Genomic DNA, 72,089 nt, shown 5'->3' on the forward strand with positions numbered 1-72,089 from the left:
CAGAAAGGCTCCTCATGGGAGGAACACTGAAGTCAATCTCTTGGTCCGAAATGCTGTGGAGGAACTTATCTCCAGCTATTCGCTACAGAGAGAGCCTAGGAAAACTACCTCCACTATCTTATGGAAGTTGTCTTGAATTAGTATTGCAATATGTCATTTTTAGTCACTTTTTAGGCTCTTCTGAGTGGACTACTGAACCATGCGGTAGTGTGCTGGTTTCCTGTACTATGTTTGGGAGTATGCTGGGTGAACTAGGAAAAATGGCAGGGTGCTAGCTCCTCTAAAAATAATGCTTGATATTGATAGTAACTTCCTTTTATAAAGGAGTGGAAGTTCTGATAGGAGCATCCTATAAGCTGGTCTCTACCCCAAAATACTTTATGTACCATATTAAAGAGCCCTTAGAAAACCTCACCTTGGTTTTAATGGAACTGGGAGCCGAGCTTTTTCTCTCGTCCAAGACAGTTCTTCTAATTATTAAACTAGGGTGTCCTGCTTCAACTTGTGCTCTTTATTCCTGCCCTAATTACTTCAGAATTATCTTCCATGCGGTGTAGGAACTTGAAAATATCTTTATATTCTGGTATCAAGCCAAAATACTCTTGTAGCTTGCATAGTCTCCTGGAATATAGAAGATATTCCAGGAGATATCTCAAATGCAGAGGAGATAATTTAACCTGGACTTTTAAAATCTATGGGAGAGTGAACTGAGCACTAGATTACTATATCAAGGTATGAACAAGAAGAACTGTGAAGTGTTTCTTTCTCTGCACTTGTTTAAAAAGAAAGTGACATCACAATAACATTTTCTTAGGATCCTGTTCCTACAGATCCACATTAAATGTATATTGACAGTATGTTCTGACTCTGTGAAAAGGGTTTCAACGATGGCCTGAAGAATGGCTTTGCTTTGTCAGTTAATGCAAACAACAACTCATCAAAGAAATGTGCAGCTCTGGTAGGACTGGATTGGATTAAAACCGTAATGAATTTTTGGAAAGCATCCTTGGATAATGCATTTTGGAAAGCCAAAGGAAAATGAGGATTATCTAGAGACTTCCAATTCTCACTAATTTACTTAAACCACATAAACATTCCTCCTTAACACTCATAATGTATTGTTCCAAATTAAAGAGGTCATTTCACCTTTGAGATTGGTTGTGATTAAAAACCAAAACAAAACACTTAGCCAATCTATGAATCTAGGGGTTATAGAAATACTCATGGATATTTGTGCAATTTGGCTTACGCATTATTCAAAATGTATTGGCTAGGGATTTGACTAAAAGTAAAAAAGAAAACTAGAAATAAAGGCGGGTGATGGACAAAATATTACTAGATTATTAACATCAGTGACTAAAAAATAACATTTATTTTACAGTAGGAGTGAAAAAATCTACACACAGCCAATCTTGGTCTCACTGGAATACAGTGTCTCTGAGAGCTAAGGTTACCATATGTCTAGGCTTCCCTTGACATATCCTTTTTTTCCACACAAAAAACTGGGAAGAAAAGTAGGATTGTGTCTGTTCAGGTGGCTGTTCAGAATTACTCCTGAGTGAGCAGAGGCAGCGTCAGTCAGTTTATGTCAGGTAGGGACAGGACATGATAGTGATCCTGTGGATACTGCTAAAACCAAGAAGTCTTCAACGCAGAGAAGTAGACATATGCTTATGGCCTGAATGTGCATATGGACAGTCTCTGGAAAGAAACTGAAGCATTTCTTAGCAGACAAGATCCCTGATGCATCCAGTCTGGCATCTTGCCTCTGGCAATAAATCAGACTCAGTGTTTCAGAAACAGCTTCCAAAATCTTATAACCATTTATGCAATGTGAAATATAAGCAAGCAAGAGGGAAATTCCTTCGTGGTCTTTTTGTCAATCATACATCCTGGACCATTAGATTTTTATTGCCCTTATCTTAGCATGAATAACCACTAATGTTGTTACTGGCAATAAAATTAAAAAAATCAAGTTATTGCAGTTAAATCTGAACAAATGGTGCCTACAGTCCAATATCTCTTTTTATTTATTCTACCTTTATCTGATATGAAAAAGCAATACACTTCTATAATATAAAAAATGACAAGTAGGGAAAAGTCACTTAAAGAAAATTTGCTTTTATCTCAGGTTGTATAGTCAACGTGACCTCAAACATTGTACGCAGTAGATTCACAGAGAAAAAGAAATATTTCATCAAACATCACTTCTTTTCGTCTGTATTCTGATACATGTCAAAAAAGGGCTGGGTCAGCTTTTTACACCATTTGTAATTATCATACATTAATCTTTTTGAGCTAAAAGATTTTTAACTAACTGATCCATTGCTACAAGTACAACAGAGGAGAAAAAATATGGGGAAGGTTACAAGCTCCAAGGCCAAATTAAAGACTGAAATTGCTCTGAAAGATGCTCTTTGTAATTTCTGCACAAATGAAAACTCCTGCTGTAAAAAGATACATTATCTGTCAATACAATATGCAACAATTGCCACTCTGTAATTACAAAGTTGGGTGGTTTTTTTGGTTCCTGACAGAAAGGTGCTAATTTGTCTTCCCATATCTGATACAAAAGGCAGGCACTACTCTTCCTAATTTAGCTACATTTCCAATGGGAAAAGAGGCCTTTCACTATTCTAATTCTAATTCTACTGCACCAAGGTTGCTACCTATGTAATATCCATACCACAGACAGAATAATCCATGTAACAAACCAAGTGAATACATCCAAAGTGTCTTCAGTACCTTCAGAAATTCATTGGACTACTGAAAAGACATTGTATTGTGGAAAGCACCATATAATGCACAGTACTATGTATTTATTTTGTGCAGTTAAGTAAAGGTGGGCAAAGAGCAATTGCCTAGTCAAAAAAACAATTCAGGTTTTCCAGAAAAACAAAACCTGAAAAATTTCATGTCAGCCCACAATAAGGTTTCATTATTATTTTTTTAGCTCTTTTTCTTGTCCCTTCCGTAAGTAGTGTAGGCTGGTTTTCAATGAAAAGGGAAGATAATTCAAAGACAGTACTTGTAAAATTGCATATTGAAACTAAGGGTGTCAGCATTTCCAAAATAAAACTGTTAACCTGTAATGAAAAGTTTCAACACTGTTAATGATCATGTTTACTTTTTATACTACTGCTAGAATTACCTATCAATTTGTCTTTCAAATATTATTCCCAACCAAAATTTCCTTTTCAACGATTCTTTGTTTAGCCAGAAAATTGCCTAACTATGCAATTAAAATACCATGCTTCAAGTCAGTCTGAATCTAAGTATTTTTCTTCCCACATATTAACCAGGAAATTTCTTGTAACAAAAATGACATAATTTTACTTAAAGGTGCTCATAGTTTGTTTTAAACAAGTTACCCACTACCTGGAAAAAAAATAATTAATGATAGAATATTGGAATTTGTGTGAGTGAAGTTGGGGAAAAGGATGTTACTGTGTCAGACAAAATGGACAAAAGTCTTTAATAGTATTCTATCAATCTGCTGGCAGATCAATCAAATCCACACTTCACATTTTCCAGACTAATTCCATTTTGCATCTCTTGTAAAGATATTCTCTTATGCCTTTAGACATATTTATAACCCTTGTCTGGTGCACTTCTGTCAGCAATATTTTGTGTTGGCAAGGTGGTAGAAGGATGTGATAGGAGATGATATTAATAAGAAAGGCAAAAGCAATAACTTTTAAAAAGCCAAATTGCCCTTACCCACATCTTTTAGCTAAAGTGTTTTGGGATATGAATCTAAACCCACTCCTCATACGTATTTTGCAATTCCAGAATATTTAAAATCTCTGTACAAATAAGAATATCTGATTATCAGCCACTTATTTATCCTTCAATTTTGACAGTTTGGATGAAATAAAATCCTTTGTCCAGCATAACTGGCTTGTGGCAGTTGATTCTGTGGATTCCAGTATCTCCACCCTGTCCGTCAGCAGCACATTTCATAGTCTGTTTTCTCTTCTCTTCCAATTCTGCAGCAACAGGTATGGCCTAATTGTTTCAGGATATGAGGGGATATAAAGTTTGCCAACAAACTTCTGGAAAGCTTAAAGGCAATGGAGACAACACAGAAAGTGAAAAAGCATTGTGTTGATTTAATATTGAAGAACAATATGTAACTAGAACATGTTGTTCAACTACAGCAATAGGGCGAGGCATTTAACATTCTTTGCAAAGGTTCTGGGGAGGAAAAACTTTTTTTCTGAATTAAAGCATGAGAATCAGCTAGTCTTTCTGCTGGGCTTCTTTTGCTTAAAAAAAAAAAAAAATCCAGCAGAGTTTAGTCAGAGAAGATTTTCCGTATGATTTATAGGAGCTGAAGAACCCAATACAAGTAGCGCTAAACTGGATTCTTCAATCTGTCAATGCCGCTACCAGTGACTGTGCAGCACTCCCTCTGTCCTCAGTGCGGTGGACTATGATATTTTATTTCATACATCGTTTCATATTCTGAAATGTATAATTGTACATCATACATCCAGCAAATTGCCCTGCACAGCACTGAACATGTGGTCTGATCTTGTATTGTAAGATTGACGAACAAGGTAAGTAAAAAAGAATATTTTGGGAAAAACTAGGTGGTCTCACTTCATTGCCCTGCTCGTAACAGGGAAAAAGGTTTACAATCTGCGACCCTTTTGTTCTGGTCTCTGAACACTTACTTCTATGCTCAGCAGTCCCCAAAGTTCAGTGAAGCAGTGGTGCCTGTGCTGATTTCATTTGATTCCTTCTACAAGATTACCTTAGCACATCTGGTAAAAATTAGATAAATAGATTAGTTACGGTTCTGTTTTCGGTTAATTTCTTGAAGCCTCTGCCCTCGCTTGCCTATTGCAGAGAAAAGGCATAAATTTCTGATAGGAATAGAGGTTCTCATTACTGGCCCCAGTTAGAATTGCACAGCCAGTGTCAAGTCTAACAAGATTTCAAGAACCCCAGGTCCATAATTTGTGACAATGGTGGTGTGTGCTGATGATGCACCTCAGCTGAGAGCACTGCTTGTCCAATAAAGAGAGGCTCTCTAATCCACAGAAATATGTCACACACTTGCAGTTTTAATGAAACTGTAATCAGCCTAACGCCAGCTACATTTCATCTGTATTATGATATGTAAAATTATTTGGTGGTCCATAAAGCAGGCAAAGGACTTAAAATGCTCAGGCATTAATATCTTCCTGGGTTTTAACTCCTTAATGCCATCTTTTTTCCCCTTACTATGAGACACCTGATAGCTACGGTAGGGCTGTTTTAGGAGAGCAGATAGAAATGTAAACATGCTATTTTCTTTGACACCTTGCAGCTGGCAGGCTGCACTCGATAGGAACAGGCAGGCATTACTGTTGCTGTATCTAATGGACAACAGAAACCGTGAAGCAGTGATTATCTGTGGCCAGGACTGCCACCTGCACAGTTCTGAAGAGGGCTGTTTCACACTTCTGAGACTGTGCTGCACTCCACTTAAGGACAGGACATCACTGCTTTTTGGCAATTGAGAAAAATGAATATCAAGAGCAGCAAGAAAAGTTTTAAACATCCAGCCTGCCTAGAAGTCAGGTGTTTTTGAACTAGGGTGCAACACGGATGCTGAGTGAAGCTGCTACCTTGAGCAAAGCCTTCTGTCACTCGCTTTGCTGCAGACCTTAAGGCGGGAGCAGTCAGGAATTCCTGCTACATGCAGAGGGCAGCCGGTCTTTCAGGACAGACTGCTCACTTGGAGTACTGTGGGAAGCACTTTCCGCCCCAATAACTTTTAGGTTTCACTTAAATCTGTCATCCTTGTCTCTTGGGACTTCAGCTGACTGGAGTCAGATTCACTTTCTGTTTATCATATTTAACTGCTAGGCTAAATATACACACACACATGTAACAGTTATGTTCAATTTCCCTGAATTTAAAATGCAGTTTCTGAGGACAGGTATACCAAACATGAGGATGTACTAGGTCTCACAGTTGCTTTCCTTGATTTTCACTTAATAAAGCAAGCTTCATTTATGATTTCAGCTATGAACTGTCTGTTATCAAAACAGCAATGTCCTGCCTGTATTTGCACAGAGCCTGAAATCAAAACCGAGTTCTGCTCACCTCCTGCAGGTACCCCTCATAGTGTATCCTGAGAATGAGAAATGTATAGCCAGAACATAAGAAAATTCATCATCTTCATTGCATTCAAGTTGAAATAAAAAAGAAAAAAGACCAAGTCTAGAATGCTAAATATTAAGGCCAAGCAGGTTGCAGTAGACATGATTCGAAGCCGGGGCTTCAATTCCAAAATGTTGGCAACTGAGAGCTTAAATGAAGATGATCAAGAGCTGTCAGGAAAGGGCCAGTTCCCTCCAGGAGGAAATCATAGCAGCTTCTAGGCCTACAGTGTTGCCTGGCTGTCACAGCAGAGAATTTGGCATGTAGTCCTTACAGAGCGGAAATCCAGAAAAAAGCAAAGGTAAGACTTCTGAGACCCTATGTAAAACTCCCTGTTCTTAGGAGTTTTACTTACAAAAAACATTACAATGCCAAGTACACCTATTTCTGTTCACCCAGTCCATGTAAGCAAAGCAAATGAGGCACATTTTGGATGCTGAACTTTCACCCGTAATTTCCCATTTGAACCCTTGTGTACTTGTATGTATATTTTCTCTATATAGTGATAATATAAATATATAAATATATACATACACATGTATATATATATATGCATGACTGGATGGATGCTGACTTAAAATGCAAATGGATGCTTAGGTTCTTTGCTGCTGCATTTTCCTTTTTCATTTCAGAATGATGAGTTGCACTTCAGAGCATCATGTTAACGTATACTGGAAAAGCACTAAAGCATTGCATTATAAGATAATTATAATCATTACTAGTTCCTCGTTCCCTTAGATGGCTAATATATTTTCTGATTTCAGAAAATATTCTGATTCATAAGGAGAGCTCTTAACACTCTTAAGGTTCAGATAGAAATGAATACAGCCATTTAATTAATTACCTTTTTTATGAAGAATAAAGATTTTATACTTTGTGTGTTAGAGCTGACTTTAGTTCTCTTAAAATGTACCATGCCATTTAATCAGATATTGGCTGGAAGGCATCCCAGCTACAGCTATCAGAAACTGAACTATTTTGTAGCTGCAAACTGTGGACAGTGAATAAACCTCTACTGAAGGAATGATCTCCATTACAAGAACTTTTCTGGACTGCTTACATCTGTCTGATCATTTTTGTTCCTGTGTCGAAGCTGATCATGATATTGCCATCTGAAGGTCATATGGCTGTGTCTGAGTTAAATAAATAGCACATTTTCTGCCTTAACATAAACATCTCATCCCTGCCGAGATGAATGTTGCAGTGTCTGTGCTGGGTGTGCTGTGGCTCAGCTGATCCGCCTGCTTTCCAGGGCAGGAAATGAGAGCAAGGAGAGAGAAAGTAACATAATCATTTATTCACCTCCCCATAAGTTTTTGTCTCAAAATAAATAACGACATTTGACCTTTCTCTGGGACAACATGGAAATCAAGACACATGATGATCTTTCTTGTGCCTTCCCCTCGAGGCGACCACAACCTCTTTTCACAACATGCTTTGACTCCCTTTTCCCTAGATACAAAGCCAGCCATAAAAGTAATAAACCTTTCATCCCAGCTCACAGAGTAGTTAACCCAAACGTCTAACTAATTAGGGTCTTTTTTTTCTGCCTTTTTCTTCTTCTTGGGAGAGGGGAGAGTTTATAAGACTTTTACAAGAGGGAGCATAGAAATCTCTGGGAGAAATGGCTTCTCTGCTCTGAGCGTGTGCAAAGGCACCGACAGGGAAGGAGCAGCCTCCCTGGCTGCCGTTCTCATCGCTCAGATATGCCTGCACCCAGGGCGCATATCACCACACTGCGCAAGGCTCTGGCAAGGCAGCAATGAATCCAGCTCAAGAGATGAGGGAGGGCTCTGCTTGCAAAACTGTGAAAGCAAAACATTGGATTTTGGGGGTATAATATTAGGCCCACAGACAGTGCATTAGATAGCATGTATAGTGTGCAGCCTTTATGTGATTGCACAGTGGCATTTGTTCTTCCTGGAGCCTTTCCAGCTGAGATTTACATCAGGTCTCGAAAAAGACAGGGAGTTGTAGCCATTTGCAGGCAACTGCTCAGCTGTATCACAGGGTATATCTTGTTGAAAACCAGGGAAAATCAGTGTGTTAGACTGTACCAATTCAATCTGTTGACAGCTGAGGAAAGGATCCTTCCATTTTACAAAGAGACTGCAAATTAAAGCAAAGCAGTAAGAGAGCAAAGGAATGTATTCCGAGTGCCACTGTACTGGAGATGTTATGACTTGAAAAATGCAAACTGTCTAGGAGCAAAAAAAATCCTAGAAAACTGACAGAGTATAATCTGCGGGGAAAAAAATCTGCCTTGGTAGATAAGACCCAGAGAATCTTTTGTGAGATAAAAAAGATAAGATTTTAAGATAAACAGCCCTGCTCCCTGCTCTCCATACTGGTTCGGACTGTTGGATGGTGTTCTGTTTCCCTCACCTCTCAGTTCTCAACATAGCATTGTGCAGGATTCTGCAATTTGATATGCTGACCACTAACTCCCAAATATATGGGGTTGGTTTGTTTGTGTTTTTTGCCTTGTTTGCTTCACAAGCCCTTGATGTAAATCCAATAATTCCACATTTACGGGAAAAATAATGTTAACACAAAAGACAAATTCTGCCAGTATGTGCTGAAGCTGCTGGAGAGCAGGCCTTGGGTTTACTGGGTATACATACTAACAAATCATACTGGTTTGGTGTCCTTTTTCCCAACACATACCATTGGGGCAGCTGTGTGGCATCTGTAATTCCAATTCAGTGCAGGTCCACCAGAGAAGGGTTTGACCAATTGTGTACGTATTCATTCAAAGAATGGCATTCCCTAAAACTGTCTATGGAAACTATTTTAATCACCCTATCAAGTTAATACTACTGGCAATTCATGTAAAGAAAGGAAATACCTTGTACAAAATATATTGAGTGAAGTTTTCTGGCTTGTGTTTTTCAGGAAGTAAATTCTGGCCTTTAAAGTCTGTGACTCCATGAAGATGGAATGATTCTCCTTCATGACAGCACACATGTGTTCTTAAAATCATCACAAATGCCTGGCTTTTATATTTACAATTTCCTGAGAACTTGTTGTTCAGTAGTGGAATCTCTTCAGATAACCTTAAAGTGAATACAACTCAATTTTACTTTAGGGCTTATGAGATAGTCTTTTAAGGAACTTTCTGCTTCTCATCATACACAGCTTCCACTCACGGGATGTCACAGGCTTCATAACACGGCTTTGGAATTTTTAAGAGAAAGATAAAACAAGCAAACAACAGCAACAACAAATCCTGGCATTTCTTCCTTAATAAAACATTGCCCGTAAATCTAAACCTGTGGTACTTCTGACTCCATAGCAGAGAGATGAAGTTCTGGACAATTTTTATTTTTGGGATAAAGGTTCTGACCCCTTGAGCTTCTGGGGTTTTCAAGGGATGCAAAGTTTTACTACACTCTGTAGAAGCTGAGGGCTGTTGATGACTTTCAGAAAGTATTTTGCAGTTTGAAATATTGAGCTTAAAGAAAAAAGCAAAATGTGGCTGTACTGAAGAGCTGAAGAGAAGATGGTAGAGTGGGTTTCTTACATGCTGAATTTCATTTAGAAGCTTGAGTTAACTTTGTTAAGGTTGTATGTCATATACCTGTGTGCTCTCTGTTTTCTAGTAAACTACAGCATTCTTGCTACCTTTCTTCTTTGAATTGGGATCCTCTCCAGCCCACTATTAAAAACTTCAAATGGGGTGAGAAATCACTTTTTCTTGTTTTGCAGAGGTATGGTTTTCATCGGTAGATATTGAATCCTTCAATCCAACAGTCGTCTTGGAGAACTCTTGTCAAGATGGGAACTCAGGTTCAGATGCTTCTTGAAAAATATGACAGCTTCCATGAAACAAAACAGCATGATCTATCATGACAGCAAGGTGAGATGATAACTGACTGTCACTGAGGCACATATCAGTTCTTCATATACAACCACTATATAGGAAAATTATTAAAGTAAGGCATCCTTTAACATAAATTTCTGAAGACTGAAATGGCAGCAGCAATACACAGTATAGAGTTACTCAGTGACTGGCCTTTCCACTGCTCCTGCGCAAACCTGAGAGCCGCCATATACTCACGACAGCTAGGTCACTGGAAACCGCTTTGACCTTTGGGTTGCACAGACATCTTGAAGAAAAAATTTACAACAGCCTTAAGCACTGAAGCACTATCTGGCACTCTGCCACTTTATTTTGGTTGTGAATTTCTTCTGTGCTGATGCTAGCTAGACATTTTTCTGGAGAGAATAGCAAGTTTATTATTGCACATTTCACTCCTGTACAGGATGTCATATGTTCCAGCAATTTTGCTCAGGCCATTTTTTATTCCTCTTTCCTACACAAATGAAAGAGCAGGGTTTTTTCCCCCATTACAAGAAATGTTCAAGACAGTCCCTTGGTGGCATGCAGATTTCTCAACCTCCCCCTTCAACCCAGTCACAATAAGAATGAAATGCCAGGATAGATGGCAGAACATGAATCAGGAAAAGCTGCGGGGAAGCTGACCAGGTTTTGCTACGTTATTGCAAACCACTGGAGAACAAGCTGAATCCCTGTTCCATTTATTCATCTACCTGGAGAATGCATATCTTGCCAAGCCAACTGCATAAATCTAATCAATCAGCTCTGAAACTAGGCAGTAAAATATTTGAAGCTTCAAATATATTCATGAGATTATGATCAGGGACGGCATCTATTTTGCTGAAGCCCCTTTTTCCTATCTGTTTATGCTCCATTAACATCCTATGCTCTTCCCTTCCAAAATCCTTTAATTTTTCTTGAAAATGTCCAGCCTGGGACAAATCCATTTAAAAAAAAATCTTAATTGTGAATTTCATCATTTTTATGGCTAGATCAGTGCTTGTTGATGTAAATGCTGAAATTTCACTCTGGAATAAAGGCCTGAATTCTGGCAAGTATAACATTTTTGTCTGTTAGCACTGACAATGCTGAACTTGGCAGTCTTGCAGAGCTCAAACTCAACACGTGAACATATTCTGGCGTGTATGGAGGTGAGAGACTGAGTGCTTGCAGGCTAAATTTCCCATTTTAACAGTGAGAAGAGGGAAGGAAAAGGGAGGGAAGGGAAGATTCATTCACATTAATATGGCATAGCACTTGCCCCAGGACCCATGCAGTGCTGCTTTGGCCCTGGGACAGTGTGGATAATCAAAGGACCAGGATCCTGAAACAAAACAGAGAGAGACAAAAATGACAGTGCAGACAGCACCAGAATTGGCCAAAAGTGCTTGTTGAATCTGCCTCTACTGGTTGGTCATCCAAAATTAATGTGACTGGGAATGATAAGGCATAATTGGGGTTTGAGTGCTTCCAGAGTCATTGGGGGAGGCTGTGTGTCTGAGGCTGCTGGGAAGGAAGGTGACCTGGGTGGCTGCTGTGTTACAGATGCCACCCAGCACACTGGATTTTGGCTGCTTTTGCAGCTGTTTCTGCTGTCTGGCCTCTCTCCTTCCCACTCATATAAAATTAAGAGTATGCTGTAGCTAACACCTTCCGCGTATTAACAGGTAAAATCTGACAAGGAGCACAAATTCTTACCATGTCAGAGGGCTGTGTTGTAATTTTGTGGTCAAAAGCCACAGACGTCTATACCAAAGTGTAGCTAAATCAGAAAGGCATGTGATGTCTTTACTCTGTTTCCCTCGATCTTGTTTGTCACATCGCCATATCTAAATACAACTTTGTTTTTTCACCTTTTCCACAGAATCTGGTTTATTAAAGGATGAAATGAAAAGTTTTTAAGAACAGAAGAACTTAAGAAATCTCCACTGGAGCTGATCCACATGTTTCTAGCACAATACTCTGTCTCCAGCAGTGGTAATAGGAGCTGTTGTTGAGGAGACCATGGGAGCCTGGTTGCTTCCTGCAGTCTGCTGCCTGACACTCCCTCAGCATCCATGTCTGCTGTGTCAACGATCATATGCCCCTGTCTCATCCTTTTAATACCCATGCTTGAAGGCACCTGTTTGAATGTGGTGGTCCTGCCTGCCTCCTTCAGCTACCTGTGGCAGACCTCACTCTCCAGACATTCACTACCTACAGTGGGAAGAGGTACTGATCTTACTTCTTCTGTCAGCTCCCTTGTGCTGTGAGAGCTCCTACCAGGTTTTATATGGTGGGGCTCGTCCACCACTTCCACAGGTTCAAAACATTTGTCATATCCTCCCTCTTCTGTCTCTTCTCCAAGCCTGAAAAATCCCAGTTTACCTTTGGAAAAAAACAACAACAAAACCCAAACAAAAAGAAAAATCGAAACCCCAAACCCAACCCAAACTCCCTAACAAAAATCAGAAACAAGAATCTTTTACGCCTGTTCTAAGTGGCACTTGTCTCACAGTGGTTTTACAAATGTGCAATTTCCTTGATTTCATATAACAAGTGCTGGTTTTCTTTTGTCTAAAAGAGCTATTATTTTCACTAAGATAATTAACTAAATAGTTATATCTGTAATTCAGCAGCAATTTTAATATCTTCTAGAAATATACAGTATCTCTTCGGGCATTCTCTTCATTTCATCCTAAAAAGTTAATAGTGTCATGTTACATTAGGAAAAATATGGTGCAATTATTGACAAAGACTTCATAAGAGAGGATGATAGCAATAATACCTGGGGGAAATTTCTGTTTCTCTAAGCATAGAGAAATAAGACAATAAAATCAATGTGATATTCATTGGGAGAGCATAGAAGAATTTTTTACAACAGAGTCTGATCCTCATCAGATTTTTCTTCCCTTTGTTTAAGATGAAAGTATGCTTAGGGGAAAAGCTGGATAAGATACTGGCTCTGGCCAAAATGTGTGTAAAAAAAGACTTCTAATCAGCTACAGATTTTCTGCTTCATTCCCTGGAGCTGAGTAGGGGATTATAGATTGAGCCTGTTGTGTCCCTATAGCTTCATGAAGAAGAATCTTTCCCCTTATTCTCAATTTAGTTTTCCAACACAGATATGTATGAGTTATGTATGGGAAAGGTGGAAGTACAAATGCTTTTCAGCTCTTAACAAATGTTAGGGGGAGAGTTACAACTTGGACTGATTCAGCATTTAATGTCTTCACAGTTAAGTAATCCACAGAAAAGCTTGCGAAGGAGGGAGTTAAGTTTTGCAATACTCACTTTACAGATGGAGAAACGCAGGACATACATAGGTAATCAAGGAAATTACTGCAGAGTAAACTCAGCTGCAAATTATGCCATGCCCTACTACTTGATAACTTCTGGACATCAGGCAAAAATTTTGAAGATCCTTAGCTGCACAGTTCATTAGGAATCTCAGTCTCACTTTAGCAAATGACTTTCCAATTTGTAATTTCAGTAAGAGCTAGGCAGACAGCTCTTTTTAAAATTTTAACACAGCTTGCTTGTGCACCATTGTACATATTACTGGCTTCTCTTCTGCATATTTAGCAATAAAATTTCTTCATATCCACTGTATGGCTTGTGAGAGGACTGAGAAATCTGTGGCAGAGGCAGGAGTAGAATACAGAATTTAGTGTCTAGTCCATCCTTCGTGCAATCACCTACTGGATGTATTGCACCTATGTTCAATTGTATTAGTATTATTAATCACCAATTTAAAATACAATAGGTGAAGGAAAGTGTGATGAATGTTTATGGCACATGACAGGTTATCTTTTAATTTTCTTGCAAAACAGTAGTGCAGTCATATTTCTTATTTCATTCTTTGTGTTAGTCATTAACTGAACAGGCCACTAAATAACAAGTTGGGAACATTCATGGTTTCAATGTTAACTGCCTTTTCCAGAAAGCAAGCATATTCCTGCTTGTTTTCCTGTGTTTTGCACATATAAAAGCTCTTTTTCTTAACTACTGTTCAGTTGAGGGAGTCTCATTTTGCATTTTGCATTACCCTTTTAAGTGGGCTTCTGCCCATTGGCCCATTTGAAACCATTTGAGGCAATGGATTATTTGCCGCTATAGATTAATGTTTGTGGTTGTTCACCCCCCACCCCTTTTCCCAACAGCTACTTAAGACAGTAGCTAAATACTTATTAACTATTCATGAGTTACTCATATGACCTACTTCTAATCCTTATGTCTTGTATCAGGCACAGCTTCAACATGGAGAGGCAAGGGGCTGTAGTGAGCAGTCCAGCAGTGCTGCTTGTAGCTGATTTCATGTTTTCATTTCAAGCCCGCCTTGCCATCGCACCTAATTGAAAGAGGCATGTGTTAAGCTACATGATTCAAAGATGGACATTAAGTGCAGCAGAGCTCAAACCCAAGCCAAAATGATTTATTAAGAGTTCAAAGGGAAAGGGAAACAGGAAAGAAAAGGTGCTCACTGGAAGAATTCAGGAGCCAGACACTAACACAGTCTAGAGCTATTAGAGTAATAACTGAACGACATTTTCATTGTGAAATTATTTTTATCCAACGAATTTATTTGCTCTCCAACTTGGAATCATGTTGGGAATTATCAATCTTCAGTTCACTCATTTTTCCTTTGAAAGCTGCCATTCTTTCTGTATAAGGGTGGATTAGAAATAATCAAACAAGAGCAAGGTCTGAACTTCTGACCTTTGGTGACTGCATGCCAGTCAGGCTTTTTCTGCTTCCACTTTCTCCCTCAGAGTAGTTGGCAATCTTTTTTTTTTTTTTTTTAATTTAACCAGTCTTTCAACAGATGAGCTTGCAGAAGAAAAAAGTTGCCATAATGGCATTTTAAAAATACCGCTGGCAATTGCTGATATGACAGTACTTCTTTTCCTTCTCCTTGCCAGATGGGCAGAAACTTGCCATTTTTTTTTGCCTAAGTTTCCTACCACATGATGCTGACACACATCACTTTTTTTTTTTTTTTTTTTTTTTTGGCTAAGAACATGCTGAATCTGTTATTTTTAACCCTTTTCCTATTCTGAAACAAAAATAAAAGCAAACAACAATCTGCGGTTGTTGCTTTTCCTATAATATATGGCTTGCTCAGATTTTCCTCTTACACAAGTTTAAGTCCAAGGATGCTGGCACTAAAGTAGTAAATGTCCCTGCATCTGTAGCAATGCTGATTTTCCCTCCCAAAATACTCTAATCCACCATACCGACTGATGAGGTCAGTCTTCTACGTGGTGGAAAAAGCTATGTTTCAAATGCTTTAGAGTGAGGAAGGAAATGAAAAAAGATATTCCACTTTCACTACAAGTGACCCAAAAACTAGGCTATTGCCCAAGCCATAAACACTTTTTTCATAGCAGCCATTTTCAGAAAGCATAAGCACTGCTCAGTGTGATACCACATTTCAGGAGTAGGTCTTATGCCAGGGATCTTCTCGTAGAAGAATTCACCCAGTGGTTTGGCTACCTAATACCTGTCAGGAGAAAGTAATTCAGGTGCAGCCCTTTCTAGGGTTTCCTGTTGGCTTCCTTAGCCTATAAGCTTTCATGTGTACATATCTTCTCCAAAAGCTTTCTAGAGAGAACTAGGGGCTTTAAATCACCATGATGGGGTCAGGTGCTTCACTTTTATGATCCTTGACAAGTAGCTAAGCATTGCAGATTTTTGTTTATGTGGCTTGGGTTCCTAAGTGCTGTTATTGTATACCACAACTATTGTATGTCTTTAGACAGCTAAATGTTGCTTCAATTTTAATGATGTCACATCACATTTTCTGTAATTTGGGATCCTTTAAGGCATCTCAAATACTGTTCCTGAAAATGGAGTGAAGTCCTAAAACTAGCCACCAGGAGCTATTAATTGAAAACCTGAGCAACAAACCTCAGGCATTTATTGGAGAGTATTTGGTAAAATATTTGCCTGTTGCATTCACTGTTACTTTAAACACAAATGTGAATGAAGAAATTGAATGTTAATCTGAGCTCGAAAGCTGGCCACTTAGTGTGAGGTTACTTCTGTCTGCCCCTATGGGTAATCTGCACCTGAAGCTGTGGCAAAGAGGAGTCTATGGGGGAATTTCAAAGGAGGAAAACATCACTCAGCAGATACTGATTAGAGATAGTGACTAACCTGTCAACAATCATTTGATAAAATTCATTTTACAGTTTTCTTCTTTATAAACTGTCAATAAAGAAAAAGTGAAAATCTTCTATTGATTTGTTCAAAATGCCTTGGTATTTCCTCAGAGATCCCCTTTTGGTCTGTATTTCTTTCATGCTAATCTTATCATTCACTTCCTACCATCCAAAAACTATGATGCATTGTTAGCCTTAGACACACAGAACTATTTCTGTCTTGTGTCAGATATTTCATGGGCATAACATCTGACACAGGAATCCTGAAAACAGAACAAAACTTAATCTGTTTTCTCCAGTTCCATTCTTAAAGGTCAGGGATCAGGGAAGAGGCATTATAAGGTGTACATCCCACTGTTTAGTTTTAAAGTTTATGTAGCTACAAACAACAACAATACACTTTCATTGTGCAAAGAGATGAAAAAAATCAAATGAGCTGTCTGGCCAAGTTTAATTAAGTCCCCAGTTTGAATAGTGCTTTCAAAAAATGCGTGAGGTTAGCACTCCTTTTTTGCAGATACTAAGCTTGTTTGCTAGACTTGCTGTGGAAAGTGGGCAAAAAAAACCCCTATGTGGATGAATGTGAAGCAAATACATTAAAACAACTGGAACCGCTCTCTGTGGAAAATGCATTGCTCAGCAATAAGGATAATTCATTAATATTTCCAAGCTAGGAAGAGTTGGAGAAGAACCTACTTGGAAGAAAACCAAGCTAGAATACGCCCAATTACTGGGCCTTAAATGCTTCCAAGATTTTTTAGAAGGTTGCACTGGTTCATGCTGACAAGTGTTCCCTTTTGGCATCCCAGCCCTTCCCGGGCATACCAGCAGCATGTGTGCAACAGCCTAACCTCATCAGAGAAGGGCACCAGTCCAGCCTCCTCCTGGCGGCTCTGCTTCCCAATTGTCTTTACTATTTATTATTCACCCAAGAGAGAGCTCATATAGGGGCATCAGTAATGTTCATGCAGCTATTTGAATTGACTTTGAAATAAAATTGTCGGGTAAGCTACAGGGGAAAGAGAGGGATTAAGGACAATGAAATCATACTGTTTCATAAACACATTGTCATTACCTTTAATTTAGTGCTCTAAATTGCGGCAATATGTCATGGTGAGACATTTCGTTCCTATTACAGCATGTACAGCATGTAGTAGGAATTTGATATCCAAACCAGACACACGAAAGTTGGCTTGGAACATCACTGTCTTAAAATGTATAGCATTCTTTGTACAGTAAAATGAATCTAGCTCTAAAGTGAGCAACAGTGCCACAGAGAGACACCAACTCTGGCTTATAAACATAAACCTGGTTTTATCACCAAAGACGTTTGCACAGACAGGTTGGAGTCAGAATCACCAGTAATACTGTCAATATTTAAGGGCCAGTTTCTCAAAAAATGTTGTCCGAGATGTGCCGGTTGCCCTTAACTGAGGCCATGGCTGTCCACTCTCCCTCTACTGGTTTACTCCTATTTAAGCTATCTCCACCCAAATCAATGATATGAATGTATGAAAAAGAATAAGGCATCAAGTCCTTTAATTAGACTGTTATTTTGATGTATTTGAGTATTTCATCCTTCTATCTCCCATTGCAATAAACGTAGCCTCTAAGATGAAGCTATTCGATAAGGTCCTTTAAAGGGCCAACAGTTTTAGGCAGGTCTCATTTATTACCATCATTTCAAGTAGCGTTTTAATGCTGTTAAAGTCAAAACTTCTCTCTTCCTTGTTAGTATCTCACTTTTTAAGCAGACAAGTCTCTCTTACAGTGATATTTAAAATGGACACCTTGCTGCCACCACACATTTCATATATCAAATATTTAGCTTATTATTTCAAGCCTCCTAATTCTTCCCTTTTGTCTTTCTCTTTATGATCAATAATACTGCAAGATGTGAAATGCCAGTGTCCTCTGTCACCTCTTCTCATCCATTGCATTTAAACACAAGGTCTTTCCAACACAAACCTCTTCAGACCATTAAAAGCTCCTTTGTCACCTTTATGTAATGGAAAGTACATCAATTTGCATTTCACTTCAGTTAAACATATAATTATAAGCAAATAACTTATACAAACTGCAATTGTAAATTGAAAAATTTCCAGCCGAATGCACACGCTTATTTTAGGCAAATTTTAGAAAGATGGGGTCATTAGCATGGTCAGAATTAAATTCATCTTCAAATTTGAATGAATATTCATGGAAAAGTTTCCAGTATTCTATCTAGTATAACACACAACAGAGTTAAATGTCATTGCTACATTTTCAGAGGTTTTGTTTTAAATTCTGGGGCAACATTTTTGACATATCAGTGCAAAGATCTGAATTCCATTCTAAAAAGAAGCTCATTAAGAGTATATTAAAAAACAAATTTATACATTATTCTACACATTCAATTTAGATATAGTTTCTGATGCAATATGTTCTTGCTACTATCAGCGTTTTGCCTTGCTCAAAAGTGACTCCTAATCACCTCAGTTTTCATTTCTTGCCCTGGGAACTCTTGTTCCTTCTTTTTCTTTCTTTTTGGCAGAGGAAGTACGCTGCAAGGTCAGACCACATCTTATCCTGACTTGTGATAACCTCAGCAAAGGAGCTGCCATTGGACAGAACTGCAGCCATATTCAGTTTGGAGATGGCATTCATGAACCAGGAAACTCCTTTGCTTGGAGCCATGGTTTCACAGGTGATGAGTTCTATGCACATAGGAAATTTAAGCAGTATAAGCCTCTGCAATGTGTCTCCTAACCGGCAAAGGCTACAATGGACATAAAAGATCTGTCCTCCTTTGATTTCTCAGAGAGTGTCAAATGCAGCCCAAAGTCACAGGCACTGTTCCTCAAGGGTGTGTAGAGTTCTAACGCTCTTTGATTTCAATGAGACAAAAGCAACAAAACATTGCAGAATGTCTAACCCCAGCCTTTTTAAAGATAATGAGTGGCTGAAGTTCAGGATTTCTGAGGGTACTGCATAAAGGTTAGGTATTTAACAATCCTGCAAACTTCCTGTGGAGTTAATAGGGACAGGTCAGTACCACTGGAAGGTGCTTCAACCCAACTCTGACTAAGGTCTCAGATAGGGTGAAGAACTTGCCTTCTGGAAGGCCTGCATTCTCTGCAAAAGGAGCTTGGAAAAATAGTTTGGACCAAACATGTAGCACTGACATACATAGACATCTGTCTCAGGCTGAGCCATATCCCGCTGTGAAACAGCAAGTGAAAAAGTGGTATAAGAGCAAGATAAAGCAATGATTTATTGTCACAGAGAAATTCTTTGTAATGAATTACAGGTTTATCCTTACAGAGTACAGTACATCCCCAAAGGTGGCCCGAATATTTGGAATGGGCTTTGACAGGAAGTAAGTGAGCATTGCTACCTTACCTTCACTTTTTGCTCTAGGTGCAAGGAACATTTCTCCCCCTCCTATAACATAGGAAACAGCCAGACATATACAATAAAAAATATGTATACATATATATGTACATGTATGCATATGTGTATGCACGTATATATGTATGTTCCAATAAAGCATTCCATTCCAATGATCATATATTGTATGACTGGATAATGCATAGATATTAGGTGATATATGTAAACTAAACACTGCAGAGGACTGAGTAGAAATATAACTGTTAAGACTTCATTTTAGGGGAAACTCATTTCAAGTTTCAAGTCTGTGACTCAGACTGCATTTATAGGAAAGGACTGTAATGGCCACAACCTTTCACAAGAGCTCAAACCCATTTTCACAATACTGTGTGATGATTCACGGATTTCTAACAAAGTCAGGCAAATGTAGTGGTTTTAGATGGAGTTCTGCTTTGAGAATTTGAAGCGAAACTTGAGGATCGACTGTAAATGAAGTGTTGCTATAGTCTTTCAACCAACAGGTGAGGTTTTAAGCAGCTCCAGCACTGGTGACGAAAGGAATTCCATCCTGTAGAGGACAATATTGTTCACTTGTGGCCATTGACAATAATTACATTCTCTCAATGGTTAGACTTAGTACCCAGAGTCATAAAATTTCAGAAATGTTCATAGACACTAGAAGAGATAGCAACAGCATCATTTCTGCTGCCATAAACTATGCCTATGAATCTATAATTATTTAAGTTGTATTGAATAAGGGCAGTTTGACTTTTTTTTTTTTTTAATGATGAGCAATAAATATGTCTTGCAAATAGTTACAAAATACTAATTTTATTGAAGAGTGGTGTTTATTAAGCTCTTGAACTATTTTAGTTTTGAAACGTATTTGTGGAGATGATGAATTTGATTAAAAACAACAACAAAAAAACCTTGAAAAAGTTTAATAACACCAGAACCAAAGAAAAACAATGAATTTCAGGTCTTTTGTTGCTAATGAATAGCCTGTTCCTTCCTTCCTCTCAGCTGAAGAATGGATTTCAGTAACTGGAACCAGAGTGTCTTATTTCAATCCTAAACTACCTCGATCTGCAGGTCTCAGACCAAAAGAAGGAAACTACATGCCAGGTGTAATTTTGGTATTATTCTATATAGCAAAAAGGTTGAATATAAGTGGGAGCAAAACTAATGCTCTAATGAACAGGAATAAAACTCATGTCATCTAGTATCATATTTGCAGATGATAATATGATCCAGGTGCTCCTGTATTCTTAGGTGTTACTAATTAGAGCCAAAAAAAGACAGTATAAATTTGCAGTAAAATCTTTTCTCACAGTCCCAAGAACTTTTCTGGTTTAAAACTGTTAACTATTTACCTTGATATTCATGTGGTATTTTGCGTATAATAACAAAAAATGTCACTGCTACCTTTCTAATCTAAGTGCATAGGCATCATGCAGAAGACATTTTGAATTCATTAAGACCAGTGGCAGAAGTGGGTATAAAGAAAACGTGCTTGCATATCTGCTGAAGAAATATTGCACACATATGTTTATGTGTAGGTATGTATAAATATATATATATGTGAGAAAAAACTATATTAAGTCAATGATTTTGTTTTGCCATTAATTTTAATGTTTATGAGTTTATGTGATATGTTCTGTAGTGACACACATTATTATTTACCCCAGACTATATGATGAAGTCATTAATTAACTAATCTCCTACAAAAACCAATTGACATGATGCTTAAAATAAAAAAAAATTAAGTTCTAACTAAAACCAATTAGGCAAACGTCTAGTGAATGAAAAGATGGGGCCATGATTTCTCTCTAGTGAAATGGGAATCATAAAAATTCATTTTCACATACAGGTCAATATTACACCCGTATTGATTTAGCATGCTTCCTGGATCCACCACACACGTATTCACACGTACTGACTATCAGCACATAACTCCCCATGCCTGTGTAAATGTGTAACTTGAACCCACTGAATGGGTATGCACAATGGCATTTATTGAATTGTTTCAAGTTTCCTATCAAGGCTTTGTTTTCCTGCCTCCTATCTGAGTGTTCAGATTTCTAGAAGTGGTTCTTTGATGTGTGCTCATAAACACGGAGGGATTTCCCCTCCCTTCTTCTTCCCTTCAATTCTCTCTTTGTGCTTGGAACAGTAATTCAACAACTAGCCTTTGTCCATGTTGTATTTACAGCTACACTCCCTTCAACGACTTATTTATTTATTTATTTATTTATTTATTTATTTATTTATTTAGGCTGGGAGGGGACAAGCTCCATGCATGAGAAGCATTTTTGGCATCCTTGCAGGCACCGCTCAGAGGAAAGCAGCCCTTCCAATGGGAAATATTATTCTTTCACTTTTACTGTTTCCAAGCAGCTGATGCATCACGGTACAGTTATTTTCAATTTGCCAGCATGCCTTTACAAGTGAGACTATAATATTTATAGCAAAAAAAAGGCCCTCTCTCTTTTATTTTGATATTACTTATTCCCAAACTGGTTTGGCAAGTCAGTTAAAAATTATTTCCATGCCCCTGTATACGTGCAAAATGTTCTCTCGCAGTGGGAAACCTCTTTTCTCTGTTACTGAAAGTTCCTATAAAGGATATAACCAAATAACATCTCTCCTCCCAAAAACAAAGGGTCTTCCCTCCTCCCCCCACCTAAATCTTAGTAAAAAAGACCTTAACGGGCCTCACATATGGCCTTCTTTCTCAGCCACTGTATTAACTTTAAGGAAGATTTGTGACACTTCATGTGTCTCTTTTGTTGAGAAAAGTGTAGTGGTTTTAGTTTTATTACCATGGAAGTTTGAACTATAAGCTTCCTTATTTCTTTTCCCTCCTTCAACATGCAATACTCCAGCTGGCATGGAGTCTATGCTTTTTTTAATCTAAAGCTTTTACAGCGTCTGCCATTAAAAACATTTGCTACTCTGAAGTGATTACAATCCCACAGCATCTCCTGCTCTGTAAAAATACTATGGCTATTGACTGAATAGTTATCCTTTAGTGAGATCTAGCATGTCTTCTGTCTGTTAAAGAAATCACACCTTCTGTGAGCAATGGTGATGACTTCTAATTAAATATAAAAGACAAACCTCTATGATGAACATCATAATTATTAGTAGACATTATTGCAAGCCCTTATGTTACTTTTTTTTTTAAGAATGACATATCATCAGTGTAAGGCATGACTAAATGTGTCCAACTTAACTGCCATAGAATTGGCTCTCCTCTTACTCACGCTATTTTTACACTAATACATTGTCAGGGTTATAGCTAACTCACAAGTATGTATGAGGGTCAGGGCCATGGTCTTTTGCCTAAAACAAAACCAAACAATGTTTCTTTGAGAACACTTGTCCTGATCCCTCACTGCTCTCACATATAACCTAAAGAAGTAACATTATTAAGGTAAACGACATAAACATTTCAGATCACAGATGCCAAATTCACCAATTAGAGTTTCAAATCATTCTATTTTCCCAGTCAAATTTCCACACCAAAAAATAAAGAAACTGTGGATGACATGATATCCAATGCCTCAGCTCAGGCTGTTCCTAAAGGAACTTATTTTTCCAGAGGTAAAATGTCTGAGTCGTTTTGGAAAAAAAAAAAAAAAAAAAAAAAAGCAGATAGCACCATACACTGCTCTTCTAGTATATAATTACTTTCCTATCAAATAGAAAGGTATGGGGGATATTTTTCCTGTCTTTCTTTCTGTGGGATGGACTTACTGGGATACTCAAACCGTTACTCTCTCCCTTAACAGGTTCCAACCTAGGTCCAGCTGATCTGTGCTGCTCTGTGACTGTTCCCAGCTCTGCTCTGCACTGCTCTTCTGGATGACCAACGGCTTAAAATACTCTTTCTCTGTAATTGATTTGTTTGATTTCTCCCTCCTTACCCCTACTTGTTGGTGAATATTTTTAAGGAGACAATAATGTGATATATGTATGTATCTAGTTTTGTACTTGGATAAAGAAATACTGAATTTATAAAATATTCAGTATACATAGGACTTGCAATGCATAAAGAGTGTTATTTGTCTATGGGAAAAAGGCCTACTCTTACTTTTTTGAAGGCATACAAAAAATGAACAATGTTCAAACATAAAGAAAAAAAGCTAATTTTTGCTACTTTGAAGATACTCTGCCCTCTGTATTCAGGTATAATTTACCTTGTAAATTCACCAGTTTTGTTAGAAAGAGTTGGCTGGCCTCTCTTCAAAATCATCTGTCATGACAGGGTGCTATTTATACTATCATCTGCAGTATGTCTAGCTTTGTATTGCTTGCCTGCACAAGTGACTGTAACAGTGCACACTAAAACTAAAGCAGGGTCTGGCATCACATTTGCACCTAAAAAGCCAAGGCAATGAAATAAAAGTCTATCCAAGCGTATTATATGCATGCCATTGTCTGCCACTCAGCCAGCCAGCTGTGGAGCTCTCTTTTTTATTACTACTATTATTATCATTATTATTCCTATTATTACAACCCTGTTTTCCTTCAAAGATGCTATTGTGCATTTACTTTTCCTGCAGCAAGAGCACAGATACCGAGGAATAAGAGGATGTACAAGCATGGGAGCAGCCAGCAGGGCAAACCAGAGACAAGGACAGGGATTCTGCTCTCTGTGTAGTTTCCTGAGACTAATCTCAGTGCTCTGGAAATGACATGGATAACTAATGCTCACCACGAAGGCTGAAAGGCATGCGGCTCTCGTCTGACTGCCCCTGCTCCCATCGTCAGAAGGGGCTCTGGGAGCGAAAGGTCAGGGGGATAATCCTGCACCTGCAGCCCACAGAGGGCTGGGCACGCAGTTCCCTACCAGCCCTGCTGTAATTGATGCTAATTGTTACGGAGCCAAGGCTCCCTTCCATGGAGGAGCAGGTGGGAGCCTTTGTTGCGCTTGGGACCATTATACTAATAACAAGCTTACGATTCTCTGCACAGGCTTAGGAGTACAAAGGCGTAGGCAATACTTTGGGTAGCCCCTTAAAAGGTTTACTGGGCATCTCCTAACATGATCAAGTAAAATTCTCTGAGAGTGAAAGGGCAGAACAAACTCAAGAATAAAAACAGCAGTACCTGCGGGCCAGTGAAGCCCTCAACAAACCTGGGGGATGTGACTTTGGGAGCTTTAAGCTGCACCTGACAGTTTCTGTGGAGACAGAGATTTTGCACCCTGTCATCTGTGAGAAGAGTCAGGTGTAAGCAGCTACTTCAGGGACCTAGAGAGCTCCCAGGGGAATTTTCACTGGAGCTGCCCATCTGTTTACAAGTTTTGATGTGAAAGGATAGGCTCAGAAAGGGCACTGAAAAATGAGAGAAAAAGAAAGGAAAGGAGTCCAGCTGCTGATATGATACTGGGCTATGGTCAGACAAAAAGCCAGTAATTGCTAATACTAAAACGATGTGGTTTTTCTTTTCTTTTTCCCTTCCTCTATGCTTAAAGGGATTGTTCCCCTTACCCCCTGCAGATCACCAGACACCCAGATGGAAGAAAGGAGTGTAGCTTCCATGAGTTTGAGAGAGTGAACAGAGTCCATACTGAAAGATACACACCAGGGTTTTGCAATCCTGTTGGTGGCACTTTAGTAAATATCACAGTGTTACAGAAAAAATCAGGACTGAACATTGAAGGCACTACAAATAAAAATAAACATCTTAAAAAGGGAAAGAAATAGGCTAAATCAGCATGTTTCAGCGTATGGTTTGTGTACTCTGTATGGTGTACAAAATGATTGCAAAAATAGTAAAGCACTTCTCAAAAGCCCACACAAGCATTCCCGTGTATTCAAGCAAACAAACAAAATGAGGGAAAATAAAAGAAGAAAACAAACAAAGTGTAGGCTAATTTTAACAGGCTTGTAAATAAGTCTGGAAACACCATGCAAAATGACCTGTGAATTTCTCAGAAACCAATTAGAGAGTCCTTTTAAAAACCCCAGAGTAGATGACCTTTCAGATAGGCTTTTCTCATCACTGATACACAAATACATGATTTATAATGCAATCAGTGGATTACATTAAAAAGCTAATGCATGCTGCTTGAGGATGTCACATACTGCATTGGGTGGTATAGATTATATTGACCATTTTATGTAATTTACTGTTATATTTTTTCAGAGCCTGAAACTGAGGTGTAGTTAAGCTCCTAATTTAATCATACGTCTCTTAGCTTTATGGGATCACTGTGCCTAGGGAAGCTGACATGATGATCCATTAAAAAGTCTGTTACATCTTTAAAAATTAAAAAAAAAAAAAGAAGAAAAGAAATATTCTTGAAGGCATTATTTAGACACAGAAAAGGGAGAAATCATTTATGGAAAATCATAAACCTATTCAGAGATGACAAGGAGACACTTTCAGATACAGATGTCGGGTTACTCAGGGGTCAACAGTCAGAGCCAAGCATCACCTGCTCCTCCAAATCCCTCCTAACGGTCCTAGAAATATAGACAACCTTTGCAATTTTAAAAACAGAACCCAAACCCTTGAATTTGGTCTGAAGAAGTCATGAATTTGGCTTAAGAATCATGGCAATTAAATACAAACAAACAAACAAGCCCAAAAGCACTGGCTGGGCTTCTTTTTATGTCTCTCTTCAGTGCTTGAACCATAGAGGCTTGACTTTCCCTGTAGCCCGCATATTAACAACTGATTTTCTTTCTTGAGAAATAATTTTTGAAGAATCGCAGAGTTCCAGGAACTAGAAAATCCAAGCTCCCACAGTGTTCTTTGAAATACAGCAGAATTGGCTTCAGTTTATACTGTTAGCACACCTGGAAAATTCAGAACCAAGATTTAAGTCACTAAGAAATTGGAAGGAAAAAAAAAAATTCACCTGTAATAATCTTCTTGAATTATTATGTTGGCTTCTCTGTGCTCTATCACACTAATTCATTAGCAGGTTTGCTGGGAAATGAACCTACAGAAAGGATATGGTTCCTCTCTTTTGCATCTCATCATCTAGTAAGTGATGAAGTGACTTTGGGTGGCCTGGCCTACTGAACCTAGCAGACCACATTTTTTTTCCAGGAAGATTTAAATCTTTAAGCCTGTCAGGAGAGGAGCAGTGAAGTTTCAGGCAGATGCATGCTCTCAGGTAGGAAGGCTGGCTTCCTAAGTGGCTCTGCAAGCTGTCCACTGGCGAAAAGAGGGTATAGACTGTTGCCCTGCTGTGGGTATGCGAGCAGCTGCAGATGAGAGGAAGCTGCTCCCGGCAGAGACTTCAGCTGCAGCTTGATGCTGCAGAATTTCCCCACTGTGCAGTTCAAGTTTCAGGAAAACCTGCTTGGTGGGTGCTGTGCAAGGCTGGCAGTCTGTACCTGGCTTGTAGGTGACAGAGGAAGAGAGAGATGGGCTAAGCTGTAAGAGTAAGTGGGAAAGAAACCAGCTGCGTGACCTCCAAACTTGGAGAGAAAGATTTAACAGGTCTGTTTGTTTGGGTCTCTGTACCTCAGGACCGGCTGCATAATCATGGCTGGAGCAGAGATCTGTAGCCCATTCCTCACCATCCAGAGCTGGGAAAATTGTATTAGCCCACTCTGCAGGGCAACAAGTATGCCTAAGATCTCGAGGATGCTGTCTTTGAGCAGATGCAGAATAGAGTTAGCCTTGTAATGGCAAGGGAGGTAGGAGGGTTAACCAGAGAGTAAGGAGATAATAGCCCTGTCCTTAAAAACATCCCTGAGATACAATTAACTAGAACACACGGTTCCTGCCTTAGCACTGGAGTAGGAGTTACACAGCTTCTCATTTAGTGGTCTTATTGCCTGCCCTTCACTACAAATTCAGGCAGGACATAATGGAAGCAAAAGGGTAGTCACCAGCCAAGAAAATTAGAATAGTGGCATCATCAAAGTGCAGTGCACTAATATAATTGCCTGAAAATTATAATGCTTTGCAAAGAGCTAATATTTGTATTCATTCTAGGTACTGAGGACCAATTTTCTGATGAGAATGCCAACAATTGGGATGTTATTTTTCACACGTTCCTTCAGCAGCCTGGCTAAAATACGAGACTGTATAAAATGGCACAGATGGCAAGTTACTTGCATTCACTTTCCTATCTTTCATGAAGATTCTTGTCTAAATAAGAAGAAATTATTCTTTTTCAAGGAAATCCTCTTCCATATTCTTATTCATACATTGATAGAGAGTGCAGCACTGAGTAGAGAAGGGAATAATAATTAAAAAAACAACACAAATGGAACCACATAAGAAGAACAAGGTGATTATTTATGTCCATCCGTCCACGGCACCCACAAAACAATATTTTTCAGAATTCCCTGCCATACTGTTAATTTAGCTCTGTTTTATAAACAGCAATGGACTAGGAATAGATTTGCTTTTGTCAAGAGTCTTTGCATAGACATTCTGGAGAGCTGCATGAACTCTCGTGCATTGCTTTGCACGTGGAAGACAGACTGTGTCATTATCAGCATACTGTATAGGGAATGCTCAGCTGCAATCTTCCACCCATTTAATTGCCAGTATATAATCATAAAGAAAATTCTTGCTCTTTATGGAAACCCAAGGAAATGTATTTGAGACAGTTTTGCCATGAAAACAAAAAGTTGGCATGTTGCTTTGAATTTTCATGGTTTCTCATGTGCTGGCAAGCAATTTTCACAGGGATAAAAGCTCTTTGATCTTAGTGAATGGCTTCCTTCTATTTTCAATAATGCAATAAGCCATTTTGTTTTCTGGCAAAGGTATTTCCATAGCAATGTTTTGTTCAAATTGCTTTCACAAAATACTAGGAATTAGTCAAGAAGTCACACTGGCCAAAGGTCAGAGGGATCAAATGGCTTTAATTTAACAAAAAGCCTAACGAGTAACATAGGGGTTTAAGATATGTTGCTAACAAAAAATTTGGCAAAGAGCATTTTATTGAATTATTGTTTGGTTATGAAACTGGAATTCACCTTAGCTTTACCAAAGTTTGGAAATAGTTCAACAATCTGGAGTTAAATTTTAAATAATTTTTTTGGACAGTTTCCATGCAAATGTTTCTGGTCTGAAGCAGCCTGACTGACTTTTGCATTAAGAAAATTATCCACATTTAAATTCAATCTTTAAAGCAAAATTTCAATCTTACCTACCAACCTCCATCGTCTTAGAGTTCCCTGGCAATACTATTGCAAAATAATTTGTTGGTGAACGGAGGATTTTCTGTGCCACACAGCACATATTCAATTCAGTGTCACTGCAAATTTTTGCCTCAGGTAGTCAGTAACTGGAAGGACTAGCTTGTTCCAACTTATTATTTGTTCTTACTACAGCTTTATTCAGTCATGCTTATTCCTGAACAGATACAGCAAACGCTATCAATGCTATTGCACTGATTGTTGTATTTCTGCCTTTGCATGCTACAGAATCTGTTAACTTGTTTCAAACACTGTGAGAAGCAGCTTAAGCAATTTTGGGACTGCTTTGAAGACCGTTAGTGCAAGTTATTAAACGCACATTGTTAATAATGGATAAGACTGAAAGCTAGTGTAGTAGGCATTATTCCCATTGAAGATAATGGCGCTTTGCCAAATGAGTTTGCAGTAATTGTGCCAATTGTGAAATCTACTGGGCATAAACTGAAAAAATGGGAACGGCTCTTCAATATATTCAGTAATTATTCTCTTAACTACATTTTAAAAGTGCATCTGGACACTGGACAAAGTCTTCAGAATCTAAATGAGCCAAAGGCAAGCTCTCCTCACAGCACAACAGGGGAATTCAACCAAATGCATTTATTATACTCTGAAATCACAGCTGACTTCTAGTAGTGCCAAAAAAAAGAGGTTTACACAAACTGCTCATAATTTTTTATGAGCACTGATTACAGCTAAAGTGCTATTTTTTGTGTGAACAGAATTTGTTACCAAGTGCCATGTCATAGAATATAAACTTTGCATAAGTCCAAAGACTCAGATGTTATTGCAAATGTAGTCATAGAAGGAAGAAAAAAAGGGTTTTATCAAGCTTTAAAAAAAGAGTAAAAAAGTCTTGTACTCATTTGCTAACTTATCCTTGTACAATTGTAACTTGCAAACAATAGGAGACAGAAGTTTTCCTTTACAAAATTACTGCCAGTTAAGGAAAATGTAGCTGGTTTCCTTGCTTTATTTTGTTTTCCCATAGTTCACAGATGAAAAGTATCTAATACAAAACCATGAAATCCCTGATCAACAATCATAGATGCAATAAAGTTTACTTTTTCTGAACACTGTAGTACTACTGAAAGGCAGAATGTAATTTCAAAGATGTCTTCTTATACTTTTAGGAAACCTCACTTGTATAACTGCTTGAGGATTAGAGCTACGAAAAGAAATATGAATTTGTTATTAATTAAATTCTAGAGGTAATAAAAGTAGAACTTGCACCTTGAAAGAATAAATGAGAAGTTTGTAGCTCAAGATGCCTTTGTGCATAATCACCAGAGATGGTTACACAGAGGAGGAACATTTTTCAAAATGTTTTGCAGTGATTTGGTCATGTATGATTCCATGCAATTATTTAATGAATGAATTTTTATACCATCAACTATGTCAAAGGCTTCTGGGACTGTTGGGTTTTTTCCTATGGGCCACTACCACAATTAAGTACATTGCAAAAAGACTTGCTGACTGGCTATTAACACATGTATTCTATGAATCTATATGGCTATCACAAGGGCAAGTCCCAGAAAACCTTTGATGTTCCACTCAGAATTTCTATTAACTTTACTGTCTGTGATCTGTTTTGCCTCCATTAGCCTGCTTTCATACTTGTATTCCTTCACCGAGTCATAGAGAGTATAAAATAAATGTCTCTTTTCTAAGACACATTTGTTCAAGACAACATTTTCTGTATTTGCTCAAGCAGTTTCTTTTTAAAAAAAATCAAGCCTATACAGGGATTACATCAGTCCAAATAAGTAAATAAGTACAGAATGCTCTAAGAATTTTGTGTTACTTTGCTTGTATGTTTGATTACAAGGTTTGATTACAAGCAAGAGGCATTTTGAGGTTTGCAGCTTATAAAATTTAGTGTCATTTCTTCCCCATCCCATATTTAAGTATACAGAAGACATCTCCCATCAAAATTTCATTATTATTATTTTGTTCCCTGTATTTCATCTCATTTGTTTTTTGGTGTGTTGACATGCCTTTGGTTCAGGGATTGCTCTCTTCACAAATTGCAGAGGAGAATTAATCACACACAAGACTCTGATGATTCTCTGGTCCTCAGTAAACTTCAGGACACAGTGCTTCACTCTTTCGATATATTTAGAAGTTCCCTTGCGGAAACAAAGAATATATCAGAGGGTATGGTCCAAGCTTCAGACCGTAGGCCAGGAGATGTTAACAAGGAGATTAAGGAGGTACTTTGCAGCAGTTCCAAAATCACTGATTTATCTCTGAAAAAATAAGAGCCTGGAACAAAGGTTGTGAACTCTTGAGCTCGGAAGACTGGGACCAAAACACTCATGTCCCAAAGGGTGAAAGCCTGAGAAGTGTTCTGGAGTCAGAAAAGATGATCACACTTCAAGCTTGCCAGTCTGAATGGTGGGTATGTCAAATGGCAAGGATGGCACATAACAGCCTTAGGCTGAGAAAATACCTCTCCTGGCACAGAGGGAACAGCACAGAATTCCACTTTTAGAGGGTTTGACATATCATCTCTCACCATGGAGAGTAATAGTTGGCTTACAGATATTTCTTATTTTTTGTCTGTGGTAGCACACTCATACTGAAAGCGTATGTTACCTGACTGACACTTGTTAAAATAACTGTAGTGTCAAATCATTAAGCCCTCTGGTACCCCAGCTTTGACAAAGGTTCAGGTTTATTTGGGGTGAAGAGTCAAAATGCTTAACTCAAAATTTATGTGTGAAAAAAAGCTCCTGGAGTGATTAAAAGATAACATATCTCAAGTGTACTTGCTGCTACAAATACTTTTAAAGAAATAAATTTTTAAAGGACCAAAGCAATATTCTGTCCATTCTGGGATATATAGGTGGTGCAGGAGGAATAAAAGGCTTTGTCCTGGTTTTGGCTGGGATACAGTTAATTTTCTTCCTAGTAGCTGGTATAATGCTGTGTTTCAGAATTATTATGAGAATAATGTTGATAACACACTGATGTTTTAGTTGTTGCTAAGTAATGTTTACACTAAGCCAAGGACTTTTCAGCTTCCCATGCTCTGTCATGTGCACGAGAAGCTGAGAGGGGGCACAGCCAAGACAGCTGATCCAAACTGGCCAAAGGGATATTCCATACCCTATGATGTCATGCTCAGTATGTAAACTGGGGGGAGCTGGCCCAGGGGCAGTGACTGCTGCTTGGGGACTGGCTGGGCATGGGTCCGCGGGTGGTGAGAAATTGTATCACTTGTTTTTCTTGGGTTTTGTTCCTCTCTCTCTCATTGTTTTCTTTTTCATTACAATTTATTATTATTATTATTATTATTATTATTATTATTATAATATTATATTATATTTTATTTTATTTTGATTATTAAACTGTTCTTATCGCAACCCATGAGTTTTCTTATTTTTGCTCTTCAGATTCTCTTCCCCATCCCACCGGGGGAGGAGGGTGAGCGAGTGGCTGTGTGATGCTTAGTTGCCGACTGGGGTTAAACCATAACAGGCTTGTAATTACATGATAAAATAGTCTTAACTTTTCAGAAAAGTTTGAGAAACTCAAAGGGTTTTTTTCTTTTTTTTTTTCCTTTTTTTTTTCCCCCTTTCTTCTTTTTGTTTGTTTTGGCCATCTTTTCCTATTGACCTTGTTGTAACTTTCAGATGTAAACAATTCTAATACACTCAGAAACACTCACTTTCTTGGATGTTTGCAGTCTCTTCCCTTCTTTGGAAAGCCATTTGGATGCATAGCTCCCAGCCCAAGCAGGTAGGCATACTCCTGCCGCATCCGTCAACCCAAAGCACAAAAGAAAAAGAAAGTAAGAAAGACAGCTTCTATCCCTATGCTACTCATCTCATCCCCTACCTCTTGCACATACACACACAGATACACAGAATATGCAGCAATAGAGGGAAATATATTTCTAAAGATTCAGCCCACAGTCCTAACTAAACCCTGGGAGTGGGCAAGCTGCCAATGCTGAGCTGGTGGGGAAGAAGGGCTGTTGACAGGTACTGAGCCTTCCTTACCTGAAGCAAAACAGCAAAGCAAAAAAGCAATTACTTTTATTTAACCCTTGTGTATTCTGTGAGTTTCAAAGACACTATGTAATTCCCTGTGAATTGTGATCATTCTTTGATCAACAAAGGGCTTGCTAACTCCCTACATATCCATTTTAATGATAAATTTGATTAAGTTCCCACTAATGGAAACTCCGGCAGCTACTCTGAGTTCACACAAATGCAAATCTCAGTTTACTGCAACAAAGAGGAATTCAGATAATGGTTTTGGCTTTGAACCTGTAGGCATGAAGTTTTGGTGGGGATCTCATATCACTTGAGAGACAGAGCATTCTCTGATTCCTAGGCCTAGATATATGACTAACTCCCTTTGATCCCAGAGACTGTCCATCTCTTGCAAACTGTCCAGCCTGCCCGTGGTACATATTCTTCTGGTTTACACCTTCTGGGTCAGGAGAAAGGCAAAAACAGATGAAATGATGCACAGGAATGCTGTTTCTCTTTTAGTAGCACAGCATGTAACAAATAACACAAAAAGAATTACAATAACCAAAACTCTTTCTTACATACATTATCCTTCTGAAGTTTTGTTATCACTTTGGCCTGGGATCAAAATACTTAGAACTAGAGAATATTTTTAAGTCAGCCTGCTTCCTCTGGTCATGGCTGATTCCCCAGTTAATCCCCTTTCTCCTGCCATTCTTTTTTCATTCCACCTTCTTTTCCCAGAACTTGTTGGGTCAGTTAAGCTTCATGTGTAATATTGTGGCTCCAGTATCTTGGTTTTTATTTGTCATTTATCATTCCTCCAAAACCAAAGACATAATAGCACCTTCTCCCAGCTCCACTTTTGTCATGCATTTATTTGGTTGAGAGAATAGTTATTAAACTTTTCTCCCTTGTATGTATCTTGGACACACATCACATGAAAGAAAGTCTGCACATATTTCCATGACACAACAGTGCTCTTGATGATAGCTTCATAATTTTAGGCATAAATAAAAATTGAACATTGGGATTCTTTAATTAAATGCTTTAATACCTTACCTTCTCAATGTGAATTGTTCTGGGTTATTATTGATTATACTGCATTTTAGCAGAATTATAACAGTCTGGTGGTATGGAAATGAATGGAACCTGATGCATGTCTTCCATCCCTAAGTAAGTGGTGAATATTGAAATACTGAATTATGGTTTCAGTTCAGAGTCTTTTCTTCTGGTTTAAAGGCAAAGGTTTTCTTCAAACATGCACAAAGGTCCAAATTCTACATCTGATCATGCATCCACTTCTAACATTAATAGCCCCACTTACTCTTATATAATTATACTGACAATTACAAACTTAAATACCTAGCTCTCTATTTGATATAGTGTAACTGATAGAGCTTTATAGATATCCAGAAACAATAAGTTGCATCAATACAGCATATAAGACCAACTCCTCTCAATTTTACTATTAGAGCTCTTATTGGTGCAAGACAAGTTATTTTTCTTAAAACTCTATGATTTTAACTGTAGAAATGTCTTGAAAACACAGAGGAAACAAAGTGAAAACAGTTAACTTAGATCTATACACCATATCCCACTGATAAATAGTTAACTAAAGCTATAGATAAAAAACTGATCGCATTTGTTCATTTACTGTGCAAAGTTTAGCTTTGCATGCCAACAACAAGGGTTCTGTGTCATTATCTTATACTTATTGTGTTGTGTTTTTCCCACTCTCATGTTTCTTCTATTCTCTTTGCCTGATCTTGTTGAAGAAAATTCCTGTGTGGAATCCTTGGGGCCAGAACAAATTCCCATTGTCCAGGTCTCCGTGTCTCAGGGGCCTCCACATACACCAATGGAAAATAAAAAACAAACCCAAAACACAAATGAATCATTCTGATGGATACATCTGAAACTGGACATCAAGTAAACAAAAATTTCTCCAGGGAAATGTAGTTGAAAAATCTTGCATCACAATTAGCCCTTAATCTATTCTTGCTGTGGTCAGATTCAGTGGAAATTGTAAGCATGGGCTTTCATTCCTAGGAAAGATAAATGGGACAGATCTGCTAAAAATTGAACAAGTGCTTAAAAATTCTTTACAGGTGCTAAACCTTTAAATCCTTCTAGACGTGTTTTTTTCATAATGATCACAAATTAAATGCATTTTAAACTTACTAAGTGATAGAAAGACATAATTATTCTCTAAAATAATGTCTTCTACAAGTTGTGGTCCTTGAAAAAGAGGCAGTGATGATTTGGACTAGATTCTCACCAGAGTAAATAAATGTGATCCCAACAACTATAATACGAGGCATTCTGAGTCTAGTTTTTCTGCTAGTGTTAGAAGTCAGTGTTGTTTTTCTAATATACCAATATTATGTTCCGGTCTCTTATGTCTTGTGCATTAACAAAACCTTAGCACTTGCCAAAAGCTAACAGCGATAACAGCATCAGCTGATGATATTGCACAGATATGAGGAGTTGAAAAATTCTTACATTAATAAGTTAATGACTGTTGTTATAACACAGCAGTAGGTTGCTTCAAATTACAGCTATACATCTAGTACAGACTGGCTTTAAAATCATATCAGTGTAATCCTGTTACTGTCAGTCATTCATACAAATTAAATGAAACACTCTTACTTGTTTTAACTTGTCAAAACTCAAGATCAGCATAACAAAAAATCACTGTCATCTGCACCTATGACAACTCCTAGCCCTAAAATAAAAGCTCAGGAAGTGAACACCAAAGTTTTTCTGCTTTACAGACACAGATTACTCCAAGCAAGAACTACCCAGAACAGAGCATGGTATGAAGCTCTGGAAAAGACAATAGCACACCACCAAAGAAGAATAAAGGGAGAGGATTAATGTTCAAAGTAAAATAAATCAGTGCATTGATAAATAGACTATTGGGACAAAACAAGAAATTGAGGTTTTCAAGTACACTGTTGCTTCTGCAAAATTCAGACTCCTAGATTTTGTAGTTTTACCATAGCTTTCCTTGTTTATTTTCAAATTTTTTATTATTTTCAAAGAGACAATTTTTCAAAACCACTACATTATTTCTTTATTTTCTGTAGAGGCTATTCATGGAACATATGTATTAGCATAATGACCAGAATTATATGCATATATAAAATGTCTTAATTTTCTGCTGAAATTATTAAAAGTCTTTTTCTAAATGAGCAATATATTATTGTTCAAGAGTGAACCCTTCCTTTTATTTTATTTTATTTATTTCACTCACCCTCACTTTTAAAATCATCACCACCAATGAAAAACATGAGTTCATTCACACAGTGGACCTGTCAAGGTAAGCATACACATTTTGGGCTATTTGCTATTGCATTTCTAAAAGTCAAAAGGTCACATCAATTTTGAAACTGCATGACCAGCACCTGAGACCTAACTGACTGATACACTGTGGCTTCTTCAGGCAAACCCTGGCTGAGATACAGCTTACATGAGAAAAAAAAAGAAAACCTGCCAAAAGAATGCTTCTGCTACTCTAACTGCATCTTTACTAATGTTTCTGCTAACACAAAAATCTTTCATGCATTTTAATTACGGACATGAGTAAATATTCACTGGGACGTACACAGTCTTCAGAAAAGTGTTTTCCTGCAAAGTCATTGCATGAGTGGAAGAGCAAACTTATGGGGATGACTGCCCCTCACTATCTAGAGTTTGTTATTAAGGTGGAAGCAAAAAGACTCAACCTGAGATCCATCTTTACAAAGTCTGCCAAAGCTTTGGACTGGTGCAGATTTCTTTTACCAGGAGGGAAGAGAGGGCTGGGAAGCCAGCTGTGCTTCTTGGGGTGTTTTGTCATTGCAGAGTTTTCCTGAGTTACCTCCACTCATATTAGGGACGTGATTCGCAATCACAGAGAATGAATTTTGCTGACAGTCTGTCCAGCTGGGCTGCCTCTGTGCATTGGGAGGTTGATTTGGCAGACGGGGAGGCTGATGCATTTCCTATGCAGTTGTTCCTACTGTTGTGCAGCACCCTTGGCGGAGACGGGGGGACGTATGGCCCTAAGTCATGAGCATGTTCACCACCGCTGCTGCAACCCCAACAATTACAAATCAGAGCCCTGTGTTTATCTCAAGGCAGAGATGTCCAGCTACAAAAGGTTACTGCTGCTCGGAAACATATTAGGAAGGGAAAATAGGTACATCTCTGCTGTACAGCCAAGATGGGTAGCATCATTAGCCACTAATTTGTGCCTCTATGGGCCAACAAGCTCAAATTTAAAGCCTTAGTTCAGTCTCTGAAGTGCTATGAGTAAGACTCAAGTGTGTGGAGACACTTTAGTTCTGGCTATCATTAGCATTTCCATGAAGCAACTGGATTTGCCATGTAGTTTTTACCCTATTTCTGAAGCAGCTGCACATTCCTTACCCAGAGAAGACTGTAATATATCTACTGTGCTCCTGGCAATGCAAAAATTATTCAAAGCATACACCAGCTTTCAAACTTCTTATGTTCTGTTATGTCTTCATAAGAGAGTATGAAACCAAAATGGAGTTATATCAAATTCAGAAGTCATACTGAGATAATAAGATTTTTTAAAAACCTGCATCTCTAGCGCATTTTCCTATTGTACTTATTTTTCACTCAAACATTGCCCATACAAAGTATTTTTAAATTTATTTACCAAAAAATCATTAAAAAATTAATCAGACACAAAGTTTTAGTTTTACATGAATCTTTTTATGCTAAATTCTAGTCTCTGACTTAGAAACCATCAAGTATTTTTCTTAGATTAATTACAATAGTAAATTTGCATACACAAAGAGGACCTTAAAATAGACTAATGTTATTAATAAAGCCGTTACTGTTCTGTTGAAAAATGCACTTCAAAATAATTTTCAAAGAAGCATCCCTAAAAAAGCAAACAGACCTCATATCAAGACATATATTAACTCTGCCATTTTCATGGTAAAAATGAAGGAAAATAGTGGCAACTAAAAATTAATTCATATCCACTAATAAACATTAAATCCTTCGGCTGGGGCTGCACGGCTAGAAGGCGCGTCCCCTGGGTGGTGGATAGGGGATCCCTCTCTGGAGGGTGCACCGGATAAAATTGAAGAAGGTGCCGCGAACCAACGCAGCCTAAGGGAAGGCCACCCTGACAGAAAAACCACTGGCCCTCCAAGTCATGGGGGTTGGGCAGGAGGCCAACTACCTCCTCCCGGGGAAAAAAAAAAAAAAAAAAAAAAGAAAAAAGTTACAGAAACGACGAGCATCAACTCAGAGATGGAGAAAATCAGTAATGAAGTGAGGAGGAGGAGATGGAACTGGATCGGTCATGTCTTGAGGAAAAAAACAACGGAAGACTGCGCTGTGGCCCTTGGGACTCCAGAGCACGCAGCCGCAGACCGATCGAAGTGGAAGAACGATGTTTGCGCCTTGTGTGCCTCCTGGCACTGAGAGAATTCAGATCAGATTCAGATCAGAATAAACATTAAATACCAAGTTTTAGAACTAAATAAAATAACATCTGTGAGACTGCATACGTATGTGTGTGTGTATATGGATAGAGAGCCTGAGAAATACAGCTGTCATCAAAACATACTATTAAGAATTAAAATTATTGCATTAATGTAGAAATACTGGACTTCTCACCAAAACTGACTGAGTTTACACTAAGTATGTACTGACTACAGATGTAGTCAATCTTGTGTGGCTGATACTACACTGTATTCCTCTAGCCTCCTTCAGTCAGGGGCATCGTGTTAGAAATAGTCATTTCTTTATGCAGATGAGAGGGACACGCATAACTGCAAAAACTTCCTAGTGCACTAAACATCATACACTGCAGAACGATCAAGATTTTACTCTCAAACAGTAAGTATATTTAAAGGAATTCTCCCCCTCAGGCTAATTCAGGCTTGTAAAGGGGCTCTAATGATATCTTGGGGTCTAGCACTAAATTCTCTGTATTTTTACAGTAACGCTCGCTGCTGCCTCTCCTTTTTTTCAGAGTGTTTTGCAGAGGACTTTTCTCCTACAGTTTTTCAGGTATCTAGAATTATGAATTCAGCATCAAAGCAAATGTAGGAAAAGAAATAACAATGATCAGTTTTGTGCCACATTGACCTTACAGCTTTATTCCATGTTTTTGCTTATCCTCTTGATTCCTTATGCCTTCTCTATTTGCCTGCAATGAAATTTCTCCTATATTTTTTTATTATTTTCAAGCCTATTCTTGCAAATGCTTTTCTAAGTTTCAATAAGACTACTCATGGCAGTAAAAAATTTTGGTGCAGATCTGCAACTGCAATAAATCAGCATACCCGATAACTGAGGACCTGCATTGAAGGTGATGTTGGTGTCCATATTGTGCATTGACAACAGGGCAAACTTTGCACTGTAGACCATGATCATTTTTTGGATGAGTTTCCACTGGCTAAAGTTTTTCTTGTGTATCTCTTAAAATCTCAAGTATCTAACCTGCCATGCTTTATGCAAATGGTAAATAATAACAACAGTAATTAGGGGTGTCAATATTTGAATGTTGTCAGCTGTAAGCTATTCTAGTTTAAGCCTATTACCCAGTTTTGAGGAAACTTACTAGTACGTGTACAGTAGATTTAGCTAGAAATGTAAGCACAGATTGTTTTACAGCCTAGGGTTTTGAACCTCATGAAAAACTACTGTGAATTGAGAAGCCAGAGTATAATGTTCTCTGCTGAGACAAAAAATGCATTGAATCCCTCAAATCCTGTGAAGCTATTCAACTTTGGTATTATTTCTAGCTACTAGGTTTGATTTCTGCTGGAATGTACATGACTGACTAATGCCATGAATCATTGGTGCTCCACTAACCTAAATCAAACTGGATTTGTTCTATTTTCAGTCAGTAATCAAGTTGTTATGAGGTGTTTGCCAGCTTTCAAACTCAGTAGGTTCCCAAGCAAAATACACATTTGCGGCTTCACTCATAGGTTTTTCTTTCCTTTTATTTTTTTTTTTTTTTTTAATTCAACTTCCATTCAAAGGCAAGTTGCTGGAGCTTTCAGCCTGTTATGGTTAAGGCAGGTAATTTTCCTAGCTATAAAACCCTCCCTGTACTGTGGAGGACAGGGTGGAGGGATGCTGGGTATGGATGCAGCTACTCCTCTGAGAAGTCAGTTGGAGGCAATGGGCTTACCAAACGATTGTGGGTGACAGCCCCACAGATCCTCACCTCTGCTGTCAATCTGCCCACAGAGTTGTCTCCAACAGAGCTACTAGCAACTTTATGTTTCTAGCACTCAGCATCGTAACTCTGACCTCTTCACTTCAGCCTCTTTCACTAAGTCCGGTCCTTTCCTTTAAGCCATCAACCTGTCCTCAGACCTCATTCAGTTCTGGAGATTGGGAGGTACCTTCTTTCTTCTTGACTGACAGCTAAATCTGTGGCCTTTGAAAAGGAAGGAGGCCCCTATTCATCCAAAATTTCACTGTCTTAGAAAAAGGTGTTTTGTTGTTAAAAAATGGCAAATTCAGTAAATAAATCTGAAGATGTTACAATATTTTTCAATAGGTGAAAGGGAAAACAATACTGTATTTGGCAGAGACCGTATTAAGGGTGGATCTTTCTACAATTGACTTGTACCTCAGCATTTGGCTCAGCACTCCTCCAAACTACCCAGCGCCATCTCATGCACGCTCTGAAGTCAGAGGCATTTACATTTGCCACTCTGTCCTGCTCACTTCATGCTGCAGCTGCAGCTAAGGTACAGGTAGCCCAACTCACATTTGACAGTTCAGTCTTGTCCAACAATTCCCTGGGCCCATTGTCTACTCATTCTCTGTTGGGTTTTATGCCCCATAAATTGCTATTCAGTCTGAAGCTTTAATTTCCACACCCCTGGACAGCTATTAAATTCTCATCTTTCACTTTTGACATAGCTCCATTGTCTTGTTTGTGTTTCAAGAGTAAAATATGAGCAGGCACTGACATTTCTGTGTTCTTTCAAGAGTGATACCAGCTAGAGGTAGGAAAATACACTATTCCTGCTGCTCTTTAATGCCGTGTTACAATGATTACAAAATTACAGATGTGAAATTACTTGAAATGGTGTACACTGGTTTTGGATGTGCAAATGACTGGGCAATTTTCAGGAAAAACAAAACAAAACTAAAAAGATTGCACAAAGAAGTAAATGGGCATTAGACTTACCATTTGTTGTGGTTGAACCCCAGCCGGCAACTAAGCACCACACAGCTGCTTGCTCACTCCCCCCCAGTGGGATGAGGGAGAGAATCAGAAGAGTAAAAGTGAGAAAACTCATGGGTTGAGATAAAGACCGTTTAATAGGTAAAGCAAAAGCCATGCACGCAAGCAAAGCAAAGCAAGGAATTCATTCACTACTTCCCATCGGCAGGCAAATGTTCAGCCATCTCCAGGAAAGCAGGGCTCAATCATCACGCATAATGGTTACTTGGGAAGACAAATGCCATCACTCCGAATGTCCCCGCCTTCCTTCATCTTCCCCCAGCTTTATATGCTGAACATGACGTCATATGGTGTGGAATATCCCTTTGGTCAGTTGGGGTCAGCTGTCCCGGCTGTGTCCTCTCCCAGCTTCTTGTGCACCCTGAGCCCACTCGCTGGTGGGGTGGTAGAGAAGCAGAAAAAGCCTTGACTCTGTGTAAGCACTGCTCAGCAATAACAAAAACACCCCTGTATTATCAACATTGCTTTCAGCACAAATCCAAAACAAAGCCCCATATCAGCTACTATGAAGAAAATTAACTCTATCCCAGCCACAATCAGCACATCATTGTTAAAACTATCCAAAATCTGTGGTTGTAGAGCAATAAAACTGAGGGTTTTTTCTATAATGTAGTGTCTATTCTATTCTGTTTTTTCATCTATCATCACCTTTACGATAATAATATTTTAGAACATTCCAGTAATAAGTGCAGTGACAAAACTAACATCAATCACCTATGCTTTGTGCTTTCTAAAACCACGTTTTAGTATTCAAAATATAAACAACATGCCAAGTGTAGGATTTGAAGGGGTTGTACAGAGGATTTTGTCAAATTTTCCAAAACTCAAGTCTAATAACAGTTTATACTAATCTCCAAGGTTTTAATATAAATATGAAATTATGACCCTAGTTCATACCTTGGAATAATTCCAGTAATCTCAGTGGAGTTCCACTGGGGCTGTATTTATCTCTGTTGTTTTTCATGCATCCATTTATCTGGTTCCTACTCTGCAGTGTATTATTTTGTATTCTTTGAGGGAAGAGACTGAAAAGCAAAGGAAGGCCAAGTAACTGAGATCTCCCTCCTTATATCCACTGATGCTCACACCTTATACATCCTTTTCTTTTGCAATTTTTTACCAAACCCAGATCCAACTGTGTGATTGTTTTACCGTTTTTCCAGCTATAAGTGTAGTTTGTTTGTTTGCCTCCTGTTTTTACTCTTGTGCCACAGCCCAGTTGGAGTGCTTCTCCCAGGGCTAAATACTTTCTTCCTTCTCCTGTATTTGGCTCAACTACCTTGCCTTCAAAGGTTGTAAATCATAGAATCATAGAATCATAGAATCGTCAAGGTTGGAAAAGACCCTTAAGATCATCGAGTCCAACCGTTAACCTAGCACTGCCAAGTCCATCACTATACGATGTCCTCGAGCACCACATCTATCCGTTCTTTAAATATCTCCAGGAATGGAAACTCAACCACTTCCCTGGGCAGCCTGTTCCAATGCTTGACCACCCTCTCGGTGAAGAAGTTTTTCCTAATATCCAACCTAAACTTCCCCTGGCGCAGCTTGAGGCCGTTTCCTCTCGTCCTATCACTTGTTACTAGGGAGAAGAGACCGACCCCCACCTGGCTACAACCTCCTTTCAGGTAATTGTAGAGAGCAATAAGGTCTCCCCTCAGCCTCCTCTTCTCCAGGCTAAACAACCCCAGTTCCCTCAGCCCCTCCTCATAAGACATGTGCTCTAGACCCTTCACCAACTTCGTTGCCCTCCTCTGGACACGCTCCAGCACCTCGATGTCCTTCTTGTAGTGAGGGGCCCAAAACTGAACACAGTACTCGAGGTACAGCCTCACCAGTGCCGAGTACAGGGGCACTATCACCTGCCTGGTCCTGCTGGCCACACTATTCCTGATGCAAGCCAGGATGCCATTGGCCCTCTTGGCCACCTGAGCACACTGACAGCTCATGTTCAGGCGGCTGTCAACCAACACCCCCAGCTCCTTTTCCACCAGGCAGCTCTCCAGCCACTCCTCCCCCAGCCTGTGGCGTTGCATGGGGTTGTTGTGACCCAAGTGCAGGAGCCGGCACTGAGCCTTGTTGAATCTCATACAGGTGGCCCCAGCCCATTGATCCAGCCTGTCCAGGTCCCTCTGCAGGGCCTTCCTGCCCTCAATCAGATCGACACTTCCACCCAACTCGGTGTCATCTGCAAACTTACTGAGGGTGCACTCGATCCCCTCATCCAGATCATCAATGAAGATGTTGAACAGGACCAGCCCCAGTACTGAGCCCTGGGGAACACCACTCGTGACCGGCTGCCAACTGAATTTGACTCCATTCACCACCACTCTCTGGGCTCGGCCGTCCAGCCAGTTTTTAACCCAGGCAGCGTGCACTTATCCAAGCCGTGAGCAGCCAGCTTCTCCAGGAGAATGCTGTGGGAGACTGTGTCAAAGGCCTTACTAAAGTCCAAGTAGACAACATCCACAGCCTTCCCCTCATCCACTAGGTGGGTCACCTTGTCATAGAAGGAGACCAGGTTAGTGAAGCAGGATCTCCCTTTCATAAACCCATGCTGACTGAGCCTGATCCCCCAGTTTTCCCACACGTGCCATGTAATGGCACTCAGGATGATGTGCTCCATGACCTTCCCCGGCACTGAGGTCAGGCTGACAGGCCTGTAGTTCCCGGGATCCTCCTTCTGACCCTTCTTGTAGAGGGGCGTCACGTTTGCTCGTTTCCAGTCATCCGGGACCTCCCCGAATGTAGCAACCAGGCTTGAAGGCTTCAGGCAGAAGCATTTGCCACAGAGCAGTGCACCAGGCTGGAATTTTGAGTGGCATCATCACCTGCTGTGCCTTTTTACCACAGCCTTTAATGCTATTTTCCCAGACTTGGTGCCAAAATCTTGTAGAGACATTGCAATAACTTTGTCTGCAAAAATGAGCCTTCTCTAAGTTTTGGATGTGTCAGAGGCCAAGAGAAAGGATGTATTTCTGAAGTACTCAGTACAATAATTTCCTTTTCTTAGTCTTGTGCTGTATGATATTTCCCCCAATATTTACTGCTTTATTAAGCTGGCTATAGAATAGCAAGGACACATTTGTGCTATGGGCTATGGCAGGGTGAAAAGAGGAACCATTACCGTAAATACTAAGAATCCAATTCTTGAGCTAGGATTATATGGAATTTGGATGAGTTAGTAAGAATGGATCCATACAAGAAAAAATATAACAAAACACTTCATAGCTATATTTAAATATAGCCATATTTAAATGTATATGGATTGATCTTATAAGTTTGTGTGAATGGTTATATGTGTCTGCATCTTACTGTCTTGCCATTATGAACTGTCACACGTTTCCAAGCTGTCCCTGCATGCATGCATACATATTCCAAACATCGTAAGAATCTAACCAAATAAATAATTTTGCAGCCAAGAGTTAAAACAAGCTCAACACTAAAAGACATGCCACATGCTTTACAGTTGGCAGAAACTATTTATTCTTTTGTTTTAATTATTTATTTTTTTTTACATGAAACTGATACAGTATCATTGTAATCAGAAAATGTATGCTGACTCTCCAGTTTTGCAGTTCATCTGCACAGGCAAGGAGCAATGCTCCATTAAACAAGAACAACCAGCGTATTACAAAACTCATCTTTTCCTTCCAGAAAATGAGAAAGCTTCAATTAAGAGAAATGGTTTTATTGTGGGTTTTTGCCCTTGTGATTAATGCAGACACATGGGAAGATGGTGACAGATACAGATTTCAATGGCAGGCTGCAACAGCTGGTTTAACCTAGCAATAGCAACATTTTATAGCTCTGAGAGCCTGGTAATCAGTTGGTGTAATGAAAGACGTTGCTTCTCCCTGCAAGTACGACCTTGCTTAATACAGCAACAGGGTCCAGCACAGAATTTATATAGCATCAATCTCACAAGAAGCTTTCTGAGCTAAACGTGTCTTGACCTACAAATAGGGTTCAGTTTAATCTTAAGAGTGAAATAAGGTGTTGAAGTGGGTTTCTGGACATATTTTAGGCCACTCTTTCTGGTAAAATCCAATTTATCCTCTAGTCTTTTACTTCTTTAATCTACATTGAACACCAGTTACAAGTTATCATGAGCTAAACTTTCCTGTCAACCAAAGATTACTAATTTTTAAATCCAATGCTTAAACATGCCAATACTGATCCTAACAGGAAAATTCCTTACAGATACTACCCTTCATCTTCCAAAACCAAGCCATCATTGACCAGCACTCAGTAACAGCCTTCGTTCTGCAGCTACAAGAAGGTCAGAGAAGTCACAAGCAATAAAAGAATTAAAACATTTGCCTTTTTTTTTAAGGCAGATGTACTGAGAGATCACAAGGGAGCAAATAAGTTCCCATCCCTTTTGACTCTTAATAGGAAGGTGAGACCTTCCTCCCTTCATGAGAAAAAAATGTATTCATTTGCACTCTTTAGAGCTGCTGTATCTCAGTTCGTAGATGATGGGAATATGCATGCTCTGGCTAGCTCAGCATCCCCAAGCCCAAAACTTCTAGGGATAGTTTGATTTACTGCCCAAGCAGAGATTGACTACGTAATCCCAATGCAATAAATCTGCTGACATTCTAAAGGGCAGGATTTACAGTGCATGCTCATGCCAACTTTGTTGCATATGCCAGGAAAGCCTCAGAACTACAATAAATGTGTTGAAAATAACTACAATCTCTACAAGCTGCAGACGTCTCAATTTCTGGACCTATGGCAGCCTATGAAGGATGACCCAGTGTTCCTGTACTTAAGCAAAGTAAATAGACAATGGGCAGCAACAGCAGAAATTTCCATCAGAAATAGATCTACAACTGGAAAGGGAATCCTTGATAAGAATCTGTCTAGGTAAGATTTTGGAGTAGAGATAGGAAAAATGCCCAGGAGGGGCACATTTTGCCTCTACAATTCCCTTCCTCTCTGAAAAGAGCTTATTCCTGTGAGTCTGAACAATGTCCTGGTCATATTAGAAAGAGAGTAAGGTACTTTTAAATGAAAATTTTCATAGCTATTTTTTTGTTTTCTTTATATCTTAAAAAAAATCAGAAAAGCAAATTTTCATTTTAACAGCCAACATTTTTAAGGCTGGGGTTTTAGTGACAGCTTGCGAAATTCCCCCTGAAAAAACATATCAGAGTGAAAATGTTTGCAGTTTCTTCAAAACTTCCTGTAGAAAACAAATTATATTTTTCTTAACCTGTTGTAGCCACCATTTTAAAATTTTTGGGACTATATTTACCCTAGAAGACATTGTGTTCCCTGTTCTCTTTAGCTATAAACTGACCTCTCTTTCTAACTAATGGCATGTTGCAAAATACTGCAAATACTGCTGAAATTTCATGTACTGTGCAAGTTTTCCTCCTGCATTCCTTTTGCAGGGCCTTTGCAAAAAGGCATTATGCTTTTCTGCTTATCACCCAGGCTCATGCCCACTGTTTCATTTAACCACCTTTGGGATTAGTATTTCTGCTCCATTCTCTTTGGCACTCCCAACAATTATTATTCCCAAAGGAACAATTGCAGTCATCTTGTTCATAAGGCTTCAATTAAAAGTCCTGAGGGAGGACATTGAAAGAGGTATTTTATTTTAAAAGCCTTTAAACACTGCACAACTGCTGCATTCTGAGGAGCTCCCTGCCATTCCCTCCCAGTTCTTGTTCCATCTTTTAGTCTATCTCAGTCACTAATTCTGGCACGCTCTGGCAAACTGCTTTTTATTGCAGTACACGTGTGCAATCATTTTGGTGAAGTACATTCTGTGATGTATTCAGGCAACTAATATTAGGTATCTAACCTCTGCACCTGGATTAGGGGATGAGTCTGACTAATGTATCTCTGTAAGCAATGGAAAGAAATAGGCTGATCCAGAGGGAAATGCAGGGCAGGAGCATATTTCCAGTTCTCTGATTTGCACTCTGGAGAAGACTTTCAGTATTCATTGAGGGTAGCAGAGGGGTGTCCAGCCCTTGGATCACCAAGTAGGCAGTTCACTGCAGCTCTTGCAGGGCTGTTACATGACTAGCAGAGCAAGGCTGGCAGGGCAATGCTGGGTACTTCAAATTCCTGGCCACAGGGGTCAGGAAGACAGTGCAGGCAAGTGAGACCAGCTCCATCTCATTAAGAAGAAACTGCTTCTTGTTCTTTTCTGCTCATGAGCTGTTCCTAATCTCCCTTTACCTCTCAAAGACATATTGCATGTACAACTTGGCTCTAAGCCATGGGAATATTTTGGTATATGACTCATAGATCCAGGATGTGGATCATCTCTGCTGGTAAAGGACCAGCCTCCAAATTTAGGTATTTTGTTGCCTAAATCTGGTATGTGAATATTACCTGCTCACTTTTACCTTCACGTTACTGAACAGTTCAGATCGTATTTTGCTGGGAATGATGTGAAGGAGTTTTGAACCCAATTTATAATATACCAGGCCTTATTTTCCTTGCTATGATTTCTGCTTTGCTGGAAATCAGAAACCTTGGAGCTTTGTCTACTTCCTATTATATAGTTATTATTTTTATTAATATTATTTTTATTAACATTATTATAATCATTATAATCATCGTCATTATCATGATTAAAATTATTATTATTAAACAGAAGCTGACCATCCATTGCTATAACTGCAAAATATAGGTCTCGGAAATCATCTCCCATGACAATCATGCAGCATCAGAACTCCTAAAATGTAGTCAACACCTAAGCTGAATGCAGAAACTGGGAATTTTATGAAGGTCTGAAAGTTCACATTTCCATTGTTTATTAAAGAACGTGGATGTACTAAGCATCAGAAAGGAAAGAGCTTCAGTATTTTAGAGGAAAGGAGATCTAGTCATATACAAAAATAATATAACTGCCTTTGTTGAAATAAAAACACTGAATAAAAGACTAGTTTGTATAATGATGCTCATAGACATAACAGTCTCAGCCATATCTTAAGAGGCAGATTTATGCCAATTGTAAAATGGTTGAGAGCAATAATAGGATGCCATGTGTTGCCAAAAAAGAAGAACAAAGAAGATAAACCCCACATTTTTAACATTTTCAATCAAATTACTATTTCTTTAAAATATTTTAACAACAAACATTCCATCTGCATTATGTCAATATGGTCATGTTACTCATCTCAGTTCTCGTACATTTTGTTTATGATCCACGAAAGAATTATCCCTATCCAAACTAATTTTAATTGAATTACAAAACAAAAAGAGCTTTTTCTAACTTTCTAACCTTCCTGACAAACCAGAATAGGGTCAAAGAGATTTGAAGAGTCATGGAAGAATATGTTTTGATTTACTTCAGATAGACTCAGGGGAACATTGTTCCAGATGGTAACCTTAACCTTTTACAACAAACTGTCTATCTGTGGTAGTCCCTTATTACAATTAGATCCATATCTGTCTGATATTTTGGTGGTCAGGAATTTCCTGGTATCATACCACCTATGATAATATATTTTGCATCATTTATTGTGCATACATGTAATAGCAGAGGAAAGGAATTTAATTTCAGTTTCTTTCATTTAGCCGTGAAGTTTTTTTAAAGTATATCCAGTGTAAACACTTCAGAAAACAGCAGAAAGCAGAAAACATCCTCACACCTCAGTGCTTTTTTAGCAGTTTAAACGTTAACACAACCACTTCATTTCTATTTCGATTTGCAATTTTTGACCATAAAGAATTGAAGAGCAGTTTTATGCCAATTAAAGCCACTTGTGTGTCTAACTATGAATTGTGTGTGCAAAAAGACACTGAAGTATTCATGAAATGTTAGTTGTCTTTAGTATTATCTATATTTCCAGTTAGGTTGACACAATAAAGCAAATGAAATGCAGTTTCAAGTCCTGAAAACAAGAAGATTCTGTTTCTAATAGCCCCCAAAATACCATATTTATCATATTTAGGCTATATAACAATTTTTTTTTTTTTTTCATGGAATACTTAATATTGTAGGAATCACAGCTGTTCACTTTTTAATACAGGCTACCAGTCCCTGCATGAATGTCTTATCTGGATCATTACCAGACACTATATTTCTACATAATAGATAGAATTGACCAATGTTCACACCTTCAATATGATATTGTACAGGCCTTCTCCATTTAGAATGTCAAATATAACTCTTTTAAAAGCTTGAGAAAAATTACCTCTTTCACCGCCACCCCTACTAAACTGAATCAACTTACCTTGAATATTGAACAGTAATTTTCAGGCTGGGATCCATGGATACCTTGACATTTGTGGTCTATTTCCAAGGGATTTGTGTAAGATAACTAAGAGGAGTGTCAATAAGCTTAAATTCTCTTTAGAAGGTTTAGCGTATCTGCTGGAAAATTTTACATGCTTGTCAAATTAGAAAAAAAGATTGAAAATCACCTTACAGATGGATTTGATGAATTACAGAAAAGCATTAACACTTCTGAAGAAGCCCTGCTGCAGATAGTATTATCAATCTTTTCCTGTTATAGAAACATTTCATTTCAAGCTACAGGCACCTTTCAAGTGCTGTTTGTAGTTTCATTTCTTTTTCTTTATATTCAGATATTATGTTATTTTTCTTAGCCAAATATTTCTGCACACTGTATTTTCAACCACATGCTTAAGGTGCATCCATTTCTTCAGTTTGACTTAATTATTTTGTGAATCTAGTGAAGTTTATATTCCCCATAAATCATTATATCAGTGGCTGTGCACATAATTTTAATTCAAAGAGTACATTATATTTTTATAATTAATATATCACATTCAAAATTTTTTAAAAATTTTGGCCTGGTCTTTAGTTTACAAATGGTTTACAGTAACAAACATTCATTCTTGTAGCATTTCCTTACATGTTACACAAACTAGACTTCTCGATTTTTCAGGCACCAGCATTTCCCTAGAGATCTTGTCTTGATAAGCTGCTCTTCCGCTGGAATAAAAAACCATACATTGTGACTGAAAATTCTGTACTGATGGCATTAGCTCCAACTCAGAAGACATAGGCCTTAAATCACACACACAAAAAAAAAGTAAAAAAAATTCTATTATTATAAAACCTTTTCTTCCACCATAATGAACACTTGCCGTTTCTTATTTTCAGTTATCATCAGGCTTAAGCCGTTCCTCAGACCAATTTATTCATATTTTTAACCAGTTTGGCTTTATGGAATTGCTTACACCACTATCGGAATACAACCTGGGCATCTAATTTTCTTTTTACTGCTCTGTCAGGCAGAAATGTTCCATTTTTTTTTTTTTAATCCTTGTCAAATTATTATTTTTCCCTACAAACCTTAGAAGCTCTTGGTATGGAGTACTTTAAAATCACCCTTCTGTCTCTCTCCTGCCTTCTACTAAGAAAAGCTTTGGAAGCACAATGAACACATACATGTGCAGGCACCAAGCATCTGTGGAAAAACAAGCAGTGCTTCTGTCTAGCACAGAGACAGTCAGTCTGGGAAGGTGCACCCCTAATCATGGGACACTGCTTCATCTTTCCTTGGTGACATCTGTAAGGCCATGTCTTCTCATTGCAAAACATCCCACTTCAGAGACTGCTAGCACAGATGAACACATTCATTATATTGTGGCTGTTTGGAGTGTGGCGTGGGGAGGAAAGGTTGCACAGCCCTCGATCCTTCCCTGTTACAGTCAATGGATAGAGATAATCTATCTGATCTAATTAAAAAGTTTACTTGAGAATGAGTTGAATTAGGCTTTAAATTTTCTTTTTTTTTTTTTTTTAACTATTCCTCCAATTAATCTATAATGATTTTCTAATCCCCTGGTTATCCGGAAGTCTGAGGGCTAAGGTTGGCTTATCTACGTACTTAGTACTCCTCCAATAGCCTTGTAAGAGATTATAAGACATGCTCAGGTATGCATGTAAACCTCTGAAGAGATTGTGTGTCTCTAGAGCAATAGCTGGAGCTTTACTAATTGGATACAATTTAAAAGCTCTGAACATCTTAGTCATGGACTTGAGTTAAGCACCTCTAATGCCAGGTTCCAAATTTGACTGGAAACTGCAAACTGGACCCACCTTTACATAGATCTTGACTGGAACTTGAAATAACATTTTTTTTTGCACTTAAAGAAAGTCTAGATCTAAAATTTTTTACTTACGTTTCTAGTGAACTTTCTCCTGATGATTTTCATAGCCTGGACATGTGTCGAAAGGCTGTGACTGCTTCTGATCATATTCAGCAACATAGTGCTCTGTGATGAAATAAGTTTTTCTGATCAGCCAGATGAGGCCACCTGGTTTTGAAGTATGCTGTGGTTTCCTTCCTGCTGCCATGACTGATTTTCCTTTCAATGGAAACCAACATGGATGGTAGTGGGAAGGTGATAATTTTGGGACCTTGTTCGACATATGGCCAAGAAGTAGTTAGTGTACATATCTGAACCTAAAAGCTGGAAATCCCAGAGTTTATATGTAGTCTGTGATGGTAGTCTAAAGATATTTTCAAAGACTACAGCAATGAATCATACTCTTTATTTCACCTTGGTTTTTATCTAAGCTAATTGGTATGTGAGAAATACTACAACTTTAATTTTGTTAGCAACCTCTTCATGTAGAGAGTATCAGATGGTGCAGATATCTTAGCCTGTATTTTTCCTTTGATATAAGCACCAACAAAACCAAGAAGTCTTATTATATATTTTTTGTTAGAAAATATGTAGCAGAATAAAATGTGACTTAATGTCCATATTAAATGCAGCAATTCAAGAGTAAATCAGGTTCAGTCATTCAGAACTCATCACAAACTGACCACTATGTCCCTTTCATCACAATCAACAAAATAAAAGCTTTGAGAATGATATTCACCAGACATAGAGCATCAATGATAATGTTTCTTAAAGCACTTAATCAGGCATACTTTATTGTAGGACAACTCCATTAAAAAGACATTCAGAGTTGTACAGTGCTTTTCAAGTGGAATCCAGTGAAATTCTGAGAAGCATATATGCTTAGGAGTATTTAATTTTCTCCTGGATATTTCACAAAACCTCTGAAGTCTTCGGAGTTATGGTAGGGATAAAATTGATCGTATTCTTGTTACACACAGGTATAAATCAGACAAAACTACTGAGAAACTGATGTCACAGATCTTTAGCTGGTTCCTGTCAGTGTAGCTCACTGCAGTCAAAGGAGCTATACCTACTTGGAATCAATCTGGTTCCATTATTTGCTTTTATCACTGAAGAAATGTATATTTCTGCAAATGAATTTCCAATTAGCCAGTTGTACATGTGCTATTTATTTGTCTTGCAGCATCCAACATAGTATATAAGCTTTCTGCCCTTAATATTGCTAAAGGCAACTTATAACAATGAGGCTATTAAGGAAGAGCTATTAGATTTTCAAAACATTTCACTGAGTAATTTTCACTGTTGCATCTTTTATAACAAATAAGTCTTTATCATTCTAAACCATGTTTTGCACAATAATTCCTTTCTAGAATACACGTGACTTACTGTAGAACTGCTGCTAGCCTCCAAGTACACAATGATAATATATGAAACCAAAGTTCATCCGTCTAGTATCTCTTCTGTAACAGCTAGCAAAAGAGAATGCTTAATGAAAGAATATAAAAACCAGGAAAAGTGCAGGTGCCCAAGACTATCCTCTTTTCAGCATCAAGTAAAGCCAGATCTGTTCCCCTGTGCATCAGAAAGCAACAGCAAATCAAAAAGAACGCTAAAGATTGGCTCACTTTTGGAAAGGACATACCAATACGGTATCAGTTGTTTTCCTCCCTTTCCCCATACTTATCCAGAACCCAAATGCTAAGCCTTTCAGCAGCAAAATGAGCTAAAGTAGTCATGAGGACAAGCTGACTTGTACTAGTTCTAGAAACATCACCCTGCCCCTGTTCCCTCACACTCTTCTACACACAAAGGTATCAGACCCTACAAAGTTTATAGTAGCCTTTGCTGTCATGTCATTGACTGCCATGAAATGAACTAAGTAAATTTATAAATAGGTGCAGGATAGTGAAATCATTCACAGTTTGGTTTTACCAATGTTGACAGTGCTTTGCTATGAAGCTAAGCAGAGACAGAAGATGGCATGTACTGTCTTGTATAGTAACATCATGATGCAGAAGAAAGTGCAAGTATGCATTTTGCTACTCACTGGGCTATTCCAAAAGTGACTCATGTTGTTTTTAAGGTTAAAATATTCATCCATTTTACATTAGAAAGAATAACAGGCAAGCACACCTATTTTCAAGGTGAATATGATTGCTGTATTTGCTGCTGCCTTAAGAATTTCATTGTATAAGAAATCAATCATCTTTTATGTATGGCAAAGAATATTTCAGGAAAAGAGAAATACACAGAACTTCTTTATTAACTTGTTTTTCAGCTCTTACTCTGAACATGTGTGCAGTGTGTGAAGAAACACAAACATAGAAGAAGGATTAAAAGAGGAGAAAAAGAAATCTGTCATCTTCAAAACATCCAAAAATATTCTGGGATGACTGTATATCCCTCTGTTTTATTAATCTTACAGTGCAACAGCCTGTGAGACAATGTAGTCAAACTCCTTTTATCAGTCCTAGCACAAGCATGAGAGGGGAAAAGGCAATTTAAGGCAATTGCCTTGGACCAAGAATTGGTAGGTTAGCTTCTGTTTCACCACCTCTACTCTGGTCACTGCCACTCTCTCCTCTTGTCCTGGCCCCTCTGTTCTTTGGTAGCTGCTGCCACCTGGGCATGGCTTGCATGCTGCTGGGAGGGAAGGAGTGTCGAGCCTGGCAGCAAGCAACCTGTGAAGAGGAGAAGAAAGAAAATAGCTGAGATGAACAGCATCAAGGATTGTACTTGCTTGAAGGCCTGAAACAACTCCTGGCAGCCCTAGAGGCCTTGTTATAACCCAGTGCTGTCTTCATGGACTGTGGAGTTACTATACAGCTTTTCATTAACCATGCAGCTACTCAATCGTGTATTGTTTGCTTGTGATAGCATTGGGAGCCTGTAAAATGTGATGTATGCAGTATGTTAGGTTAGGATGGAGCAGCAATTTTACTGTGCTTAACATTCCTATTGTCAAACAAACAAACCAGACAGTGCCAAAAATGCAGCTTGCCCTAAAACACAAACTTCAGTCATTTGACATTGTAGCTGATCATTTTTTTAGAACCACAAATATTCAAGAACCGAACGAGATAAATCTTTTACTTTTCCCCTGGTAAAAGTGCTTGGGAAGGGTAGCAAAGATGTAGTGGAAAAATGTTGTGAATCAAATGGACAGCCTGTTCAACATGTTTTGTCTTATATGGTTGTATGGCTTGTACTGATCAATATTTGCTTGAAAAAAAGAGGACATTTGGAAGATATAATTCAGAGTGCTGCTTGAAGGCCTAGAGTGGGTTCAATGCTTGGTTCAAATTTGCTGGCAGTAAGGACTGTAGCTTGCTCTGTACACTCAGCAGTTCTAATGCAGGGGAAGCAAAGAGAGTCTGTCTCCTTAGTTTTTCCCCTCCTCCAATAAATACATCTTTATTGTAACTTAATAACGTTACTGAATACTGAACCAGGCATCCAAAAGCCTTTTGTTTAACACTGATACAGCTTGATGCTGTATACTCCAGGTATATTGATGTTGCATACTCCAGGTGTAGCTGCATTTCAGTGGTGAACTGAAGAAAGTGTTGCTTATACTAGGTATTGTTACTGTTGTTTTTAATTAATGAAAATGTTGGTCTTATCCAGACTCTAAAATCCAAGATGCTTTTACTGAGACTGAAGTGTCTCAGTATAACCCACTCTTCAAAAGTAAGTGCCCTAGGGATAGGAAATCGGAGTTGTATTTGTTCCTCTTCAGGCTTCTCATTCAAATGGGTGAAAAGTTGGTTTTAATTAAATGCACAGAGAATAAAATACTTTAAAAAAAAGGATCTTTAAAACAATACAGTTTAAGACAAAGAAAGAATACTCCCTGTGGCAAGTTTCACACTCAGACGAAGATTCCTTATATTTGCAATATCAGCAAACAACACATTCTGATGAGTAATGGTTTGGTAGAGCATCTCGTGACTTTAAAGGAATGAAAACCAGTTTTGTTTTGTTTAGTGAAGAAGAAAGCCTTTAATTTCTTTTTTGGTCTAAATGGAAACTTTCACTTCTTTTGAAATTTTCCATTTTTTTCAGTGAAAGTCAGGAGAAAACACCATGCCATTCTCTAAAAAAAAAAAAAAAAAAAAAAAAATCAAACCCATTTAATTATTTCCAAACATACAGATTTTTTACTGAACTATACTTCAGCTGTGAACTTATAGTAATTCCCTTCAATTTTCTGTTCAGAAGAGTAGAATATTAACTTCCTAATTCTGAATGGAATGAAGCTTGAATTATTAACCTAAGGCTAAGCTAGGTTGCTAACCTCAGATAAGTAATATTTTTGCAGTCTCTGAGAGCCCACAAAAGAATAAGAGCCCTTTATATGTGGAGTACACTTTTGGTTTAGTAGTGACCCCATTGGTGTCTGTGCTGCAATATGAACACCCTGCAATGCGTACTGTATTCTCAGGGTGAATTTCAATGCCTGAGCTTGTGCAATTCATTGACAAAACCTGCGAAAATTCAAGCAGTTCAAATGGCTTGGGTTTTGTTGGGGGGAAGGGTGAATTCACAGTATTGTGTCATGTGTTTTCATTTATTTCAGTGAGTTAATATATATGTGTTTCAGGGCTAACTCATACAAGAAACAACTGATGTAAAATGTGATGAAAAAGGAGCATTACAGAAAAATTCTTTGGTATTTTATAAGCCAGAGGACAGTCTAGTCTTTCTGTTCTTAGAAAAGACTGGGAGAGAGAGAATACTTCAAGTTGTGAGGACTGCAATCTTAAATTGAATCAGTAATTAAAAAAGGTTGAGTAAGCCCTTGGGGCAGGGACTATCTTTTCATTAAAGCCTTGTACAGTGCCTGCTGCAGCAGGGTCCCTCCTTTCCATTGGGAACCCAGGGCATTGCTGTGATGCAAGGAGTAAAACCACCACCACCACCAATACTGGGGGGAAAAAACCCAAAAAACTGAACAACACTTAATATGCAGAGTCTCTTTCTTTCTCCGGTCTTCAGTACACTGTAGGTTAGAGGACAAAGCCCAGCCACAAAATGCAGAAATATAACATTTGATGTCATAGCTGTGAAGCAGGAATCTTGCTGCTGTAGACTCCATAGCCCCACTTGCCTCAACCAGGTGGAAAACACTTCCATTAGTAGAGGGTCAGACCTGAAGTCTCCCTTACTCTTTGTATCCATCACATTAAGAAATCACATGCAGAATGAAGTATTGTGGATGAAGGATTGTTTCATAGCTGGAAATCTTGTTGACCAGGTTAAAACTAAGGAAAATAACACTCTTCTTCTGCCATATGTTTAAAGAGATACCTTGTGCGAAGTCCATCACTATGCTAGTAAACCATTCTAGAAACAGAGATATCAAAGAAAAGAAAAATAAAAAGAGAAGAAAAGAGAAAAGACTAAATGGAAAGGGAGAAGGAAAGGAGCTGGAGGTGATATTTTGTGGAAGTTTTTCCTGTCTGAAGTGTATAGGATCGGACTTAATCTGGAACAGGCACTGTGTTCAGGACATTTAAGTTCTAGCAGCACTGAGAAACAGATTTTCCTGTATGCTTTGCGTATGTATGAAGGACCCTTAGACTCAGACTCAGGATGAGAGAATAGGGAAATTTTCCACCATGGAAAGATATACTCTTCCCTTAGTTTCTTCAGTAGCCATCTGTAAATATTGTGCAGCATGGGTGACCTACAAGGTAGCAGTGTGAAAAGTCTGCCCAAGACATGACAAAATTACGGTCCCCAAATTCTGTTAAGGAAGCAGGTGCAAATTCCTACAGACAGAGCTAGTATTGTCTTACCTATGCTATTTCCCTGACTGAGTTTGCAACCAATAGGGTCTATGGTCGTAATGAGACCTACTAATTATAATCCTAATTATCTTGGACACGGCAAGCTGTAGCACCTAAGAGTCTGGATAGAACATATGGACTAATAATAAAAACAGTACACTGACATGATGGACATTTTTGGACACTGACATCAATGAACCCTTTAATGGAAGTCCTTTGAAATTCTCTGTTATAAAGTGGGTTGACACTTTCTTCTATGGGAGAGGCAATCCCTGCTCCCTTAAATGGTAGACTCAGAAATACCAGAGTTGAAAAGCCTGCTTCCAGTGTCCCAAACAGCATATGCCCATGGACTAGACAATGCATCCCTCAGTTACTTTGTACATAGTGTAATTTCTGCCAGCACAATTTTGATCAATACCACAAGAATTAATTTTCTTTCTTTTTTTTTTTTTTTCCCCCTGGCCTTACTTGCAAGTAGTTCTTGTCAAAACTTCTTCTTTATAAGTAATGAGAAGAGCAATATACATTTTTATTCCTATTTTCTCATTCTTGTATTATGCTCTTTTGTATTTTTTCCTGTTTGTCCTATTTATACTAATAGCAAAAAATAAAAAAAAACCCAAACCTGAATCTCTGACATCAGTGGTTGCTGCTCATGAATATCCAATATCAGATCTGGGTATGTGGCAAATAAGCTTTATATATCAACTAAGCGTTCTTTGGTGAGCAGATTGAGTCTTTTAGATTATATTAAATGAGTTAGCAAGCATACTGAAACAAACAAACAAAAAATTACTTCTCAAATAACTAGAACTGGAGCTATCAACTTTCTGTGATTTTGCTGGGGATCTGTTTCCATATAGCAGATGCAAGCAGCACCACCTAGATCTTTGTGTCTTCAGATGACGGTAGTAGTCTCGTGCTCAGAGAAACAAGATCTACACTTACAGTGATCCTCAGGGCATGTGTATTTTCATTGGCCTATGGTGATGGGGGTGCAGTTACTTTGGACCTTATTCCACTGAGATTTTATTCACTGCCACTGAAATAAACAGAAGCTTTGTCCCAGATCAAAGAAAAAACCCAAGAATGTTCTTGTGTTTTGGCTTTTAGAACTTGATCCCTGCAGTAGAGTCTGTATCCCTGAAATAAAATTATAAGGGCTTCCTGTACAACACCCAGGGGTATTATACACCCCTTAACAAGCTGTTTGATAGCCAGTGTGCAGAGTGGGGAGCCATGATAGGGTGCCTGCAAAGAAGTGCTCATGGGGGAGAAGCCATAAGCAGACAGTCCCTTCCCATGCTACATCAGAGCCCTAACCCCTCAGCTGTAGTGCTAACCAGATATTTGAAGGAGAGACTGATGATAGAAAAACATCACTCTTCCATTTAAGGCTAAGTGCTGGGTCCTGCACTTGGGTCACAAGAACCCCATGCAACGCTACAGGCTGGGGGAGGAGTGGCTGGAGAGCTGCCTGGCAGAAAAAGACCTACAGGTGTTGGTCAACAGTCCGCTGAATATGAGCCAGCAGTGTGCTCAGGTGGCCAAGAGGGCCAATAGCATCCTGGCTTGTATCAGAAACAGTGTGGTCAGCAGGACTAGGGAAGTGATCAGCCCCCTGTACTCGGCACCAGTGAGGCTGTACCTCAAATACTGTGTTCAGTTTTGGGCCCCTCACTACAAGAAGGACATGGAGGTGCTGGAGCGTGTCCAAAGACGAGCAATGAAGCTAGTGGAGGGTCTAGAGAGCAAGTCCTATGAGGAGCAGCTGAGGGAACTGGGGTGGTTTAGTCTGGAGAAAAAGAGGCTGAGGGGAGACTTTATTGCTCTCTACAACTACCTGAAAGTAGGTTGTAGTGAGGTGGGGGTTGGTCTCTTCTCCTAAATAATAAGTGATAGGACGAGAGGAAATGGCCTCAAGCTGTGCCAGGGGAAGTTTAGGTTGGATATTAGGAAAAACTTCTTCACCGAAAGGGTAGTCAGGCATTGGAACAGGCTGCCCAGGGAAGTGATTGAGTCTCCATCCCTGGAGGTATTTAAAAGATGGGTACACGTCGTGCTTGAGGACATGGTTTAGTGGTGGACTTAGTGTTAGGTTAATGGTTGAACTCGATGATCTCGAAGGTCTTTTCCAACCTTAATGATTCTATGACTCTATGATTTAAAAAAAAAAAAGTGATAACCATCATCAACTTTCATTGAGAGCATTTTTACTCAGTGGACTCCCAAGACACTGGCACAAGCTGCCCAGATAAGTCTGGCAGTGAAATGAGTTGTTTGTGCATCCAAAGTGGGGGTTAAAGATGAACTAGCCATCGGTATGCTCAACAATGAGCTGCTAGGGATCTGCAGAACCTGTGCTCTTGGGTGAACTGAAGTATTAAATACTGATGGTATGTGTTGAGTTTATGTGTCTGAAACATAAATGGCAGGAAGGCAGGGAGGGATAAAGGGATCATGAGTTTTAGGCTCAGCTCCCTCAATTCTACTGTGGCATTAAGACCTTAGGGTTATTCCTGAGTGTGTACCTCTGTCCTTTGTTTAAGTGAAAGTCCATAAACATGGAAAATTCAGTTTCCCTTAAATCAGTTCATATACTTTGTCTATAATAAGCCCTGCTACTTACACAGGAATACTTGCATTATGCTGCATGTGAGGTGAGTCACCATGAGAAACTTTAAAATTAGATATTAATCAGCAAGCTCTATGAGCCCTAATTACTAGGTACCTGTGAAGCTGATACTGCATGGATGATGAAGGAGATAGATACACATCTTTCTCATTTATTCCAGTGAACACAACTAGGCATGGCTAAGTGAACAAGCTAACTTATTTGCTTATATTAGAAAGCTAATATTATAGAGTCATAGAATGTCCTGAGTTGGAAGGGACCCACAAGGATCATCGAGTCCAACTCCTGACCCTGCACAGGACAACCCCAAAATTCACACCATATGTCTGAGGGCATTGTCCAAATGCTTCTTGAATATAGTCAGGCTTGGCGCCATGACTGCCTCCCTGGGGAGCCTGTTCCAGTGCTCCACCACCCTCTGGGTGAAGAACCTTTTCCTAATATCCAACCTAAACCTCCCCTGGCATATCTTCCTGACGTTCCTTCAGGTTCTACCATTGGTCACCAGGGAGAAGAGATCAGCGCCTGCTCCTCCTCTTCCCCTTGTGAGGAAGCTGTAGACCGCAATGAGGTCTCCTCTCAGTCTTCTCTTCTCCAGGCTGAACAGACCAAGGACTTCAGCCGCTCCTTATACAGCTTCCCCTCTAAACCCTTCGCCATCTTCGTGGCTCTCCTCTGGACACTCTCTAGTAGCTTTGTATCCTTTTCGTACTGTGGCGCCCAAAACTGCACACAGTACTCAAGATGAGACCGTACCAGTGCAGAGTAGAGTGGGACAATCACCTCCCTCAACTGGCTAGCTATACAATGCTTGATGCACCCCAGGACATGGTTGGCCCTCCTGGCTGCCAGGGCACACTGTTGGCTCATGGTCAACTTGCCGTCAACCAGAACCCCCAGATCCCTCTCCACGGGGCTGTTCTCCAGCCTCTCATTCCCCAGTCTGTATGCACATCCAGGGTTGACCTGTCCCGGCTGCAAAATCTGGCACTTGCCCTTGTTAAACTTCATATGGTTGGTGATTGCCCTGCTCTCTAATTTGTCCAGGTCTCTCTTCAGGGCCTCTCTGCCCTCGAGAGCATCAATAGCTCCTCCCAATTTGTGTCATCGACAAACTTAGTAATCCTTCAAGTCCTGCATCCAAGTCATTTATGAAGACATTAAAGAGCACCGGCCCTAAGATGGATCCCTGCGGAACCCCGCTAGTGACTGGTCGCCAGCCCGATGTAACCCCATTTACTATAACCCTTTGAGCCCAACCCATCAGCCAATTGCTCACCCATTGCATTATATGTTTATCCAGCTGTATGCTGGACATTTTGTCCAGGAGGATAACATGAGAGACAGTATCGAAAGCTTTACTGAAATCCAAAAAGATTACATCGACTGGCTTCCCTTGGTCAACTAGGTGGGTAACCTTTTCATAGAAAGAAATCAAGTTTGTTAAGCAGGACTTTCCCCTTGTGAACCCGTGCTGGCTGGGACCAATGACTGCGTTGTCTTTCAGGTGTTTTTCAGTAACTCCCAGAATAATCTTCTCCAGAATTTTGCCAGGCACAGATGTGAGACTGACAGGCCTGTAGTTACCAGGGTCATCCCTGTTGCCCTTCTTGAAGACTGGGACAACTTTTGCCAGCTTCCACTCAACTGGGACCTCTCCAGATTCCCAAGAGCATTGAAAAATTATTGAGAGAGGTCTTGCTATGACGTCAGCCAGCTCTTTCTTTAAGTACCGTTGGATGAATCCCATTGGGCCCCATTGACATATAGGGATCCAGCTGGAGGAGCAAATCCTGCACAAGTTTGGGGTTGGTTGGGCGTTTATCATTCTCACAGTCATGGTTCTCTAGCCCATTGTCCATATTGAAGACCGAAGCGAAGAAAGCATTAGACATCTCTGCTTTGTCTATGTCGCTGTTTGTGAGGTGACCATGCTCATCAAGTAACGGGCCAATGTTATTTCTGGCGTGCCTTTTGCTATTAACATATTTAAAAAATCCCTTTTTGTTGTCCCTCACAGTACTGGCCATCTTCAGCTCTAATTGAGCTTTGGCCGTGTGAATTTCCTCCCTAGAGTGGCGAACCGCAACTCTGTAGTCCTCCCATGTCTCCTGACCTTGCTTCCACTGGCCATATGTTTTCTTTTTTCACCTTAGTTCTAGAAGAAGATCCCTACTCAGCCAAGCCGGCCTTCTACTTCACCTGCTTGACTTCTGACATTTTGGAATTGCCTGCTCCTGCGCTCTTAGGAGGTGGTACTTAAAAAGTGACCAGCACTGATGGACCCCAGCACCTTCAAAAGCTTTTTCCCAGGGGACCTTACTAATTAGCTCCCTGAGCAGGCTGAAGTCAGCTCTCCTCATATCCAGAGTTGAGGTCTTGCTGGCAGTTTTCCTTCTGTTACCATAGATTTTAAACTTGACTGCTTTGTGGTTGCTGTGGCCAAGGCAGACGCCAATTGCTACTTCACCCACGAGACCCTCTCTATTAATAAGCAAGAAAGTGAGGAAGGCACCTTTCCTGGTTGGTTCCCTTAGTACCTGTACCAAGAAGTTATCATCCAGATGGTTTAGGAATCTTCTGAACCTGTTTCTACTGGCTATGTGGTATTCCCAGTTGACATCTGGCAAGTTGAAGTCCCCCATAAGGACAAGGGCAGATGACTTGGAAGCATCCCTTAGTTCCTTAAAGAATAACTCACCAGTGTTTTCATCCTGGCTGGGTGGCTGAAGTAGACTCCCACAATGACATTTATTTGTCTGTCCGTTAATTCTTACCCAGAAGCTCTCAACTGTGCCATCGCCAACTGCTAGCTCCATGCATTCCAGCCCCTCCACTACATACAATGCCACCCCCCCACCTCGCCTGCCCTGCCTATCCCTCCTGAAGAGCATGTAACCATCCATCATGGCACATCAGTCACAGGACTCATCCCACCAGGTTTCACTTATGCCTATGATGTCATATTTCTGGGACTGGGCCAAGGCACCTAGCTCCTCTTGCTTGCTCCTCATGCTGCGCACATTTGTGTAGAAACACTTCAAGTGTGTGTCATTGTGCCCATTACGTCATGGAGCAGTCTGAGGAATCTCGCTAGCACACAGCTCCTTGAACTTTGGCATGCTATCGCGTTGCTCGTCACTGACTAGCCTGGTATTGTCCCTTTTCCCCTTCCAACCTAGTTTAAAGCTCTATCAATCAGCCCTGCTAGCTCCTGAGCAAAAATCCTTTTCTCCTTCTGAGAAAGGTGCATCCCATCGGATGTCAATAGACCTGGTGATGAATAGACCATTCCCATGATCGAAAAACCTAAAGTTTCGCTGATGACACCAGCCTCGGAGCCATGTGTTGATCAGCTGGGTCTGCCTGTTCCATTCAATATTCTTCCCTGCTACTGAAAGGCTTGAAGAAAACACTACCTGAGCACCTGATCCTTCAACCAACTGCCCCAATGCTCTGAAATCCCTTTTGATTGCCTTAGGGCTTCTCTTTGTTACCTCTTCACTGCCAACATGAAGAACTAATAGTGGGTAATAGTCTGAGGACTTTAGCAGATTAGGGAGTTTTCTGGTGACATAATATTGAGGTACTCAAGCTTCCGTACCTCAAAGGAAAAGGTTTTATTAGCTTGGAGCCATGTCATAATGGATTAGGTGAAGACATATTTAACAATGGGTTCATTGAGAAAGGAGTATGTGTTCAGTAAAGAATTCTTTACCAGTAACATTCAGGTGCCTCAGCAGCATGTTGCACAATGACTGTATTTCTCCCCATGGAAATAATTCAATGTAGTATACTAACCTGCTCTGGCTTCTTTTGACTCTCCCTTTTTATGATACTGTCAAAGAGGAATAACTTAGCATCCTTTGTTGTCTGAATGTCTAAACTAATTACAGACAGGCACTAAAGCCGTATTTGCTGACTTGGCTTCTGCTGTCTCAGCTTTTTCAGTGTTTAATGAACTTCTTTAAAATCAAGAGTACTAGGAGATGGTTTTGCATGCAGAATATATCTGACGTGACTACAGAACTGTTCTTTATCTGGTGGGTTCTACACCACTTATACATGATTCAGAAAGCAAAGAAAAAAATCAGCCTTATCAATGGCCATAACCCCAGGGATATCATCTGTAGTTTATACAACAGGATTTAAATTTCATTGGCCGTATCCTGTCCAGAGACATAGTCACAGCTGGCAGAAAACCCAGAATATTTGGGTCTTCATTGGTATAATTATTTTCCTTACTCTATCTCTTAGGAATTCCTTTTTTTTACTCCTCAGGGATGCAAAGCGCACCAAAGGTAATACAGGGGGACATAAGTGTAAAGGAGAGCCTAGATTATAACTGTCCTGTTCTGCAACCCAGAGAACATCAAGTGTACAGTGGGAAGGATCTTTTAAAGGAAGAATGCTAATGTGTGCATTCTTCTCAGGATGAAAGGATTCCTTCTTCTAATACTCTTCATCAAGTGGTTGAATGTGCTGGAGACTCTCACAGTTAGCTTGTGTTTATGAGCTAACTGTTACATTTCTTCTCATTTCTAAAATGACACTTGTGGAGACATCACAAGTCCATGGGGCCAGATGGGATCCACTCGAGGATACTGAGGGAGCTGGCAGAGGAGCTGGCCAAGCCACTCTCCATCATTTATCAGCAGTCCTGGTCAACCGGGGAGGTCCCAGATGACTGGAAACTAGCAAATGTGAGGCCCCTCTACAAGAAGGGTCGGAAGGAGGATCCCGGGAACTACAGGCCTGTCAGCCTGACCTCGGTGCCGGGGAAGGTCATGGAGCACATCATCCTGAGTGCCATTACATGGCACGTGTGGGAAAACTGGGGGATCAGGCTCAGCCAGCATGAGTTTAGGAAATGGAGGTCCTGTTTCACTAACCTGGTCTCCTTCTATGACAAGGTGACCCACCTAGTGGATGAGGGGAAGGCTGTGGATGTTGTCTACTTGGACTTTAGTAAGGCCTTTGACACAGTCTCCCACAGCATTCTCCTGGAGAAGCTGACTGCTTACGGCTTGGATGGGTGCACTCTACGCTGGGTTAAAAACTGGCTGGACAGCCGAGCCCAGAGAGTGGTGGTGAATGGAGTCAAATCCAGTTGGCGGCCGGTCACGAGTGGTGTTCCCCAGGGCTCAGTACTGGGGCCGGTCCTGTTCAACATCTTCATTGATGATCTAGATGAGGGGATCGAGTGCACCCTCAGTAAGTTTGCAGATGACACCAAGTTGGGTGGAAGTGTCGATCTGCTGGAGGATGGGAAGGCCCTGCAGAGGGACCTGGACAGGCTGGATTGATCGGCTGGGGCCACCTGCATGAGATTCAACAAGGCTCAGTGCCGGGTCCTGCACTTGGGTCACAACAACCCCATGCAACGCTACAGGCTGGGGGAGGAGTGGCTGGAGAGCTGCCTGGCGGGAAAGGACCTGGGGGTGTTGGTTGACAGCCAGCTGAACATGAGCCAGCAGTGTGCTCAGGTGGCCAAGAGGACGAATGGCATCCTGGCTTGGATCAGGAATAGTGTGGCCAGCAGGACCAGGGAGGTGATAGTGCCCCTGTACTCAGCACTGGTGAGGCCGCACCTCGAGTACTGTGTTCAGTTTTGGGCCTCTCACTACAAGAAGTACATCGAGGTGCTGGAGCGTGTCCAGAGGAGGGCAATGAAGCTGGTGAAGGGTCTGGAGCACATGTCTTATGAGGAGGGGCTGAGGGAACTGGGGTTGTTTAGCCTGGAGAAGAGGAGGCTGAGGGGAGACCTTATTGCTCTCTACAACTACCTGAAAGGAGGTTGTAGCCAGGTGGGGGTCTGTCTCTTCTCCGTAGTAACAAGCGATAGGACGAGAGGAAACGGCCTCAAGCTGCGCCAGGGGAGGTTTAGGTTAGATATTAGGAAAAACATGGTTTAGTGATGGACTCGGCAGTGATAGACTGACGGTTGGACTGGATGATCTTAAGGGTCTTTTCCAACCTTAACGATTCTATGATTCTATGAGTCTATGAATATTTGTAAATCTCAGAAAGATTCTGACATGAAAAGTCCTTAGATGTAATGTTCAAGGAACGCTTTGTGAAATGTTTAACAAAACAACGAGAAGAAGGTTTAAGGAAAACAATATTGATAACAACTCTATCTTTGCCTCACTCTGCTTCTGAAAACGGCTGTGTTTTATTTGCAGAGTAGACTGCTAGGAATCCCCATCCCTCCTTCCCTTCCTCCCTTCCTTTTGTTCTTCCATCCTTCCTTCTGTCCTTCCATCCTTTCATCCTTCTCTCCTTCCTCCCTTTACCTCTTCCTTCCTTCCTTTCTTCCTTCCTTCCTTCCTTCCTTCCTTCCTTCCTTCCTTCCTTCCTTCCTTCCTTCCTTCCTTCCTTCCTTCCTTCCTTTTCCTCCTACCCTAAGCTAAACGGAGAACACAAGAGGAAGACCAGCCTCTCTCCTGGTGTCTGGGAGCAGAAGGAGAGCTCCCGCACAGGGGTGAGGGGGTGCCTCACAGCCAGGCATGTGGGTGGCATCAGGGAGTAGGTGGGAGTTTGCCTCCTCGCTCACTGAGACAGGGGAGAGCTGAGCCAAGGGAAGAATATTGTAATTTGCTGCTGGCTCCGTCCACAGAAAAAGTCTAGCTATTTTCTTTCCCATGCAGTTAAGAGGAGCTAAGAAGCTGGTTGTGCTTTTGTATTTTCTCCACAGAGTCCCTTCCTTTTTTGGTTCTTGGCTTCTACGGCTACAAAGCCAGCTCCCCCACAAAACCTGTGGCAAAGCCACAACTGAGTCCATTAAAAATATAATGACTTGCCAAATACATGCATTTTGGCTTTAATTACAGTTGTCTGAGATATAAAGAGTTCCTTAAATCAGCAGGGTTCCAGCTCTTGAGATACTTTTATATTATTAGGAAATATATGAGGAGTTTAAAATGAATTTTGTAATGAAAATACACGAGCCACTATAATTATAGTGATACTAGCTGGTGTCATTGTAATGTCATGCATGCTTATTCGTATATGGCAGCCACAACGTGACATAATTTACAGCAAGTGGAGGATTTGTAGTGTGCAAAAAAGAAATTCAAGACACATTGCTTTGTGAAAACAAATCATAAACTATTATTCTTTGCTTAATCTATTCTGTACTTTCTGTAGTTCATTTAATTATCAAGAATTATTGTCTCACATTTTTGCATCCTGAAAAGGGCAAGTGCAGTTTGAAAAAGCAAATGAAACACCCCTAACACATTTTAATTCTCCTAGAAGCCTCTAAATGTCGTCATTGAAGGAATTTTCTCTAGTGTGAAGGCTTACAGAAGGAGTGTAATTGAGGGTCTAATGTTATGTGGCTTTCTGGAGAAGATGGTTTGCTCAGCCACTTACACTTCCATGATTTTCTTATTGTTATCATCTGAGAAGTACCACTTAAAATCATCTGCTTCATTAGCATCATAGATCATAAGACGAAGTAAGAATCCACTCTGCTGTAACAGCCTGAAGACTTTCTCTGTATGGATTCATGTAATTTCATTTTTAAGTAATATAATTCCCAGAAATGTGTCTAGGTATGAAGACTCAGCTAACAAAGACATCTCTGGGTGACTTTGCAGCGTGACATAATTACAACTTAGTTGGTTCCTTTCTTTGAGACATGCTATATCAAGGTGCTATTTCAGAAACTGCAGTGAAAAGCCTTTTTATGACAGAAATACTCACTGCCTTTCATACTAATCCTAGTTATATCAATATGGAGCATGAAGTACAGATGTAAGACATTCAGTATATTATCAAGTCAATAATTTGCTTTCAGTAGGTTATATTATATTTATTGACGTTTGGCCATTTACATGAAATTACTTATCACTTCAAAATTACACAGTTTGTAAAGACTGGATGGGGTTCCTGAATACAGTTCCCCATTATTCATCCATTTTTCATGACAATTTCAGAAAGGCATTCCTGGATCTGTCTTGTCATAAATTATTTTATAATGTAGCTGTTCAAAAATAGCCATGACATGTGGTCTCATAGTTGAATCTATGCCTTAATATTTGTCTTAAAATTTAGGAAATATGGATTGGAAATCCCTCAGTCACAGAATAAGCCCTGGACACAGGCTTGTGAATTGTGAGTGGGTATTTTCCCATTAATCTCTGGGGAAACACTTCCCCCCTTGGTCTCTTTTAAAAGCAAAAAATATTCCTCCTGTTCTGTCCTGTTTCCTTTTTCTGCTTCCCTGTTACCCGTGCTGTTTTTTTCAAATAAAATGTTCAAATTTTCTCCTTCAGGAAAATGCACTAGACTGTATTTTGTGGACTAAGGCCTAAGCCCCACGGTGGGGGTCAGGGTTCGGATCTACCCCATGCCCAGGACTTTCTAGTGGCCAAGCCACTGTGTGCTGATGGATTTCATTCTCAGACATGCCTGGGGAAGCACATCATCTTGTTAGTTGTTCCAGTGCTCAGCACTGTGGTATTAAAGCTTTTTTTTGCACTTTTGGACCTCAGTTCACCATCTGTCAAGGGGCAATTATTGCCTCATTGTAGCTGTGCATGGAAGAAGGTATTAATTGCATACGTACCACGGTGACAAAGGCAAGATGAAAGCATAAGAGGATTAGTTTGCCAGAGATGATGATGAAGACAACCAAAAAAAAAAAAAAAATCAAAAGAATAATCTGAGAGATGCCTAAATCAGAACAAATAATAACTTCTCTCTTCTCATGCCTAATCATAAGTGCATTGATCTCAGAATAAATAAAGCCCAACCTTTTCTTGAGAAAAAACTTATTTCGCTGAAGTAAAAAGGGCTTCTTGATTTGCTTCATGGTCTTGGAAGTCAGCCATTTACATTCTACCTGCTGACTTTCTAGGGCTTTCCTATTGTACTCATGATTGTACATAGCACCTCTATTTGAAAAATGGTAGAATATCCAAAAGACAAAACCTTTTTCTTTGTTCTTTATATGTACACCTAAATATAGATATTTGGGGAAGTAAAAGAAGAATTCTTGTGACAAACTGTGAACACTGCTTGGCAAAAAAGGATTTGTCTGTCTAATTGCTATTTCCATAGTAATCTGCTTGTGTTCTACTTGTCAGGTATTCAGTTGTGACTGTCAGCCAGAATTGTAATTGTGGCTAAAAATAGGACATTTCACCTTTTAATATGAAAATCACAACTCTTTTCAGTGACTTCACTTTCTAGAAAATATGGTACTTATTTTCTAATGTATACAATACAGGACTGCTGCAGCCTAGTTCATGACATCTCTGCAATATGTTCCTACCCTGTGTAGAAAACACAGTGATTTATAAAGGATGTGGCTTCTACACAGACCTTGGTAAAAACAGCTTTGGATTTCCTGGATGGGACTTCAGGGGATTCTGTTTATGCCATATGATTTGATATGGTATGATATGGTATGATTCTATATGATGTGATACATGACTCTACAGAGCACCCCTCACATTCCCTTTCTTCAGTCCAGGCTATCTCCTCTTGATCAGGTCTCTCAGTTCCATGAAAGGATTCAGCAGCAGCTTTGGCTGTCAGTGATGTACATTTCTAAGTCACCTGGTGCAAGTTGGTGCATTATATATGTCGTAACAATTACAGATGGAGAAAGAATTGAAGCTCTGAAAAAATCCTCTCAAAAAAACCCCCATACACAGACAAGCATGGTCCTACTGCTTTGGCACTGGGTATCATTGAGTTAATTAATTCCTATTGAACTCCAGGGGTCATTTTGTCTGTTATGATGTAAGTAGGAAATACAATACTTCAGAGTAAATGAAATGTCAGCACACCTAGAGCTATAATTCTGTCTGAATAATCACTTATATATAAACTAACTCAGAATATTGATCATGTTTAAAACAAGTTCCCATCTGTCCTACCACACCCAGTGCTCTTCTAACCTTAGTATAAAGCTAAAGGACATTTGAGGGGTAGTGATATATAAATAGATATAATGAAAGGTCATGTAAGGAAAAAGTCTTTGTCCACTTTCTTCTTCCAAGAGTTTTAGATGGATATGTGTCTTTCTAATTTGGTGAGGTTAGTAAGTCTTTTAGAGAGCTGAATCCTGAGTAGGCTGTGTGGTAGAAAACCACTAGGGCTGAAACATATATTTGCTCTTGGTCAGTAGTCAGATCCAGATGAGGGCAGATACCTTAGTTATCTTCACGTAGCTGCCCACAAGCAAGTCTCTAAGTTACCAGTACAGCCAGCTCCAATTAAATGTAGGTCTCTTAATCAGGAGGTAAATCTCACTATTGTAATCTAAGTTTAGAATAAAAGCAACAGATCGACACAAATAAACATATGCACAAGCTCAAAAAAAAAGAAAAGTGAGAGATGGAGAAACTTTGTGCAGTAGATCACATGCCTAGTCTGTGGAGGGTAGAGTCCAGCTTTGGGAACGCATACTACTCCTGTAAGTGTGTATTTCTTTGCATTGTTCCGTAAGGTGCTCATATGTAGCATATAGATGTATATAGTGGCATTGATCATATTTATTTTCAGCTGTGTGAAAGTTTAGTGTCTGTCTGAACTTCTTGTTCAAGCTCCCTTTCCACACGGAGAGAGAGGACACTTCTAGAGAGTAAATCATTCACCTCTGAGACACCAGTTCAAGTTGAACAGCCACAACCACAGGTCGCTTTTCAAAATGCAAGTGCTGTACTAAAGCACAGGTGAAAAGCAACAGCCTCTGGAATACCATATAAATATATTCAAGAATGGCAGATGAGAAAAATGAAAATGTATTCATAAACACTACTCTATCCATTGAGCACAGTACAATACTATTTGAAAATTATTAGGAGTGGAGAGAAATACTACAGAAATGAGTTTATGAAGAAATATGGGTGATGCAATACTGTTTTTGTCAAGGCCACAGGAGAAGACTTTCAGCAGCTAAGACACACTTGAGAGAGATTTCATATAGATAAACCACTCCTGGCATCGTAATAAGGATGCTCTGTTTTGATCATCCAGTTTAGCATATAGACATGGATATGAAACCTGCTTTGATTTGCAATAGCTGATAACACTGTGGCCCAAGGCTTTAGTAAAAAAAAAAAAAGCCCCTCTAACTTTATCATATGGAACTTCAGACTCTTGAAATATTAAGTCTGTAAAGCAAAAAGTTTTCTGTTTATTTTTCCTTTGTTGCTCTATAGGCCTGGAGTTACACTCATTCAAATCCTAGAATCTTTACCACAGGCAAATAAGATGATTACCCCTGAAAAGTCCTTGGTTTGGATCTTTTTTTTTTTGTAAGATTAACTTTCACATAACAAGGCATTCTTACATGGAAAAATGCAGTCCATCTGAATAACAAATAATTTCCAAAGCAAAGAACCACAAAAAGAAAGAGTAGAGCAAGCATGGATTTGCCATAGAAGCAGAGAATTGGGCTCTAAGTCCATTCCAGCCATTACAAGCTGTGGAGCAGGTCATCCTTTGCCTTATGATTATGTTTGCAATTATGCAGATGCTAATTTCCTTTCCTTTCCCTCCATACTATTCTGATCTGTACCTGTACCTACAGAACACAAGTTTTGAGAGTTATGAGGTATGCATTTGCTTGAAATGCATACTAAAAGATCACACCTTCAAAAAATGAGCTGCCCCTATGACATATGCTGGACTGCCAAACCTCAAATTCAAAGTTCTCAATTCATCTGCAGAAAAATCTGTGGAAAACCTGTGCAGCCAAAATTTGCTATTTTTCATCAATCATAGTCACTTCTAGTGGTGAAATAGTAATCCTTCAGCTTCCAATCCCTTCCAAATTTCCTAACGAATGTGTCAATTAGATATAGTGGTTTTAATGATAAAGATGCCTGTCATTCATATAAAAGCCACAAAGCTAGATAAAATAATAATGTCATTCATTTACTTGGATTCTGGTTCAGAAGCAAAGTAATGACTTGTGGGACTTCATACATGGCACAATTCCTTGAGCCATCAGCTTACAAATGTATCTGAAAAGTATTGTCACTCTGGAGTATATCTTTTCTGTGAACAAACTCCAGTGATGAGTTCTCACTGTGAGCTGTGTAAAAGCTAAACCAGAAATCTGTTCCTTGGAGAAAGAGCATCAGTCTTTCTAGTGTCTGATGAAAATAGAGGAGGCTGTCAGAAAGAAATAAAACAGGGCTAAAGTCAAGAATCACTTAGAGAAAATCTATGTCATGAGTTATGCAGAAAGAGAAGCTGAGTAGCCAGAAGTTAACTTTGTTCAAGTATGTTGTGAGTGTTTAACAAGTATCAGTAAAAGAGGTTTGAGTGGACAATCAGGCACAGAGGGGAAAACTTAATGAAATTAATTTATACAGTTCCTTCTTCTTCCTTCCTCCTTCACTTGTTTCACTATAAAGATGAGTGTAGAAAGCTTTCCTTGCTGTGGTTCTGAAACACATCAGCTTTGCAGCCTCAGAACAAAGACCTGAGAGAGTTGTCAAAGCTTTACCTTGCTAGGTCAGCCTAGTTGTGCAGAGGGCTAATTCTGAGGTCATTGGTGGCCAGCATCTCATACATAATGACAGGGACACAGAGCCAAAAGTGTGTCATGCGCTTCAGTAGCCAGGGGAACACATCACAAGAGTGTTCAGGTCTTTCAGTGGCAGTGGTGTTTCA

Source organism: Platalea leucorodia, assembly GCF_965183815.1.
Source record: "Platalea leucorodia genome assembly, chromosome: 3".
Classification (NCBI taxonomy): domain Eukaryota; kingdom Metazoa; phylum Chordata; class Aves; order Pelecaniformes; family Threskiornithidae; genus Platalea; species Platalea leucorodia.